The 72089-nt window shown below is 35.3% G+C and overlaps 3 protein-coding genes across 3 annotated transcripts in view; 2 read left to right on the top strand and 1 right to left on the bottom strand.

The window, feature by feature from the left end:
• Positions 1 to 585, top strand: part of LOC148938555 (uncharacterized) — a 91810-nt gene extending 91225 nt beyond the window's left edge. Inside the window, exon 8 of the mRNA XM_089107707.1 lies at positions 1 to 585. This exon is cut by the window's left edge and continues 3566 nt beyond it. The gene's annotated coding sequence lies outside the window, so the exon portion shown is untranslated.
• Positions 586 to 44661: 44076 nt separating this feature from the next.
• Positions 44662 to 60191, top strand: LOC148938554 (large ribosomal subunit protein uL18m-like). Its single transcript, XM_089107706.1, has 4 exons — positions 44662 to 44744; positions 54247 to 54415; positions 56810 to 57041; positions 60009 to 60191. Exons 1-4 carry the CDS (start codon positions 44705 to 44707, stop codon positions 60138 to 60140), a joined length of 573 nt encoding a protein of 190 aa, XP_088963832.1. The 5' UTR covers positions 44662 to 44704; the 3' UTR covers positions 60141 to 60191.
• Positions 60192 to 64025: 3834 nt separating this feature from the next.
• On the bottom strand, positions 64026 to 64781 carry LOC148938553 (uncharacterized). Its single transcript, XM_089107700.1, has one exon. The coding sequence runs from the start codon at positions 64779 to 64781 to the stop codon at positions 64026 to 64028; it is 756 nt and encodes a 251-aa protein (XP_088963826.1).
• Positions 64782 to 72089: the final 7308 nt, after the last annotated feature.

Below are 72089 nucleotides of genomic sequence, written 5' to 3'. Positions count from 1 at the left end.
GACCCCCTCCCCCCCAGAAATGTTTGTCTGACTCGTAAAACGTAATAAAAAATACCTATAAACAAATTTTTGATTCGTTTTTAAAAGTTCTATTTGTGTATAGCCTCTCCCCCCCCCCCCAACCGAACAAAATCCTGGAAACTGCCCTGGGTGCCCTGCTTGAGTCCAGCAGGGCACCCAGCTCCCTCCTCGAGTCCAGATAAGTAAATGGTTTTTGACAAATATCTCTTAAGCGTGAAAAATGTTGGATACAACCTTTTGTCCTGACAACGTCGATATATCCCTTTTCTTGCTTGCAGCCACCCACCTTGTAAACAATTGGTCGCCAAAAACTATAAACTCCGAGTTATATTTTTGGTTTTTCTACTTTCCCTCAGAATTTGCTTTGTAACTTTTATATATATATATATATATATATATATATATATATATATATATATATATTTACTGTTCATAAGGCTATTAGATTTATATGTAGTGCAAGTGTTCGCTGTTTCCTTATACGGGCATCGGGCATGGATAGAAGAAAACAATATAGATTGGATAAGTTTAACTTCCGTCAAAATTTAACTAACGCTGGACTTATTCATACTAAGATTTATCTGGGTGGCCACTTATGACTAGTTTTCATCATCGTTGCCAACGCGGTGCAATTGTAACTTTTTTGCCATTTTTAATTGGTTAAAGCCTATTCACAAAGAAGTTTATGTTACGTCAAAATTTGACTAACCCTGAACCCATTATTACCAAGATTTATCTGATTGGCTACTTGTGACTGCCTTAGATAGAAAATGTTTTTTCATGCTTCTAAATTACTACACAGTTTGTTGTTTTTTTATCGAAGGATTGATATTGAAGCTCAATAATCGGCTTGCCACTGTGGCTGAATTCTGAAAAGTTCAGTTAAATTAAGCTTCGGTGCTGGAGTCTAGCTAAATTGTATTAGAAATGGTCTTGTACTAACTATTCTAATTGTAAATGACCTTTAGAGAGCGAGAAAGATTCTTCAAGTCACCCACATGTTGTATCTGCAGAACCGCATATACTCAATAGGAGGCATGACAAACTAGCAAAGACTCGCGAAGAGGGAGGAAGGCTTCAATACCTCTTGCTAAGAAAAACTACCTAACATAAGTATTGGGAAGTGTAGGGCCATTGTCTTCCAAGATTGGTAAGTGTGGGTACCAAACTTCAACATATATTAATAATTTGCCTAAAACTCCCTTCTCCAACCTAAATTGAGATATGGAATAACCAGTAGAGCGGGATTAGAAAATAAAAATTCACTTTTATTTACCAGATTGTCACACAGACCACAGCTTTAAGACTAATATGATCTCGTTATTAACTGAACTAAAACATGTAAACACAAAATAAGTAAATTTGCCTCTTTCGTGGGCAAGGGAATTGCAGACCAATCAGGGAAAGGGTGAATTAAATGGGCCAAGTTTAAACATTAACAATTCACCAGCATTTAATATTATGATCTGGCATCTTGAACGCATTAATGCAAAGCCGAGTTATTTTCAGATTCAAAGTCCTGAAAAATCACTATCTTTAAAAGTGTGGCTCAGAGAATAAAAAATGTTTACCTGGTAGATAATTGGGGGTAAGGGCCAACAATAACTTTATGCGTTATATACTAGATTCCAGCTAGGATTTCTGAGAAAAAATTCTATTCTTTAAAAAATATTGTTTTCAAACTAGTTCCTATTTCTCTTCAACTCTGCGCATGAACACTCAGTGAAAACGATTTGCTTGACCAAACCATCAGGTAGCATATTAATTGAGCTACTGAGTAATTTTACAAATCTTATGCTCAAAATATTTCAACAGATAAAGGAGATCTCTCAAACTTAAGTCAAATCAAAAAACGCTAAAAATGAGCATTTTCTATTTTGTGTTTCTATAAATGTTTTATCTTCTATTTTTTTCGTTGGGAAAGGCTTTCTGACGTGAAGCTGAAATATTTCGAATTTTATTACCATATAAGCTATAAGCTACTTTTTATAGTTCTGACGTCAACGTACTTGATCCTTAATTGTTGAACAGTTGTAGCGTTATTCAAGCGAAAAAAGGCCGCATTTATTCAATATGAGTGCACATTGCGTCAGCATTCGAGCTAAGATTTCTTTTTAAGTTAATGCTCATTTTTAGCATTTTTTGAGCTGACTTAAGTTTGAGATATTTCCTAAATCTGTTGAAATATTTTAGTGTAAGATTTGTAAAATTACTCAGTAGCTCAGTTAATATACTAATTGATAAATTGTTTTTGTTGAATGTTCGTGTCATAGAAATAGAAAATAGTTTGCCAAGAACAAGCTACTTTTTCTGTGAAAACGAGCTTATCATTCGTATATTTTTAGAACACTGAAAGAAAATCCTATGGCGTACCTTGCCCCCCCCCCCCCTCACCAGATCATGAGGCCTAAAACCACTGGTCCAGATCTAACTGACAGTATAGTAAGAACCAATATTTTTAAGTTATCATGTTAAAATCACTAGATTTCAGGGATTTTTTGGTTGATTTAGTGATTTTCTTTAATAATCAAGTGATTTATGTGCTGATTTAGTGATTTCTTCTTTAGGTAATATAAAAATTCACTAGAAATAGTGATAAATCACCAAGGGTGGCAACCCTGATCATGCCCCTGAAATTGCTTAAAGCTTGACCTTAGCTTTGAAGGGACATAACTATGAGTAATTACCAGGGCCCTACCCAAAATTTTATTGGGGAGAGGGAATTAAGGAAGAGATCGTTTTTAATCAAAATATAAGTTAAAGTGGCACATTTTCATGTATTGTTTTACTTTTTGGGGGTATGGAACTTGGTATCTCTCCCTCCCCGGGTTACGGCCTTTACCGGATTTGCTTTGATTCGAAGAGGATGAAGTCTGCTTGATATTTCAAGTTGATTGTTCTTTTTCTTGTATTTGTGTAGTGAAATAGAGCATGTGTGATTGATAATTTTGATTTTATTTTTAGTTTTAATTTTGAAAGAGTTGACTTTGTATTTTGCTGTTAAACAGCTTTTTTGTTAAATTTTTTGAGCTTGATGTTTGTCGAAAATAAAACTGTTCAATTGTTTGTATCTTTTTGTTTTATGGCAAGCCAGAACTTCTTTTTTTAGAATTTTCATCTCGATGTGTATGAAAAATTTGGTTGTTCAATTTTTTCTCATTTTGCTTTTCTTTTTGAAGGTGAATTTTAGGGTATCAAGACCCAAGTTCAGGACTTGGGATCTATTCCCTTATGAATAGCATCTAATTAAAAAAAAAAATCCCTCATACGGAAACGCAACGGCATTTCAGCTCACCTTCAATCAATTCAAGGCGTAATGGTTCCTTTACACATTGCAGAAATCCGGCCGTATCTTTTTGAACGATGGCCCAGAAAAAGCTACGTTCTAAGGCAAAGTTTTCAAATAAATGCATCAGCATGGATGAGGACAAGTTCTAGAAGAAGAATATTGGCTAATTGGACTCTCGCCTTAGAGCGTGTTCCCGGTCCGACGAAAAGTTAATAATATTTAATAAAGATTTAATATTTCGTTCCAGGTGACAGCAAATTCTCGTATTAAATTTTTGTGAATACGGTTAACTAGCGTATTTACTGAATTAACTTCTGTACATTCATCATCAAAGTGGGGAAAATGGAGGCAAATGACCAAAGTCAAGTCAAGGCAAATGACCAAACTAATGAGTATGAGCAATATGAACCCTTGTCTAGGGAAAAGGGTGGAGCTACCATTGTGAAAAGAAGGAAGAGAACCATTAGTTGATAAACCGTTCCAGGTTCGCAGTCAATTTGTATTAAATTTGAAGTAAATACGAATTAAATTGCATTTTGGACCGGGAACACGCTCTTAATCTTTATACCGGGAAGGAGGCACAGAAAACAAAAATAGAAAGAAATTCAGTCTGAAAAAACAAAGATTTTGATGTTCCATAGTCATGGTTTTATTCATTTAAATACCTTGCCAAGAATCCGTCCTCATTTGACCAAATCGTGGCGGAAAACGAGAGAATTTTTAAAGCCCGAAAACGGACGGAATCTCCTCACGGATTTCCGCAAAATGTAAATGAACCATAAAGATAGAAATGGATGCAATCTTTACTGATTCGTGCACGGGAATTTCAAGGGGGATGATGCTCTCGTGTTCAGACACCCACAATCGATTCGTGGGTGCGAAGATTGAAACCTTAGTGATTTTTCCAGGTATATTCATAAAAATATACGGCAAGGGCTGGGGGCATAATTTACCATGAAGCAGGGGGGTCCACTTCCCCTCTCAGACCCCTGTTCCCCCAGCTGAAATTTAGTGTCTTCAAAGATCTCGTAAAAACGGAGATAGGCCTACATAATTCAAACATCCACAGAAACAGGAAGTTTTCTTTATTGTACCTTTGCCTTTATCAATCAATAAACTCAACAAAATACTCTTCAATATAAACTCCCCCGTAAGGCTCTATGGCCAGGAAAAAAACAGGGGAGAAGTAAAAATGAAACAAATACATAAAAAACAAAAAACATTTTTAACATCATACATTCACACCTTTAAGAGACTCAACACAAGAGAGAGAAAAACATAATTACTAGCTAGAAAATCCCTAACATAATTTTTGAACATACCAAACGAGTGGCAGCTTCGTGCAGACACAGGGAGCGTGTTCCAAATCCTGTTGCAAATTGTCAGAGGGTTGAAGTCAGACCTCACTGATGGAATATGAAGAATTTGTAAATTGCTGAAAGTGTGGAGATGATAAGTCGATTGATCAGAAACAAAAGATATATTATTACATAGAGCAGCAGGAAGATGGCCGTGCAACAGTAAAAAGATGAAAGAAGAACAAGAAAGAAAATAGAGAGATATCAAATCAAGCAATGGTGTAACACAACATTGGTTACTTTCCTTAATACGAGTCATTGCTTTATCATTTAGCTCTGAAAGTGGTATCAGAGACAAGATGAAAGTTGACATCCAAATAACAGAACAGTATAATACATAACACTGAACTAGGCTGTAGAACAAGATTCTAAGAATCGACCCTGGAAAAATATGTTGAACTTTCTAAGGATTCCAAGACTCCTGAAGACTTTCATTTTAATCAGGTCAATATGATGCCTGAAGGAAATATTTTCGTCAAGCAAGATGCCTAGGAATCGAACGTAACGATCCTTAGGTCTACTTAGAGAACCTCGTGATACATATATATTTTATTTAAGTGACGACAAGCCTTTGAAACTCTGGAGAAAAGGAGAAAAACAGACTTCCCGACATTTAAGACAAGATAATTTACATCAAACCATTGGATAACTCTTTCAAAAAGGGCATTTATCTTTGAACATAGATCAGACTCAGTTCTATCAGCTGTGCCAAGAGTACTGTCATCAGCAAAAGCCATAAGTGCCTCCTGTAAGGACGAACTCCTGTCACAATTAGTGACGGATGCTGGTCGACATAGACGACAGTAAATAGTAAGTTTTAAATTTTGAACCGCATTAATAAGATTATTGGCATAGATTAAAAAGAGCATCGGCCCAATGACAGATCCTTGTGGAATGCCAAACTCAATTCTCGAGGGGTTTAAAAATTGTACATCAGCCAAAATAAATCAACCATATAAATATTATACAAATCGGGAATAAGGCGGTGCTACATATCTCCAGGGGAATTCAACCCCTTGGGCATAATCTTGGCTGTCATTCCATTTATACATTGATTGTAAGAGGAGAGTGACGCATGGTATCAATATAGACATTCGCTTATACCAATCTCTTATACCAATATGGGACAGTTTCCAAAGAAAATTCTTGTTTGTTAATGAGTCGAATACTTTTCGTACATCGAGAAAAAGGGCAGCAGGTATCAGACCAGAGCCAAGAACTGAATGTAAATAATTCAAAAGAGTTGCGCATGCATGCTCAGTTGAGTGCTTCGCCCTAAAACCAAACTGAAAATCATGAAAAAAATGTTTAGAATTAAGAAAATTAAGAAGTCGAGAAAGCATAGCTTTTCCAAATATTTTACTAAACACTGATAAAAGGGATATAGGACGATGATTTGCAGGTTTGTCTGGGCCAGAATATGAAGACCCCCTCAACCATTGACAATTCTGGCTATTTCAGCTTCAGGGGCAGGTTCCAATGCCATTGATTTAGGACAAGGCAGTCCAAGGTAAGACCTAAAGTCAGGTAAAGAAGAAGAAAGACTTACAGAAGAGGCTGTAGCTTTGCCGATATTAGCAAAATGGGAGGTAAACGCATCTTGAACTTTTAGCTCACCCTCTACATTGTCGCCTTCCATCACAATACTTGAAGGGACAGAAGGAGGCAGAGAAGATGGCCTGATAACAGAATTGATTACTTACCATGTCTTCCTAATGTCTTTACCACACGCAGAGAATTTTCTGTAATAAAATACCGATTTGGCCTTTCGGCAAAGCGAATTATAAACTCTTCTATAAGCTTTGAAAAGTTGAAGTCGAGAATCACGAGAAGATGGCTTAGAGGACCTGTACGCCTTCCAAAGATTATTTTCTTCCTCCAAATTTTAAGGAATCCCGGAGTCATCCAAGGATTCAAAGGGGTTGTTCTTTTCGATGCTGGATTCGACTGGGGCGCAACATATTCAGCCAAGGTAACTTCCTTCAAAGAGTTATAAAACGAATTAAACAAATAATTTATATTAGATTCATTTTCAGGATTACTCCACAAACGACTCGACAACCGTGATCTGAGAAGATGCAAACCCTGACCATTCAATTTTAAATAGGAAAAACCAGCTCCCTGTCTCCTCCTACGCAAAGAATCAGAAAAATCATGCATGGAAAAAACAGGAAAAGGGTCTGAGATATCACTCGTCAATACAGAATTTTGCACCAAGGTCAACGATGAAAAAATATTATCAAGCAAAGAAGCAGTAGTGTTAGTAATGCGAGTTGGAATCCATGCAGAAGGTAATGCTCCACAAGCGAGCATTGTTGAAAGAATTAGCAAGGACGAGGATAACCTCCGGTCACACAAATTAAGGTTGAAGTCACCAACAACAACAAGTTCATATGAATGAAGTTGGATTGTTTCCAAAACCTCATCAAGAATCTGAAGGAAAGAGGAAACAGAACCTCTAGGAGACCAGTACGTATTACCAACATTAAAGTTGCTGCTTGGGTTTTAATCTAAATAAATATGGATTCAAAAATCCCTTCTTCATTTCTTGACAGGTCACGTCTAACAGAATACGGAAGACATTCCGAAACATAAACAGCAAGGCCACCTCTTGTCATCCTACTTCAATTTAAACATTCCATCTTGTACCCAGAGAGATGCAATAGAGATTCATTTTTCGAATCAAGGGAAGTCTCACAAAGACCAATAAAATCAGGGTGGCCACTACGCACTATTTTTTTCAATTCATCAAATGAAGAACAAAGGCCTTGTACATTAAGCTGAAGCTCAGAGAAACTACCATCTCGTTTGGATACTCGATCAAAATCCGATACATACTTACTACTAACTCAAAAATGGGGATTTGATGGTGATTTTTCAGACTGACGTACGGAATTATTAATCAAGCTAAGAAAATCTATTGCGTTATTTTCAAAATGGATCAGTCGCTCATCCAAGGAGGAGATGTCACCCGAACTAGAGTCAAACAAATTCAAATTCAAGGAAATAAACTAATAAATAAATAAAGCAGGTATTATTGGAAGGAACCATTAGCACGGGAAGAGAAACAAAAATGAAAAAATAAACAAATAAAAATAAAGTAAAAAAAAAAAAATTAATGACCTGAGGAAGGCATTTACAAATTAAGAAAAATACTATCATCGAAAACGACACAATTGAAGTAATAAATAGAGAAAGAAATACCGAAAAGTTCACCCAAAAATAAATAGAAACAAACAATATTTTTGGGAAAAATAATACAAAAAAGACATTAATGAAGAAACAGCGCAACAAGGGAACAAACAATACAGAAGAACTCGAAGATTATAATAAATAAATAGCAAAGGAGAAATATGCATTATTCCCGAAATATATGGATTCACTGAAATAGGGAAAGCCCAAATGCAATACACAATAACAACGGAAATATCTATCAGAACGTATCTGATAAGAAACGGATTTTTCGCTTAGCACTTTCACCAGGCAAGTGAGCAAAAATTCGGCCCTTATCTGTCCACACATTCTTAATCCTGAATTTATCTCTCGCAGCTTCCAATATCGACTTTTTTCGCTTTGTAAGAAATTCACTAACAAAAACACCTGAGCCGGCAAGTCTCGACTGGGGTGCTTGAACTAGAAAGGTTAGCAAGCTTGAACCAATTGACACTTTATGGTAGTATATGCCTCTTCTTTAATTTTTCATTTTCACTTGGCTTGGGAAATTTGTTCAAACTTTGCCCCTCCCCCACCCAAGGATTATAATTGGCGAAACTATTGTAGTTATATGTGTCTTGATTTTAAGTTTATGATTAAAAAAAAAAAAAAAAAAAAAAGTAAATAGCAACATTAAAGTTTAAACCAAAAAGAAAATATTCCGTATGCGTGGGAGGATACCCCCTCCTCAATCCCTTGCTCTTTACGCTAATTTCTAAAGTCCTGTTGAGCCGCGTCGCTGCTTACAATTAATTACTATGAACTATTTGAAAAAAAAAACAATCCCGAAGCTTGAAAAAACTACAAAGAAACGCCAAACGCTAGATGGTGCTGGCAATTCTCTTTTAGACAGTAGTGTCAATTTCCACTCTAATAAGTCGCCCAGTGAATATTACGGACGTGATAATTAAAAGTGGGAGATACGCCGTTTTTGTAACTTCAGGAGAGCCAAAAAGCAAAAAAGTTTGTCGGATGTGGTCTCTCTGAAGGATGAGACTAATGGAGATAAAGGGGAGATATTCTAAACCTACTTCGTATGCTCTTTTCAGTGGTATAAATTAAATTCGAATATTCCAAGCATATTCAAAATTATTCCATTTTATGGCGTATGTCTTCTTTTTCCTAAAGGCTAGATAAGATAATCCTCTTCTGTCAAAAGTATTCTGAGCGAATGCAAAATCAATCCATTTTTGGCGTGTCTTCTTTTTCCTTGACAAAAAAAAAAGAAAAATGTCATTATAGCTTCATAAGATAATCCTCTTCTGTCTAAACTAGCGTGTGTCTCTTTTTATCTTTATAACCGTACAAAATAGGACAATTATGACTGCACCATTCGATTCTTCGTGCTGAGTTTTCGACCACTCATTTTCGACCAAAATGGCATATGTCGCACTTTAATTATCACAGCCGATTGGATCATTTAGGCGTTTCTTCTACATTGGGCAAATCTGTGGTAGCATTTTGGACGTGAAACTTTGCCTCTACTTGAGGCAAATCACTTTCGTTACTAGTTGCCCTCCAATCACTTTCGACTATTAAAAAGGGCACTAGCCATTCCAATTTCCAGTCGAATGAGCCCTCTTCGAAGTTTCTACGACCACTCCTTCGATGCGAAGCGCCCGGGTATGGAGAAGAAAAAAAAAAAAATACATTGTGCCCACATCGTTCTTTACTTAGGCAGCAGTATGGCGCTGCCTATGACCAAAATGTTCTACTAGACCGAGTAAGGTAGGTAGCCACTTTCTAAGTTCGGCCACATTCCATGGACGAGCGTGACCGTTTTGTATTAAGACTTTTACGATAGCATTAGTAAATGGCAAGACCATGTTTTAAACAACGCTATAAACAAGCTTCAGGCAAAGGATAATAAGATCTGGACAAGAGTTGGTAAGGAACCTTTTGAATTTATAAATATTTTCACAAGACATGAAACAGTTAAAATGTGAAAACTGCTCAAGTTCCTTATAATCGTCTTCTTCTTAAGGAGTTTGACCACGAAAACTTAACTATTTTATTGCACGCCCAACAAAAAGAAATTGCCGTTCAAATATTTCACTACCTGGGAACACGCATGCGCTAAACTTACGCGTCTAAAAAGTATCTACAGACTTTTCACCAAATTTCTTTCGGCACCGTGTTCCGGACAACACTGATGTATTTATCAAGCATGTTAGATTAAATAGTTATTCAACTTGTTTAAAGCGCAGGAGGTGATTAGTGGCAATTCGATATTATAGTATTTAAACGTATATGTGAATCTTTTGCTTATTCCTTTTCTTTGGCTTATTGAACGAAATTGATTAAATATTAAAGAAACCAGCGCCCAAAAAGAGGTTATTTACTCTAAATGAAACGGTTGATGAAAGCTTCTAAGCGATCAACTTTATGAACCCTGGGTGGAAATAGTTTACGTAAGGTTCCCTTGAGGATTAACTGCAGTTGATCTATCAACTGATTAAGAAGCTCGAATTTCGCTCAAAATGCTGAAATTATATTACTTCTGTGGTTGGGTGTATGGTCGTCTATGCTCTGTATCACTTTGTCAATAAAACAATAAGCCCGTTCTTTGACTTAAATAATTTCTTAGGCCACACTCCGAATATTCCGAATATTTCGGCCCCACGTCCGGGAACCTTTCTAAAAAAAAGCGAAAAAATGTTCTTTTAAGAAATAACACACACAAATACAACAACTAAACACACGAAGAGAGAGAGAAAAAAAAATAAATAAGTAGGAAACAAACTCACATATTAAACAAAACTTCCAGCACTGGCGTATTTAAAGCAATAAACAAAAGCGAATGTCTATATTGATACCATGCGTCACTCTCCTCTTACAATCAATGTATAAATGGAATGACAGCCAAGATTATGCCCAAGGGGTTGAATTCCCCTGGAGATATGTAGCACCGCCCTGGCGTAAGAAAAGGTCTCTTGAGGAGCATTCCGAGTTTGGAGATGAAATTCTTTTGCTAGTTCCCCTTCTGAGAGGATCGAGAGCCGCTTGTCGTGATGGAGGGACTGGGCGTGGAGACAGGCCTTTTTGGCCTGGACATTGACTTAGTCCACTCATAAAAATAATAATCTAATTAGGTGCCTTTTATTATTATTTTTTTTAAATCGGTTACCATTGGTATCTAGCAGAAAAGTTTTTTTAGTATTACTTTCCTTCACTCAAATTTCGGCCTGGCTATCCAATTTCATAATTTGGATCAGTGCTAAGATTACGACTTTAAAAACTCAAGCAAGTGGATAATCAAATATACAGTTAGAGTATCAACAAACATCTGCAGTTTACAATTGAATAGTCAGTTTTACGTTTTAACTTTTAATAGAAGGCCCTCAAGAAGTTCAATTTACATGTGTAGATGCTGATTCTCCAAGACTTTAGCTAGGTTCTGACCAAAACCTTCATTTTTTATTGAAATTACAATTTTCAAGTGTTTTATTACAATTTCTCTTTTTCTATTTATCATAATTTGCAATAGCCTACTCTTATGTTCAAAAGTAAACATTGAGAACGATGACTTCACCAACTTTTCCAAACCAATATTTCACACTTTTTTTTAAGTCAGAACGTGAAAATCTGTTCTTAACTCCACTTCTATTCCTTCCTCCATAAAAGAGTGCAATTTGTTGCTGATTGCTGACGAATTTTGGGTGCCTCTCACTTATCTTTTAAGGGACGAGTGCTGCTGCCCAAGCTGGTCTGAAACTGAAAGGCTCCTTTAAAAAGGGGGTGAAAGACAGACAAGCCGTATTTCAAAACACCACACCCGAGGAGGCTTCAATAGCCCAGAAGCTATTGGTGATATGTATATATTTGTTTTTGCGTGTGGAAGCACTAGGCCTTCCGCCTCCTGGTCTGCGAATCAATTCAGCCCATCCATAATCTTGATAAATCAATCAAAAAAATTTAAAGGATATGGCCTTGATCTTTACAGTCCCTACCGGTGGTACTGATCTCTGTTTCACGACCCTTCAGCCAGGAAGTGCAATGGGAGGTTGGTAAACAGCCATCCTGTGCTTTTGCACATCCTTCCTGTATACCTTCCCAGGATTTCTCCAGGTACCCGTTTAGATAGAATTTAAAGGATATGGCCTTGATCTTTACATTCACTACCGGTGATGCTGATCTCTTTTTCACGGCCCTTCAGCCAGGAAGTGCAATGGGAGGTTGGTAAACAGCCATCCTGTGCTTTTGCACATCCTTCCTGTATACCTTCCCAGGATTTCTCCAGGTACCCGTTTAGATAGAATTTAAAGGATATGGCCTTCATCTTTACAGTCCCTACCGATGGTACTGATCTCTGTTTCACGACCCTTCAGCCAGGAAGTTCAATGGGAGGTTGGTAAACAGCCGTCCTGTGCTTTTGCACATCCTTCCTGTATACCTTCCCAGGATTTCTCCAGGTACCCGTTTAGATAGAATTTAAAGGATATGGCCTTGATCTTTACAGTCCCTACCGGTGGTACTGATCTCTGTTTCACGACCCTTCAGCCAGGAAGTGCAATGGGAGGTTGGTAAACAGCCATCCTGTGCTTTTGCACATCCTTCCTGTATACCTTCCCAGGATTTCTCCAGGTACCCGTTTAGAGGCAGGTCGACTCTGGCTGAGCTTAGGGATCAGGCAACTGACTTCTGTTCTAAACCAAATAACCAGCGACACCAAGACTCGAATCCCTGTCCTCACGGATAAAGGATTTCAAGTCTAGAACGCTAACCACTCATCTAACCAATTAGGTGCCAATAAAAGCAAAACTTATTCTGCTACATTTTTTTAATCAGTTACCGGTAAGCAAGCCCTTCGGAATAATAGGGTTTGCCCTTAAGCTATAATTTTAAAAAGATTTTTAGACCATAGGGAGCGGAAACTACTCCAGGTTCATGTGTCACCACAAGATCTTTTCTTCTGTATTACCATTTTTCCTACAACCAGAAAGATTTCTTTATTACTTTTCCTCACTCAAATTTGATGGCAATCTAATTCGATAATTTTGGTCAGTGTTAAGATTTTGAATAAAAATTCAAGCAAGTGGATAATAAATCAGACACAAGCAAAATTCAAGCAAGTGTACAGTTGAATTATTAAACTACTGAATTCATTTTTTCTGGGGTCTCGAATGGCTTTCAAATGGCTAACAGAAACTCATAGACTATTTGAACTACCCTTATTCTATGACTGTCTACCTTAGTTCTGTCTTAGGGTAGATGGATGATAGACTATCTATCAACGAAGTGAAATGACATGATTTTTATGCAATTCGTACAGTAAAGGGATTTTTCCGTGGAGGTGCAGCCAGATTTCCTGGGATTATTTAAAAAACGATCAGAAATTAGAAAAAAAAAACAAATTTGACAAGAAATTATTACGTATATAAGGGGTGCTGCTCCCTCCTCAACACCTTGCTCTTTACGCTAGTTTCAGTTGGGTCCCAATTCTTTAAAAACGACTCCTGAATAATTAGAATAATAGAATTAATTAGAATAATAATTAGTAAAAGAATTAATAATTAGTAAAAGAATTAGTAATTAGAATTAATAATTAATAAAAATTAGAATTAATTAGAATAATAAGAAGCTTTTTAAAAAGTACTAAAAAATTCTAGCGTGAAGAGCAAGGTGCTGAATAGGGGGCAACCCCCCTAATATACGTAATAATTTCTGTTCGGTTTAAGTTTTAATATTGCTCCTTATTTTCAGTTAAAAAAAACTTGCTTTTTTTAATCAACAAAAAGCTAAAGTTTACAATCAGGCAGTCAGTTTTACAATCTAAATATTAATAGAAGGTCGTCGAGAAGTTCGGTACATATGTTTAAGGTCTGATTCTCCTGGATCTTAGCTTGGTTCTGACACTTTAATTTTCTGAAATTAGCATAAAAGTGCAATTTTCACGTGTTTCATTACAATTTCTCTTTTTCTGTTTATCATAATATCCAGAAAAGGCGCCGGATATTGATGGATTTTCAAATATGATGTTACGCGAACTTGCATCAGTGCTTGCTGGACTCACATATCTCTTTAAGCTTTGTCTCTCGTCTGGTGAATGTCCTTCAGCTTGGAAAAAGAGCAATCATTAGGCCGTTGTACAAGAATGGTTCAAAGTCCCATTTTAAAAATTACAGACCAATTTCAAATATATCTATCTTTTCCCGTATAATGGAGAAAGTTCTGGTGAGCAGAATCCAGGCACATTTTGAGGAAAATAACTTATGACATTCAGCTCCGCATGGGTTGCGTAAAAGGCGTTCTTGTAACACGCAATTTCTGAAGATGATTTTCAATTCATGGCAGATAATGGCATTTTGTTTAATTGTATTTACATTGACTTTTCCAAAGCGTTCGACAAAATTTCCATCCCACTTCTGATAAAGAAATGTCAACTATATGATATCGGCCCGCGAACTGAAGCATGGATAATAGATTATCTTACAAACAGAACCGAGGAGGTTGCGGTGGGTGATGCTCTGTCATCATCTATGTCTGCCATAAACGGAGTTCCGCAAGGCAGTCGTCTTGGGCCGGTACTCTTCTGCCTTTTTATCAATGATTTGCAACGTGTTGTTCGGAATTCGACCTTAAAAATGTTCGCAGATGATGTAAAAGTTTACAGGTCAGTCGTGAATGATATTTCTTTACTTCAAGAGGATTTGGTTGCTCTGCGCCAGTGGTGTACGGCGAACTCTATGTTCATTAACGAAACCAAATGCAATGCTGTGCACTATTTGCGTAGACTCCCTCAACATTACCATTACTTCGCTGATGGTAAATCAATTTCAATCGTGGAGTATGTTCGAAACCTTGGGGTTTGCTTTGATTCGAGTCTCAAATTTGATAAACATGTATTGGATTACCCATATGGCAAATTACCAATTACTCCGTTTCGAGAATATTTTTATTTTTTTGTATTAGCTGTTTTGTGACCCGTATGTTTTCATAGTGTGTTATTTTTCATAGAATTGTATGCATGTGTTATGTTGTCAGCATTATCATAAACTTTTTTATAATGTTTAGTGTGACAAGATTTATAAAACTTACCGTATTTTGGTATAAATAAATAAATAATTTGCAATATTTTTATGTTCCAAAGTAAATACTCAGAGCAAAGACTTCATCGACTCTTCTAAATCGTCAACCTTTCACCCTTCAACGTAGGTCAGGATACCCAGGAACAGATTTTCCGTCCAAACTAGGACCTGAGAAGGTATTTCAAAGATCCCTCCTCCAATATTTCCAAGTTCTAAAGGCTTAAAAGATCGTGTGAAAACAGGTCCTAACTTAAAAAACAATAACATATAAAACAAGGTTTGGCTTAGAGTAAAACTTGAGTTCAGGGATTGTCTTGCCAAAGCTCGCAGTCTAAGATGAGCAAAATCAAACAAAAATTTTTCCAGACTAATGAGAATTTTTTCTCCCCTGTAATAATGTAATAACAATAATACATACATACATATATGTCGCTGATGTCGCTGACAAAGTGAGATTTGTTTTTGTTGTTAGGTGATGTGGAGATCGCTTATCTTCGTGTGAATAGTACTTCTTATACTCCCGAGCCCTGGATGTCGCTGACAAAGTGAGATTTGTTTTTGTTGTTAGGTGATGTGGAGATCGCTTATCTTCGTGTGAATAGTACTTCTTATTTATTTTTGCCAAGACCTGCAATTGATACATATTGTAGTGTTAATATATATATATATATATATATATATATATATATATATATATATATATATATATATATATATATATATATATATATAATATATACATATAATAATAAAAATAACTATTATAATAATAATAATAATAGCAATAACAATAAAAATAATTTAAAATTAAAAGAGGTGCAGGTAAAGACAAGACTTACAAGTAAAGGAGGATACAGGTAGGAGCTTTTGAGGCCTTAATTTGGACTTTAAACTGATACATACAGGTATCGTTCATATGCCATTAAAGCTTTTCCAGCTAACAAAATGCCAGCATTCTGCATGTTTCATTCATTTTTATACAAATTTAAAATGTCAGCTTCGTCTGGGTGGTTGCTAGTATTTATGACTACAATAAATAATTTGTAAAATTATACATTAAGTGAATTAATCATTTCTATTCTTCATAATTTCGTACAAAATAATAGAAGCAGCTGATGTAACGTTCAGTGATTCAATGGACTCTTCTATTGGGTTCCCACCAATTGAAACAAGTAGCGAACACAACTCTTTGACTTCTTTTGGCAACCCTGAACCTTCATTACCTGAAAAAAACATATTCATATATAAAAGCTTATCCACGAGGGAGGCAGGTAGGGGTCTGAAGATGGAGGAGATATTCTTTTTAGGTCTACATTGTGCGATGAGCTAATCATAATATGAAAAGTTGTTGGTAAAATTTCAATCCACAGCTGCCAATCCCTCTGTCTCTTAGGATTAATATGATATTCTACTCGGGATACTTTACGAAAATAATTTAGTATTTGAAAAAAAGTTACAATATTGTTCGAAATACCCCCCAAAAATTTACTTTGTCTCAATTGAAGGTTAATTCCAATTCTGAGCTAAACAATTAATTTTTAACAATTACTGCGATTCCCTGAACTGATTGCTGAAAAATAGAAGCGAAACTCGGTTATTATTCTAAGAAATTTAATTATGCACATGGAAACCCTGCCAAGGGCAAGAAACGTAATTGAGGAACTACTTCAAAGACCTAACAAAAGACAATCAATTTTTTGTATATTAGCGGAAAAAAAATATATAAAGATATCATCTCTAACAAGCTTGCTGAATATAACAATTTTTTAAAGTCAAAATTCATGTTTCCACGCATCTGCAAAAGATTGTTGCTAATAATTGTTAGCAACCACTGAAAATGCTGAAAAACTACTACATTTTCAAAGTAATAGATCTTTAAGTCTAAATAATAATAATAACAGAATAATAAATAATTTGATAATAGGCTTAGACGTCTATGCTAAAAGTCAACTGTTTTTTTTTTCTTTATTTGTTATATTTTCTGGCCATGAAGCCTAAATATTAATGCTCTAATTTGTCACCTAGGGATTAGAGTTAATGAAATCAAACACCAAAATAAGAATTAACCTTTGCATATCATACATTTGGGAGGCAGCTCAGGTGAAGATTATATTTATTAGCAACAGAAAGTACCAGATATTGACAATTTTAGTTCCATTTTTGTCTTCTGTCAATAAGCTGACTTGTGTACTAATTGTCTACTTTTACATGAAAGCGGAAAATGGAAACAAAACAGCAATAAAATCACAAATAAAGGCTGCTTTTCACTCTGTAATGCTAACATTAGAAAACGTAAGAGTACTCAATATTCCGGTTTCACAGCAGTAGCCTAAATTTTTAACATCAAATTAATCCAGATTGCAAGTTAAATATAAATTTAGTTACATATTATATATTTAGTTAGTTATCATGGGCGCCCATATGGGGGGGCAGGGGGGGCTCCCGCCCCCCCCCCTGGCTGAATGCCTTGTTTTTATATTTTCGTTCTGAGATTTCTATTATATATCATTAAAAGTGCCAATTAGATGAGGTTTGCCCCCCCCTGGAATTCAGCTTATGGGCGCCCATGTTAGTTATATATAATAAGTTATACTTAAATTTATTTACCATATTGAAGAAGAAGAGGGCAGTAAATCAGCTTCAAGTTTTATTGTCAACCTAGCCCAGAAAGAAGAGGGACAAAAGATTTGATTTTCAGATCTTTTTTATTAGCTAAGTGATATTTGTATCTTCGAATGTTTCTTGTAATCATCACTAGGATAAATAAAAATTATTGCTTTCCTGATCTTTCTTGTCGGAGAAATGATATCAGACATAACTTAAAAAAATTACCCTTGTGTTGGCTGTTGTTTAATTAGTTACGCGTTTAATGAAAAGTGGCACCAGACGTAACGTTTGGGATTCCCCTTGTGTTGGCTGTTGTTTAATTAGTTACGCGTTTAATGAAAAGTGGCACCAGACGTAACGTTTGGGATTCCCCTTGTGTTGGCTGTTGTTTAATTAGTTACGCGTTTAATGAAAAGTGGCACCAGACGTAACGTTTGGGATTCCCCTTGTGTTGGCTGTTGTTTAATTAGTTACGCGTTTAATCAAAAGTGGCAACAGATGTAACGTTTGGGATTCCCCTTGTGTTGGCTGTTGTTTCCATGGTCACAGCAGAGACGTTTACAATGTTTATGTGAATTTCGTTAACCGAATTAAGCGTTCTAATGTTTAAGAGTTAGTTCAGACGTTTGGGAATTCCCGTTCTCCCTACAGGAATTTCGATAGGGAGTTTCGTAATTCCCGTTCGGAGTATGGTTCGGATTTTTTTCTAGTTTTTGCGTACGGAGGGCTGAAGTGACAGGGAATTTGTGACGGTACTTTTGAAATTTGAAAAAAATGTCGATTGTCAGGCATCATAAAACACCCAATTTGATTGCCCTTGTACAGAATTATCAGCTTTCGTATGATGCTTCAAGTTCAGACTACACGAAATCTCTACAAGCTAAAAAAGCAACTTCCAAGTCTGTATCTTCAGTTATGACTTCTGATGTTTGAATGTTTTACCAATATTTGCAGTTCGGATACGTGTGAACATTCTCCCTATTCTACCTATAGTAAATCCCATGCGTTTTCCCCAAACGTCTGAACTAACTCTAACTTTATATTCCAATCTAGTTTATTGAGGGTATATTTTTAAAATGTTTAAGGAGAAGTTGTACTAATAAGTGGTATGCTTTTTTAAGGAGAATAATTCAGAAGGCTTCTCATAGTCTGATAAAAGAAACATCCTGAAACATCTTTCTTCATTAGCATTTTCCTTCGGTAATTTTCCTTATTTTCACAGTTTTTACAAGGGTGTTTTATAAGTTAGATCAACTTTCCACTGGATATCCATGACTGGAAGTATTTCTACCTTTAAACACTGGAAAGCCGCAAATACCTCCCTTCATTTGTTTTTGACTACGCCCCAGCGTGTGTTATCTTAAGAGGAGTCCACATTAAACCATGTTCCATTCTCTATGCATAATTGCCGAGTCTCTAAGCGACCCAGATAGTCAGATATATTAGCGATGAAATTAGTTTTCTTGTTCAAAGTAAAAGACCTAGTAATGGTAGAGCATATGATTCTACTTGACAAAACCAACTAGCGCTTTTCTTTTCATTTCAAATTGGTCTTGCATAATTATGACCTTGAACTAAAGGATCTCGAGTAAGGCAATAGACTTCGTAATCCTATGACTAAAGAGTATGGGTAACTTACAAGAGTGGAAACTGGCACTAGTGTCGACAGAAAAAAACAATTAACGCCATCTAGCATGTGGTGATAGTTAGAAATTTGTCAATCTCTGTAATCATTTTTCTGTCATGACCTGAGATCAGATGATTATTACTGCCCTAATTTTCACCAACTACAATAATTAAATTTATTATTATTATTATTAAACTGAAAAAATACCAAGTGCTGTCAAAGGCTAGATGGTGTTGATAGTTTTTTTTTTGTCAATACTAGGACCAGTTCCCACTCTTATAAGTTACCCATACTCTTTGCCTATGACTGCATTGTTCTAAAATATTTGCTTTACAACGATTACAATGGTTTACCATATGCTTTTTTCCCTTCAGAATTAAAATCTAATCAATATAATTGGAGTTTATGGAAAGGTGTGCTAGAGATCCTTATGCGCGTCAATGAAATCTCGGAACTGTAATCCAAACCTGCCTGTCACATAGCCCCCTCGAGGAGTCACGACCTTTGAGGTAAACATAGTCAAAAATTAATCCGGCTTTATGCAGTATTGCAGTGATGACAAACGTGGTACAATTGTACCATTTTGGTACATTTCACCTCTACTGGTACAATTTAGTACAATCCCACACAATATGGTACATTTTACAAAACTATGGTACAATGTGGTACAATTCAGTGTTTTTGTACCTATGGTTGTATTCTTTCATCTATAAACATTTATTTCACCCTGATCTGTTCAGCATAGTCAAGACAAGAGACAGACAAGCAGTCACCTATTTTCCTTTTTTCGTATTAATTAAAAAAAAAGTTTTCCGAAAAATAAGTTTTTAAAACAAAAGTAAAGTCTATTTTAAACTTTAGCTAAGAAAATAAAAATACATGATAAAATTCAATCTCAAAACGACCAGAAATTACTAATAAAGAATAGATGAAACCCAAAACGAACAGAATTTAAATAAACAATCGTAGGAAAAAACATACAACAAGTAATAATATATATGAATAAATAGATCTTAAAATGAGTGAAACTTAGATTGAATACGAAAATCAAGCTTAAAACGGAAAAAAAATATTTTGCTATTTAAGCATAAATGAAACTTAAAACGAATAAACAATCAATGCAAACAAACATGCAATAGATATTAATGTAAATGAATAAATAAACCTTAAAACGAATGAAACTTAAATTGAATATGCGAATCAATCTCGTAACGAAGAAAATTCCCTACAAACAAGAGATTGGGTATAACCTCCTTCTCTCACTGTAAAAGTCAAAAACCTACTGCGTCATGGTGCTTTACTGAAAACCGATTTTTGACAAACATTTTCTTTTGTACTTAATATTGAAAATAGACATTAAATTTACAGTAAAATTTGGGACTGATGAGCTTTCAGCAATTAATGTCATTATACATCAAATATTCAGTTTAATTTATTAGTTCTTTCTAAAATTGTTCAAGACGAATATAGTTTTACTACAAACAAGAATTTGGATACTGCCCCCTTCCTTAACTGTAAATAAGAACCAAAAGCCTACTGCGTTATTGGTGCTTAACTGAAAACGAATTATATTACAAATATTTTCTTTTCCAGTTCTTTCAGCATTGAAAATAAAAATAAAATTAGAGTGAAATAAATTATTGTACTGACGTATCATTCAACAAATAATATCATTATATATCAAATATTGAATTTGATTTTGTTTAGACTTTCCAAGACTGTTCAAGACGCATATAGTTTTCAGTAAAGCGCCAATGACGCAGTAGGTTTTAGACTTTTAAAGTGAGAGAAGGAGGCAATACCCAAATTTTTCTCCGGCGGACAAATAGCAGGCCAAACTATAAAGTCTTAAAAAAAGAAAAGATTTAAACTATTATTTTCTTTTTCTCTGAAAAGACTATATCAATATAAAACGAACAGAAATTAATTCAAAAAACTTTTTCCAAAAAAAAGCTTTTCAAGAAAAGTAAAGAACTCCATTAAATCAAAAATGAGCAAAAAATAAAGTCAAATAATCTACCAAGCGTGAAACTACCACAAATCAGCATCGATAAATAAATGAAACCCAAAACGAACAGAAATTACAATAAATAACCGAGTTCAAACTCAAAACGAGCATAAATTAACATGAGTAGGGCTCAAAACCCCTGTGCCTTCCCAAGGCCAGAACAAAATTTACACTTTAATGAAAAAAAATTACAATGAATCTGCATTGTCAGTTTAATATACATAGACTGATATTTAGTATTCAAAATGTTAATGTTATTTGATTTATTAAAGTTATTAAAGTAAAAAAATTTATACGTTTTCAGTTAAGGACAAATTTTGTTCTGGCCTTGGAAAGGCATAGGGATTTTGATCTCTACTCATGCTAATTTCTTCTCGTTTTGAGTTTGAAAGGGTTTTACAAAGTTTGCCATGTTTATAAATGGTCGTAAGTGGCCGAAAAACAACGACTTTTGTTGGCCTGTAATAAAATGTTTCTGTTGCAATATGTGTTATTACGAACAATTTCTTCAAGTACTGTCAGGAGTAATGTACTGTATTAGAAGAGAAAGAAAAACAAAGGAATGGAGAAAGAAAGTGAATGAAAATGTCCTATGCAAAATTTTCATAGATAGTACTTTACGGTACGTCACCGACGATCCGCGTGTTACGCTGAACCGAACACGCGGGAAAAAAATTTGGAATATGGTGCATTTTTTTTGTCTCTGGTACATTTTTCACTCAATTTGTGGTACATTTTGTTTTGGGGTGTTGGTAAAACTGCAGTATTGGGCTCAGTTGGCCTCCTACTGTGAGAAGTAGTTCCCTCATATCTGAAAAAAAGAGAAACAGATCTCAGTTAAGACTAAAAGAAGAAGAAGAAGGCATACCAAAAAGGACAAATACAGGGCCATTTGCTAGTTTCAGATTAAGTAAAGGTGTAACGCCTTCCTCTGGTTTACTTGTTCCAATGATAATTGCGCCATTATTCTTCAAATCCCTCAGAAAACCAATGGGATTAGAGAGTTTCAATATCTGGATTGCTTCCACAGCTCCAGAACTTGCTTTACTCACGGTTGAAGTAACAGTGCAACTGTAAAATGACTATAAATACGGTTTACATAATTGGAATATATGCTTGCTAGAATTTATTATATTTAGAATAAAAACTTTTGTTGGCGTTTTTTCCGCAAAAGGGCTGGTAAAAATCGTTCCAATCCACAAAATCACCGCAGTTTTCCGCAAAACCCTGGACTTGGGAGCTGAAATAGTAAAGTAGATTTATATTTTAAAAAAGCAAAATTACCATTGTTATTGCTCTGTCCTTTTATTTCTTCGTTTTTTTTTCAATGATAGCTTGATGACATATTCAATAAAAAATAATAATACTAATAATAATAAAATGCAGAAAAAAGAAGTATAACAAATGATTACTTGCTAAAAGAAATAAATCATTTTTTAAAGCCATCTGAAATATAATGAGCATAAGTGCATACATTTCTCACCTTGCCAAATTAGTGGGAGGAGTCCTCTGACAATCTCAGAATAAGAACACCCCCCCTCCCTAGGAGAAGCCCACCCTGCCTTTATCTCTCGTATATGCAGATATTAATCTGCATATCGCTTATTTTGGGTGGATCCACTTTGTTGGAATACTCTCCATTGTTTTCTTTATTTAAGTAATTTCCTATTCTTTCAACTTTGAGTTCCCAAAACAACATGAATTAAGCAAAAATATTTTCAATTCTTTTTCATTTACTATTTTGCTTCATTGAAAAATCACAATCAGCCCGTTTTTCCCATGAACTTTACTTTACTAAAAAAAAAACAAAAAAAAACGCTTATCACAAAAATGGTTGAGCCTTAAGAAAAAAAATAAATTGGGGGGTTATTTGCCAAAATTGCCAGATATGTAAATTCAGGTGTGCCTTTCATTTAAATTTGTTTCTCATAAACTAAAATTTCCCAGGCAGACAATATGGAGCTCTGACGAACGCAGGTATGGTGAGGCCTTTAGACCAAGGCCTCTTTTGAATCTCAAATGTTGACGATTTTCCTCGTATTTTGTTGCATTTTTCAAATAATTTTGCCAACTTTTTGCCTGTTTTGTATTTTTTTGTAAATTTGAAACTTGACACTCATTTTTGAAATAATTGCTGTGTATGTACCTAGGGACTATAGTCTCAAAAAGAAAAAAGGAAACTTTTCACTTAAAGCTTTTTCCCAACAACGATCTGGATTACGGACTGATAATCCCAAAACTACCCTTCCACTAACAATCTAGGTTAATGAATGTTTGCCACTTGTTTTCGAAATAAATTGCTATGTATGTATCGAGGGACTATAGTCTCAAAAAGGAAAAAGGAAACTTTTCACTTAAAACTTTTCCCAACAACGATCTGGATTACGGACTGATAATCCCAAAACTACCCTTCCACTAACAATCTAGGTTAATGAATGTTTGCCACTTGTTTTCGAAATAAATTGCTATGTATGTATCGAGGGACTATAGTCTCAAAAAGGAAAAAGGAAACTTTTCACTTAAAACTTTTCCCAACAACGATCTGGATTACGGACTGATAATCCCAAAACTACCCTTCCACTAACTATCTAGATTAATGAATGTTTGTGGTCCCAGCAACAATCTAGACTAGATTCTAACTAACCCGATTGTACTGTCAGTCGTTCTCGAGAACAATCCTGTGTTTTTAAGACCATGATCACTGGATTTATAAATATATTAGTCCCACCATCAATCTTCCAACCCTGTTCAATATGGACAGTTGCTGAAAAACACCTTAAGCAAACAATTCAATAGGATTATATGTAATAAAAACTAGACATTTAGGGGACAGAGTGTTGAGATTTTATGAACAGTTTGAGACCCTATTTGGATATTTATTTATTTGAGAACTATTTCCCAATACATTGCTGTGAAAGAGGAAAACGTTCAGGCTAATCGTTAAGTGCCTGTCATCCATATACCTATTGTTTTTAGTTGCGGTGCTTATCACTGACATCTGGAAGAACCCCCCTCCCACTTCCAGAGGGCAGGGAAAAATAACCTTAGACTGAATGAATACGATTGACATTAAACACTAGCTTGGATACATAGTATAAGGCTCATCCTTGTTCAGAGTAGGCATTAAAAAATAAAATGATAGCCTAGAGGCTTACAGCTTGAAATGCCGGATACGGTACTTCTTCAGACAACTTCTTCAAAGATTTACTACCAGTATGCCAATAACTTTCTTGGCCAATGACTTTGGGAAGTAATAATTGGAAATATAGTATTACAGGCCCTAATGGTGCCACTGGGAGTAGGCCTGTAACAAACGAATCAAAAGACACCCATGGTGTTCCATTTTAAACAATAGATTTACTCCATTATTTTGTATGGTTATTATACTTATATTATATTCTAACTTTTGCTTTTGTTTTGTTGTTATTTTCCTCTTTCTTTTCTCTTCTTTACATTACTCTGTTGGTCTTTGTGTTTACAGCAGGCCATAACAAGATGCAATTCAGTTTCTAAATCTTAAAACGACATGGGATATGGTAAAAATTCGAAAAGGTCTATCTATATTTGTGCATCATAGTGTACATGAAATAAATAAATAATTAAATAAAAAAACTTTTTATGATGATACTTAATAGAATTAGAGATGTTGTAGATTAGGTTCTAAGAGAAGAAGAGAGTGGTTTCTGGGAAGGGCAGAGAACGAGTCAACCAAGTTTTCACTTTTAGATTGATAGTTGAGAAGCATCTGAATCATTAGACTCCTTTGGTTCTCAGTTTTATTGATTATAAACCGCCTTTTGATTCAGTTGATAGAAAAGCTTTAGTAACAGCCGTATCCTTTTGTGGTACCAGACAAGGGCTTGAAATTGACGAGTGCTATATACAAGAATAATAATGATGGGGTTAAGGTGTAGTTAACAAGTCAACCAAGTTTTCACTTTTAGATTGATAGTTGAGAAGCATCTGAATCAGTAGACTCCTTTGGTTCTCAGTTTCATTGATTATAAACCGCCTTTTGATTCTGTTGATAGAAAAGCTTTAGTAACAGCCGTATCCTTTTGTGGTACCAGACAAGGGCTTGAAATTGACGAGTGCTACATACAAGAATAATAATGATGGGGTTAAGGTGTAGTTAACAAGTCAACCAAGTTTTCACTTTTAGATTGATAGTTGAGAAGCATCTGAATCATTAGACTCCTTTGGTTCTCAGTTTTATTGATCATAAACCGCCTTTTGATTCAGTTGATAGAAAAGCTTTAGTAACAGCCGTATCCTTTAGTGGTACCAGACAAGGGCTTGAAATTGACGAGTGCTACATACAAGAATAATAATGATGGGGTTAAGGTGTAGTTAGCAAGTCAACCAAGTTTTCACTTTTAGATCGATAGTTGAGAAGCATCTGAATCATTAGACTCCTTGGGTTCTCAGTTTTATTAATTATAAACCGCCTTTTCATTCAGTTGATAGAAAAGCTTTAGTAACAGCCGTATCCTTTTGTGGTACCAGACAAGGGCTTGAAATTGACGAGTGCTACATACAAGAATAATAATGATGGGGTTAAGGTGTAGTTAACAAGTCCCCCAAGTTTTCACTTTTAGATTGATAGTTGAGAAGCATCCGAATCATTAGACTCCTTTGGTTCTCAGTTTTATTGATTATAAACCGCCTTTTGATTCAGTTGATAGAAAAGCTTTAGTAACAGCCGTATCCTTTTGTGGTACCAGACAAGGGCTTGAAATTGACGAGTGCTACATACAATAATAATAATGATGGGGTTAAGGTGTAGTTAACAAGTCAACCAAGTTTTCACTTTTAGATTGATAGTTGAGAAGCATCTGAATCATTAGACTCCTTTGGTTCTCAGTTTTATTGATCATAAACCGCCTTTTGATTCAGTTGATAGAAAAGCTTTAGTAACAGCCGTATCCTTTTGTGGTACCAGAGAAGGGCTTGAAATTGACGAGTGCTACATACAAGAATAATAATGATGGGGTTTAGGTGTAGTTAACAAGTCAACCAAGTTTTCACTTTTAGATTGATAGTTGAGAAGCATCTGAATCATTAGACTCCTTTGGTTCTCAGTTTTATTGATTATAAACCGCCTTTTGATTCTGTTGATAGAAAAGCTTTAGTAACAGCCGTATCCTTTAGTGGTACCAGAGAAGGGCTTGAAATTGACGAGTGCTACATACAAGAATAATAATGATGGGGTTAAGGTGTAGTTAACAAGTCAACCAAGTTTTCACTTTTAGATTGATAGTTGAGAAGCATCTGAATCAGAAGACTCCTTTGGCTCTCAGTTTTATTAATTATAAACCGCCTTTTGATTCAGTTGATAGAAAAGCTTTAGTAACAGCCGTATCCTTTTGTGGTACCAGACAAGGGCTTGAAATTGACGAGTGCTACATACAAGAATAATAATGATGGGGTTAAGGTGTAGTTAACAAAGTCAACCAAGTTTTCACATTTAGATTGATAGTTGAGAAGCATCTGAATCATTAGACTCCTTTGGTTCTCAGTTTTATTTATTATAAACCGCCTTTTGATTCAGTTGATAGAAAAGCTTTAGTAACAGCCGTATCCTTTTGTGGTACCAGACAAGGGCTTGAAATTTACGAGTGCTACATACAAGAATAATAATGATGGGGTTAAGGTGTATTTAACATGTCAACCAAGTTTTCACTTTTAGATTGATAGTTGAGCAGCATCTGAATCATTAGACTCCTTTGGTTCTCAGTTTTATTGATTATAAACCGCCTTTTGATTCAGTTGATAGAAAAGCTTTAGTAACAGCCGTATCCTTTTGTGGTACCAGACAAGGGCTTGAAATTTACGAGTGCTACATACAAGAATAATAATGATGGAGTTAAGGTGTAGTTAACAAGTCAACCAAGTTTTCACTTTTAGATTGATAGTTGAGAAGCATCTGAATCATTAGACTACTTTGGTTCTCAGTTTTATTGATTATAAACCGCCTTTTGATTCAGTTGATAGAAAAGCTTTAGTAACAGCCGTATCCTTTTGTGGTACCAAACAAGGGCTTGAAATTGACGAGTGCTACATACAAGAATAATAATGATGGGGTTAAGGTGTAGTTAACAAGTCAAACAAGTTTTCACTTTTAGATTGAGAGTTGAGAAGCATCTGAATCATTAGACTCCTTTGGTTCTCAGTTTTATTGATTATAAACCACCTTTTGATTCAGTTGATAGAAAAGCTTTAGTAACAGCCGTATCCTTTTGTGGTACCAGAGAAGGGCTTGAAATTGACGAGTGCTACATACAATAATAATAATGATGGGTTTAAGGTGTAGTTAACAAGTCAACCAAGTTTTCACTTTTAGATTGATAGTTGAGAAGCATCTGAATCATTAGACTCCTTTGGTTCTCAGTTTTATTGATTATAAACCGCCTTTTGATTCAGTTGATAGAAAAGCTTTAGTAACAGCCGTATCCTTTAGTGGTACCAGACAAGGGCTTGAAATTGACGAGTGCTACATACAAGAATAATAATGATGGGGTTAAGGTGTAGTTAACAAGTCAACCAAGTTTTCACTTTTAGATTGATAGTTGAGAAGCATCTGAATCATTAGACTCCTGTGGTTCTCAGTTTTATTGATTATAAACCGCCTTTTGATTCAGTTGATAGAAAATCTTTAGTAACAGCCGTATCCTTTTGTGGTACCAGACAAGGGCTTGAAATTGACGAGTGCTACATACAAGAATAATAATGATGGGTTTAAGGTGTAGTTAACAAGTCAACCAAGTTTCCACTTTTAGATTGATAGTTGAGAAGCAGCTGAATCATTAGACTGCTTTGGTTCTCAGTTTTATTGATTAAAAACCGCCTTTTGATTCAGTTGATAGAAAAGCTTTAGTAACAACCGTATCCTTTTGTGGTACCAGACAAGGGCTTGAAATTGACGAGTGCTACATACAAGAATAATAATGATGGGGTTAAGGTGTAGTTAACAAGTCAACCAAGTTTTCACTTTTAGATTGATAGTTGAGAAGCATCTGAATCATTAGACTCCTGTGGTTCTCAGTTTTATTGATTATAAACCGCCTTTTGATTCAGTTGATAGAAAAGCTTTAGTAACAGCCGTATCCTTTAGTGGTACCAGACAAGGGCTTGAAATTGACGAGTGATACATACAAGAATAATAGTGATGTGGTTAAGGTAGGAAGTGAGGTTAGTAGTTGGTTTTCTGTGGAATCAGGAGCTAAGTATGATGTTGTCCTATCCCTGTTATACGAATTATTTTGACATACTTGGTCCTAAGGAATACAACAAAGACTATGGGACAGCACGGTATCAAATGGGAAGGTAGACGCTCCTAGAAATAGATTATGTAGAATAATTAAGTACCTAAGATAAAAATGCTATCCAAATGAACAATTTTTTGGAGGCTCTGAGAGTTTAGGGCTCAAGAATAGGTTTTAAAGTTGGTGCTAGGAACATCAAGTTGGTGGCAAAGAGGTGATGTTAGGTAACAAGAAAATCAATCAAGTAATAATATTGCTACTTACCTGGGCACCATTATTAGTTAAGATGTAAAGGTAGAATAACCAAGACACAGGGTGTTTTTTCACAGTTGAAAGAAGTTTAGAAAAATAAGAAGAAAAAATATCTAAACCAAGATTAGAATATTGGAATCCTCGATAATAATAGTGATCAAGTTTGGCTCTTAAACCTGGGTATTTGGAAAGGCCCAGGAAGATTCGGAAAATATTTTCCAGATGATTTGTCTAAAGATAATTCTAGGTGCTTGTTTAACTGGCCGTATGTCAAACAATTAGCAGTACAACAAAAACGTGGTTTCATCCCACTTTCTATGGATGAAGGATGAAAGATTTCTGAATCTTATACTATTTAATCACCAGTCATTTATATAATTGGTAAAAAAAAAAGTAACAGAAGCGTTTCTTAGTCGAAGTGCAAAACATCATCAACTTTTCCTTAGAATCCAATTTGAAGGCGACAAGGGCGGATCCAGGATTTTTTTCCGGGGGTGGGGGGGGGGGGTTACTAATTTTTGAATTTTTCAGGGGGGGGGGGTTACTAATTTTTGACTCAGTTTTCGACTAATTTTACTGATTTTTACCTAGGTTTTACTAATTTTCGACTTATTTTCGAATCGGTCAACAATTTCGGGGGAGGGGGGTCAAACCGGGTAGCCCCCCCCCCCTGGATACGGCCTTGGAAGGCGATGAAGAAAGGATTGAGCTTCAACAGCTAACTGACACACGATGGTTCTACTGGTTTTCGTCTCATCAGATGAAAGCAATTCAACAGAGAGCCAATCTGAACCTTCTCGGTTGCTGGCAACGACTGATGTCCAATTCTCGCTTATTTTTGAAGTAATGATCAGCATCCTTGGTCCTATACATATTGCATCAAAGCAATTACAGCCAAAGATCTCAGTGCTTTCAGGCGTTCACTCTCTGCTTCAGGGAGTTGAAAAGCAGGTTTTAGAGCTCTGATTTGAAGAGCGCTGAATTAAGACAACTGAAGCAACAAAACACTTATGCGGGCAGCATTCAATCCAAATAACCAAATAGCCAAGACGTTTTCATGTTGAAACTACTGTCATTGCCAGAGCAAGAAATCTAACAGATGAGAATCACAACATTTTTTAAAATTATAAGTCAGATATTCCATACTTCACAGTCAACTGAGTAATTTTCGGAGCTGAGACAAAGACAAAGAGAACATTTCTTGGGGATTCAAGGCTTAGAAGCCTTTGAACTAAGTTCCCCAAAGTTCCAGGATAAATATCTAGTACAAGATTTTATGCCTGAATTTTCTGCACTTCCAGTCAACAAGTTGACCTTTGAGCCTTTGCTACCATCTTGGAGGCCTTTGAAATTGCAATAACAATCCCCGTTGCCTAAAATAAATGACTTTCTCAATGCTTGAGAGATTACTACATATCTCCAAACAACCTATGACTCATGATTGACTTTGAGATTCATTACTCAATGAAAACCAGTCAGAAAAAGTCCAAAATACTGACTATAATACTACTGTTGATAAGTTTGCTGCCCTTAAGCAATGGCATTTCCCATTAGAATAGTGGTTATTCACTTACACTTGAGTCATAGTGCAAACAAATTTATTAACTTTTTTACTTACTATATTTAAGTATTTTAACTGGTCAATACCTGATTGTGCTACACATGTAATTATTCATAAACCATAAGTTGCCTACTGTTCAATTTGGCTTAACTGCCCCCTTTCTAGGATTTGCCCTAATTCATCTAAGTTCTGGCTGGCTATTGAGACGTTGAATGTGCCCCCCCCCTCCCTCTTACAACCACGAATTTTTCTGAACTTATGCCATTGAAAATGATTATATTTAGTAAAAATCAATTTTAATATTGATTTCTGCTCACTATACCAATGATTGGCCTCAAAACTGTTTATAAACAAACCAATTGTTCTCTATTTGTACAAACTATAATGTCGCAGCTATCCCAAAACACAGAAGGAACAATCATTAATAAAGCTTTGCCAAATCCGAAAAATATATTGTTGCAGAAGAAAAACATTCCTACTTTGAATAGTGCAGCCAGTGAACAATTTCCCTCTATAATCTTCACTATGGTAGGCTACCTGTTCAGTTTCCCAATAAAGGTCTTTATTGGAGAAATAATGTTAAATTTACTTAATTTAACATCTTTGGACCCAGGAGCCCCTGATTTCTCATAATTTTCTTGCTAGTTTCCCGCGTTTTAATGTGTTCCACTTGTTTTCAAATCACCCCTCCTCCCCAAAATAATCTCTGGCAGAAGTGCCAGGTAATATATGTTTTCTGAAAAGCTTCAGTATATCAAACCTTGTTTCCACCCATTATTCTGTTCAAATCTGCTTAAGATAAGCCCTGTTCTAAAAATATAAACATCTAGGCTTCCTATGGGTTTTCTTGCCTCAGAATATACTATCATAATGTTTTCTATCATGTTTTAAATACTGTCAAACAAGTGACTCTCTCCTTATTTTGGTTCTCTTATTTTTTGCTGTGCAGATTCTTTTTCTAATTAGCTAGTTTTTCTCTCTTCTTGTCTATTTTCTTGTATATCTCTTTTATATTTCTTTTCAACTTTCACTGTTGTTGTATCTAAACCCTTATTCCAATATCTTACCTTCCTTTTATCATGGACTTTATTTCCATTTTTCCTAAATATTTGGTTATTTTAATATTCAGTTAGTATTCAATTTTCTTTTACCAAATATAGGTAGTTCCAATAGCTTTACTATCTTTATAAAACAAATCTTATTTCATCTTGATTGTAAAAGAAAGAATTATTAAATAGAGAACTCAATCAGAAAGTGCTTATAAATTACCTTTTTTTACTAGGGAGCAAACATCCATTCAGACCAAAAAAAGCTGCAGTTCTCAAAATATTTCCTAGATTCATTGGATCCTGAATTTCCCAGGGAATAATCCATCTGCTGTCATCACTCAGGGTAACAAATTCACAAAACTGAATATAATCATTTATTTCTGGGATATTCATCTTGTCAACTTCAGCTATAATACCCTGATGAGCACGATCTGGGGGGAGAAGCTTGGACATAGCTTTTGGTGATGTTTCAATCGTTTGAATACCAAAGGAATGGCATTTTTCAAGAATGTCAGAAACATTTTTTGTTGCATTTTTATAGTAAACTGCATGAAATTTCCTTTTCCTATATTTAAGAGCACAAAGTATTGGATGGATTCCATAGATATATTCTGCATTTTCTTGGACTTTGTCCAGTTTTGACTTTTTCTTTTTGGAAAAGGTGACTTGGTTTTCAGTTTCAAGTAAATCGCCAGTAAATCCTTTACCAAAATTTGTGGAGTTCCATTTGCAGTAGCTTATTTCTATCTTGAAGAAATGTCTGAACAATTGTGTATACATTCTCAACACCACCAACATCTAAAGAGTACAATAATATAAGCTTTCAAATAATGTTAAACATAAATAAGTATATGTACACATTTCTTTAGAAAGGGGCATTAGGCTAACAGGTGAGGTGCAATTTGGAGGTTACAATATCAACATAAATATTTAAATTAAAGCGGCCGAGAAACTTGAAAATATGCTGCCTGAATAATTATGATGTGCATTGTCCGAAGGACAACAACACTAATCTGTGGTCTTAAAAGGTCTTTTTAACATATTGTCAAGTTTTGTGCTATATCTCCCAAGAAACTGTCCTTTACCCTACTTTACTCCTTATAATTTAATCAGGTATTAAGTATATTAATATTTTAAAAACAGAAGTAAATAACCAGCTAAGTGTAAACTGAAAACAAAAGTTATTTGATGCTGCTGATAAAAAAAACCATACAAGCAAGGGCATATTCAGGATTTTTGTTTGGGAAGGGGATACACAAAGCAACTTTAAAAACGCATAAAAATTTGCTTATATACATTTTCGTTATAGTTTTACAAGTCAGATAAAAATTTCGAGGGGGGGGGGAGATAATACTGAAACCCTCCCCCTGGATACAGCCTTCCATACAAACCAAGCTTAATCAAATAAAGACATGGACAAATAAATTATGTTATATCATTTATTGTCTAAGAATGTATAACTCACCACTATGGTCAGGCCAAATAGAGTCAATAACAAGCCCCATAAATTTAACTGATGGTTCATTTGAAATAGATTCAGACCCAATTTAGATTGAAGTTAAACTAATTTTCTCATTTTTGCTGAAAGTTATTGATTTACAAAGTGAAACCAAAAATTGGCAGGCCAACTGCTTTAGAGAAGCAGCAAAGCAAAGATATGTCTTCTGACCAGTGAAATAATACAGCCATCAATAGATATGCTAATGGGAAGCCTTTTTAACATCCATTTTTAGATGGATAATATTATCATGCAAACAGCCCCTTTGGAAATTTCATAGACCAAACTGTTCTCCCCTGGTGGAGAGCATTGTTTCAGATACTTTACTTAAGGTAACACAAATATGGATCAATACGACTTTTGTAATATAAATATGAAAAAAGCTATTTTCCAAAATCTAGGGTTTTCAAATTCCGAATTGCCAACCCTCACTAGAACCAGATAGGTGAAATTTTTGAAAGTATTTAGGTTGGTTTTTGGAAGACAAATTGTATCAACATAATATTTTCTCTTCTCAAATTTAAAAAATAAAAAATTGGAAGGCTCTACTCACTCATTGCAATACAGTTTTTTGTAGGTTGTTAATGTATTTTACTCTTCTGTCTTATCTACCTTTTTTTTCTTTTTGTTTATTTCTCAGTCTTTTTCTTTACTCTGATTCCAGGCTGTAAGTTGAGTGTCAGAATGGTTGACTTTGTTAGGTTCATTGCCAAACCAGACAAAGAACTTTTCTAAGGTTTATTGTGTAAATTTTAAAACCTATCAACAACCAAAATTGATTTAAAAAATGTTTTTCTGATAAAAGTGAACAGCAAAATTAAAAATTGAAAATAAGAAAAATCTATTGCTTTACAGTTTATGCAGCATTTGTCTACAAAACTAGCTCAGATATCTAAACTGAATTGTGACAATTCAATTCTATAAACATAAAGCTGCATCATGTTTTGTTTGAATTAGTTTTACAGATATATGATGCATACAGTCTAAACCAATAATTTTGTTCATTTCAAGTTTCAATTTCACTCTTTGCTCCATCAGAAAACCTTAACGTTTTATTTTATTTTATTGGAGCCCTTTTTGACATCCTGAATGGAATGGAGTTTGTCCCATTCGTGAGTGAATGGAATTTGTCTGCAAGGAGACAGACCCTTTCTGCTGACCACATGCCTCTGGATAACCCCCTCCCCCAAATAACTAAACACTCTGGTCAGGATGGCCACAATCTCATGTGGCAGATGGAGCCGAACCCAAACAATCACATTATCTAGGTTTAACCAAGATATTTTCAGATTCCAGGCCCAGAGTCAGTTGGGCTAGTTACATTCCACTTGAAAATTTGTACTATGCAAAACAATATAGCCTTGGGTCCAGACTCCCCCTTAAGATCTCAACCATTGCACTCCAACAGACATGCTGACAACATCAGAAAGACAGAAAAAATAAACCTTTTGGATCGAAGTAGGCTTTACATAGCCACCTGGAATGTTTTGATGCTGAATAAACCTGCACCAAAGAACCTACTTTACAAAGGAATGTGTAGGAACAAAATGGAAATTGCAGGTCTTGCTGAACCTTGTCTTACTGGAAGCAGAGAAAAGTAAATAGGCAACAATCACTTGTTACTCTGGTCTGGAGCTCATGAATGAGAAGTCTCCCCAGCTGTTCTTCTTGCTGATTTCAATGTGACAGAGCACAACAAAATGGTGTTTGCTGCAACACCATTGGTCCTGTACCTTCTGACCGACTTAGTGATAATGGTCTTTGCCTATTTAAACTTGGCTGATGATATGACTTTGTCATTGCAAACACCTACTCCCAGTGTAAAACTATCCACCAGTGCATATGGAATAGTAACAACAGTCACACCAAGAAGATGATTGATAATGTCATTAGGCCTGTTCTTTTACCCATCTTTGTGCTAAGATCTTACATCTTTTGACAAAGAATGCTTAAAAGTGAAATCTTAGCACTAAGATCTTACATCTTAATGCATTCTTTTGCAAACGTCTTTCACCATTCTCCTCTAATCAGCAGTCTAAGAACAATGATGAGTATATCATCAAATATCTCTCATCCTTGTTCTATGTGGCAGAAAGATGGCGTCCTTCACACTTTTTGCTAACATCAGTGAGCAGTAAGATCTTAGAACAAAGATGAACAAACGAATGGGAATGTTTGCAGAAAGATGTGAGATCTTAAGAGTAAAAGAATGGCCCTATTTTTTCCAAATGTTGAATATCCTCAATGAAGAGCTTCTGAACTTAAAAATCAACAGAGATTGGAAATCCTGATCACAGGCTTGTGTGTGCCAACATCAATTACCTTATATTGCACTTGCTAGTAATAGACCTATGTATGAATCCAGTGTACACCAGTTAGTGATGATGGGGCCATGGGACATCTGCTGCATCCCATTGGTTGTGTTGCCCAGTCCTTGTCAAGATTTGAAGCTATCAACAGTTGTAGATCCCACCATCCTCTTAGGCCACTCCACAAACCTACAAATTTGATTGTAGAAGAAACTGTTTCTTTTTCTTGTCTTGGGATGCTTGCAGAACAGCTTTGCTGAATGACCTCAGAACAGCTTGACAACCAGGCAGGTTCAAGCATATCTCTGTCATCAAATTTCAGCAACATCAATGTCAAACTTGTCTCCAAACCCAATAATTGGAAAGAAAACCTATTGTTTCAGATGTTGGGAAAACAAAGGAATCAGACACTCACCAGAAGTACAGTGTTGAGATATTAAATTACTTCAAGCTCCACACTTATTGAATTGCTTGGCCCACTTAGCAGAAATGAAGATGCATGGAAGGATTTTAAATCATAGACCAGCAAGGCAGAACACCTTGTGCTAGGTAAGAGGAGTTACCTGAAGAAACACTGCAGGCTGTAGAGCAAGGATGGAGTGCAAGACTTCTTGGGGACATGGCTGCTTCTCAAAAGCACAATGGAGTGCAAGAAAAAACTTGTTCACCAGGACTGAACCTAGTTTGTTGCAAGAAAAGCCAATGAAATAAAACGAGCAACAAAAAAAAAGAAAAATATGGGTAGCCTGTTCAGGCATCTTGAGATCTTACTGAAAATAAAGCTCCCGTATTGGAACCTGTCCTATCCAGGCATGGGACATTTCTTTCTGATGAAGCTTCTTGTCTTGAGCAGCAGAGGGACCATGTCTGCTTGCTCCTAAGCAATAGTATCCTGTCTCTGTCACAATCCTGGTAAGTCCCAGCCAACAGCCAACCAAGCAGTAAAAAGCCCAGAGGTAGATGCTACCTGTAGTGTTTTGTGCTTGTAATTGCTATTTGCATATGTTCTGCTTGCTTTATTATGTGTTTTTGTTGCAGGTCAGTTGACTTAATAAATAATCATCACAGAAAATAATACATGGTGTCAGAAGTCAGAAATGGACAATCTACTACCATGCCCAACATTCAATTGGGAATCAGCCAGTATAAAAGCATGGATGAAGTTTGAATAGCATATAAACCTTATATTCGGCAGATCATTGAGTGGGAAGGATGCCAAACAACAATGCGCTTACGTTCTTCTCTGGTTAGGAGAAAAAGGACAAGATATATTTAGTACTTGGACATTAACTTCAGAAGAAAAATACAAACCTGATGTGTTTCTCAAGAAATTCAGAGAGCACATAGCTCCTGTGGGTAATCCTATATTTGCTTGTTACAACTTCCATAAACGTGACCAGTTGGAGCAGGAGTCAATTGAACATTATATTACAGCTCTCAAGGTGCTGGTCAAAGACTGTGAGTTTACAAGTGACTTTGAGAAAGAGATGGTGAGAAAAAGATCATGGGCTGAAACTACATAGAATTTGTAGTTGTTTCCTTACAAAATAGATTTTGTAAGGAAACAAAGGATGTTTGACCAGCCCACATCAAGTAAGAAGTGTTACTTCTGCAGTGGGATATATGACCCAAGCCACAAATGTCCAGCCAGAAGCAAATTTTGCTCCAAGTGTGGAAAGACAAATCACTTTGCTTGTCTCTGTCAAATCTGTCTAAAGGTACCAAACATTTAGACACTCTTAATATGGAAGGAAACGATGGGAATCAAGAACAAGAAACATATATTGATACACTATTTATTGGAGCCATAGCTGAGAAATCAAGCCAACCAACTGTGGCCATTAAACTGAACAATTTAGCATTGGAAACTTGATTCAAAATCGACACGGGAGCTGAAGCAAACGTCACATCAAAATCTGTCTATGAGAGGCTTAAACCCAGACCACAACAGAACAAGACAAAACAGATCCTTGTAGCTTATGGAGGAACATGTATTCTGATTGCTGGAGTCTGCTCTCTAAATTACAGACAGAATGGAAACGCCAACAAAAAGTACAGCTTCTTTGTAGTAGATACACAATCAAACCAAATACTAGGGTACCAAGCCTGTGTAGAAATGGGACTTGTGAAAGTTGCCAGCTCTATCTCAACCTTATCCACTAAGAAGAGTAATCAGGAGACAAAAATTTGATGTCTTTACTGGAATAGGTAAACTTCCAGGTAAAGTAGAAATCCATGTTAAGGGGAATGCAATTCCTTCTGTAAATCCTCTGTGCAGAATCCCTTTTTCCTTACATGACAGGGTTAAAAGTGAACTTGACCGCCTGGAAAGCTTAGATATCATTGAAAAAGTGGTAGCTCCAACCGAGTGGGTTAATTCAATTGTAGCAGTGGAAAAGTCAGATGGATCATTATGATTATGTTTGTGCCCCAGAGAGCTTAACAAATCAATACAAAGGCCCTACTACCCAATGCCAACTTTTGAAGATATTGCTGCCAAAACGCATAACCACAATAAGTTCTCAAAACTTGACACAACATCTGGGTATTGGATGTTGGTATTAATTAAAAAATCATCACTTCAACACTCCAATTGATGGGCACAGATACAAAAGAATGCCATTTGGTATAATATGTGCACAAGACAAATTCCAGCAAAACATGGAAGAGACCTTTGGTGAACTGAAAGGTGTTGGCATCATTGTAGACGATATCCTTTTATCTGGAAAGAATGAAGAACATGATGAGAATTTAAAAAAGTCCTACAGAAGGCCAGAGAAGTTGGGGTCAAGTTTAATCCAGAGAAGTTGGGGTCAAGTTTAATCCAGAAAAATGCATATTTGGATCTACAAGCATACCATACTTTGGACATTTGGTTACTGCAGATGGCATCAAACCAGATCCTTCCAAATCTGAAGCCATAAGTGAGATGCCACAACCAGCAAACAAAGACAAACTGGCTGCATTCCTCGGAATGGCCAACTTTCTGTCAAAATACATTTTAAACTTGTCATCCTTAAACTTTCCACTCAGAGAGTTAGGAAAACAAAACACCTTTGAGTGGATCAATGAGCATACAGCAGCAATGGATAAGACCAAAACCTTGATTTGTAGTAGCCTGGAAACTTTTGATACTAAGGCAAAATCTGTTCAGCTGAAAGCTGATGCCTCCAAGCATGCCCTTGGTGCAGAATTAAGCATTGGTGGGAGAATTGTTGCTATTGGATCAAGAGCTCTAACATCAAAAGAACAAAATTATTCCCAGATTGAGAAAGAGCTTCATGCCATTCGACATGGCTGTAGAAAATTCCACTAATTTGTCTATGGGACGAGAATCATTGCACATACAGATCATAAGCCATTAGAGGCCACATTGTCAAAACCACTATGCCAAGCCCCTCCTAGCCTCCAAAGGATGATGCTACAGTTACAACCATACAACATTGCAGTTCAGTAGGTCTATGCTAGGGTGAAGGATTTGCCTGTTGCTGACATGCTATCAGGACTGCATCCACACACTTTGATGAAGGATGCTCAATGGATATTAAAATTCCATGTCTACTCTGTTGTGAGAAGTATCCCTGTCAGTGATAAGAAAATGAGGATTATCTGTGAAGAGAATAGAAGGGACCCAGTTATGATAAAACTTAGCTCAGTCATACAAAAAGGATGGCCAAATCAGTGGCACCAGTGTTCCAGTGCCATACAACCTTACTGGAATGTTAGGGATGAGTTGTCCAGCCTTAATTGTATCATTTTGAAAGGAAGTAGAGTTGTCATCACTGGAGCATTGCAAAGGGACATACTACAGCAATTGCACATAGCACACCTAGGGATGGAGAAAAGCAAGCAAAGAGCCAGAAGTGCTGTTTACTGGCCAAATATCAATTTGGCTATTGAAGATCTGATCTGGAACTGTGAAACTTGTGGGAAGTTTTCAGAGACAATCAGAAAGAACCCCTGATAATGACGCCAATCCCAAATAATCTTTGGGAATATGTGGGTCTTGATTTTTGCCAGATCATAGGAAGAGACTACTTGGTAACCAGTTGCTATTATAGTTGTTTTACAGAAATTGATCAAGTCAAACCGCTGACATCTACAGAAGCAATAAAGAAGCTCAAGGCTCATTTCCCCAGAAATAGCATTCCAGAAAAAATATGATCTGACAATGGACCATGGTTTACATCAAAAGAATTCCAGTCCTTTTTGAAGAAATAGGATATCCAGCATCTGACTTCAAGTCTGAATTTTCCACAGTCCAATGGCCATGCTGAGAAGGCTGTGGATATAGCCGGCAGGATCATGTTAAAACCAATAGAGTCCAACACAGACACCTACCTTGGTCTATTGGAATACCAGAATACTCCTATAGATGGAGTTGCATCTCCTGCACAGCTCCTTATGAGTAGAAGCTTAAGGTCCATCCTTCCCTGCACTCAGCAGCAATTGCAGCCAAAGACTATTCCAAAGAAAAAGTTCAGCACAGCCAGAGCCAGACAACAACAAATACAGAAGCAGAAATATGACAAGGCATCTAAGAACCTAATGGAGTTGAAAGACAACCAACCCATCTGGGTCATGCTGTCAAAGAAAGCTATACATTGGACAAAAGGTGCAGTAATATTTTGTGTGGCCCCAAGATCTTATCTAATCCAGTCTGAAAATGGTAGACTTTAGCACAGGAATCAGGCACATTTGAAACCATGGTCCTGTGCTGGAGACTGCTCTCAACAGTCTTCAGCATGCACAGGTGATATGGAGCTGCCACCAGAAATTGAACCATCTTCTACAAGAAATGCTGTCCCAAAGACTCCAATGAACTGTAGTACTGGGAAAAATTTTCCAAGACAGCCCTTACAGAACCCCAAGAGCTCCAACTCCCCCTCCCCCAACTGACAGTAATAACCGAAATGGAGATGTTTCTCTACAACCATATGTGACAAAAATTGGCAGAGTGGTTAAACCAAGGAAGATAATGGACATTTATATTACATTGTTAATGTTTTTTTTTGTTATTGTTAGTGTGAAACAGTTATTATTGCCTGTGAAAGAAAGGAGATATAGTGTTTTGTGCTTGTGCTTGCTATTTGCTTATGTAGTGCTTGCTTTTGCTTTATTATGTGTTTTTGTTGCAGGTTGGTTGGCTTAATAAATAATCATCCTGGAAAATAATACACTACCCCTCCAGATAAGACTTTCAGCACCTCAGAAATTAGGAATGCAGGAAACAGCTAAGGAATAATAAAATAGCAGGTTTCTGCAGCCTAAGCTCAAACCTACTACATATGCAGGTCCTACAATGCTCCTGTTTGGCACCCTGTTCTTTCTAATCTGGCAAACTGAGATAATTCCCAAAGATTGGCAGAAGGGTGAACCACTTGTGAAAGAAGTAAATTTCTAGAAGTGACTGAATGAACTACTGTAGAATAACTGAACTTTCAGTCCCCACACAAATTTCCTCAATTGTCCTGGTGGATTGACATTATAAGAAGCAATCTAAGGCAATCTTTGTGTAGCTCCAGAGTATGGACCTTAATTTTGTTCCAAAGTTCCAATTAAGGTAAAAATAATAAGTTATATGGACCTACTTATCTTTACCATTTCTGTGAGAATTTGACTTTACTTTACACCCCCCCCCTACAGGAAAATTTGGTGAAGTGGTGGGGGTAAAGTAAAGTTATATGCTTTTAGGGATGATCTAGGCCTAAATAAGAATCAGGGAGTTTCTTAAATAATTTTCAGAATTTTATAGTGGTTCCTCCTTGAGAGGCAAACCACTAAATCTACAGGCCTAACAGAATTATAAATGCAAGACACTTCAAAAAGCAACTGAATAGTGTTCCTAAGCCTTCTGGGAATAGTGTTCCCAGCAGAATGAATTCTGCTGTTTGGGTGAATAATGGCTAAACTGACAGAAATCACTAAAAGATAAATTAACAACACCTTTAATAATTCAAAATGTATTAGCTAAGTCTAATCTATACCTCCTGAATTGCAGAGATAGTAGGCTCAAGCATCTTAGCCTACACTCATAAGGCAAATAGTTCAAATAAGAAACAAATTTTGATACTTTTTTTGCACTTTTTCAATAAGCTGTGAATAAAATTTTCTTGTTGGATACCACACAGATGTGCAGTATTCAACTATTGGTCATGTCATTATCTTATACAGCATAGAAAAGCTTTGCAGATTAAACCTTCTAAACATCCTTTGATATAAAGCAAACAGTAGTTTTCTTTATGTGATACAGCTAATACCTGTTTATCAAACCTCAATTGAGGTTTGAGGTCTAGTGAATGCAACTGCATTCACTAGATAATTCACCACCTGGCATTTTCCCTGATTGATAATCACTGAATTTAAATTGCACCAATTAACTAATTCATTTGAAGTATCCTGTAGAAGAGCCACATCAACTGGGGAAGATATGCCCCTTTAAAGCTTTGTAAATTTGCAGTGGGCACTATAATTTAGCTAAGATGAAAGTGAAAACATCATTTGATGCCTTTTTTATGCTCTTTCATAATTAAGAATTGCTTCAGGGGCTAGTTGCATCTTCAGCCTTTAAAGGGGCCCCAAAGATATTTCATTTTTGTAACCACACATAGTAGTTATCAACACTTGTTAAGTTATTGAAAAGTGGTTAAAAACATATCACTAGTTCATTAATAAGTTGTTCAAGAGTAACATATTCCAAAAATACTTATTTATAACAATTCAAACCTCATTTATTAGGCAACTCAACTATAAACCATTTTCTCACTGTTTCAAGTTTTTTGTATGCTGTCAACAAAAATAGCACTGAATTTTGTGATTCAAAACTTTGCTGTCAACAATTCAGGGTATATATTTGCACATTAGGGGGAGTGGGGGTGGGTAAATTTCATGGTAAATTTGCAGTTGGCCATATGATTTAACCAGGATGAATGTGAAAACATTATTTGATGCTTTGGTAAAATTCTACTTTAGCTACTTTTGGCTCTCTTGGAAAGGGGTTAGGTTAGGAAAATGAAAATTTTGGGGATGAGTCTACAGGCTAAAGTATGTCCTGGGAAGGTACTTTGAAGTACCTACCTCTACTCCTTCTCTCTCTAGAGGGTCCTGACCATTGATGACCTTTAAAAATCTGAGTGTTATAAAAGTGAAACCTTGCAACTTTGCTCAATCCCAATATATAAGGTTTTTAAGATATAGGTTTTAAATGATAAGGTTTTAAGGATTTCCTATATTTTGAAAAAAACATTGACATGGCTTAAAATTCTACTCAAATTAAAGGAATTGCATTTTCAGAACTAAAGCCAGAGAAAAAGAAACTGATAACTGAAAATTATGGTAAAATGTTGTTTTCTCAAAATTTCAATAGGTATGTAGGTCATGTAGGCAAACACCAGGACTCTCTAGAGGGAGAAGGTGTGGAGATGGGTGCTTCAAAATACCTTCCCAGAACATACTTTAGCCTGTAGACCCATCCCTGAAAGTTTCATTTTCCTAACCTAACCTTTTTCCAAGATAGCCACAAGTAGCTAAAGTAGAATTTGGTAAAATTTTTACAGTTCATATTATTGACTAACAAATAAAGTAAACATACCACTTGATGTCTTTTTTTATGCTCTTTCCAAATATAATAATCATTTTTACCACAAATGAATTTTGCCCCCACCCCTATATACAGGGTAAAAAACCAGTATCTAATTGAGCAAAGTTATGTAAAACTAAAACCCTTACATCTTGTTACCAAAGAGGAATTGGGAAAAATTGTACATATCAGAGAAAATCTAAAAATCTCAGCTATGCATCAATATGGTTATTTTCAAAATTGTTTAAGGTCAAGCACTTGAAATTATTAGTTTATTGACTTACCAACAAGGACCTCTTTTTAGAAATACCAATTATTCCATTTTGATGTATATATCCTTCTAGTGTTTCAGTTTTATTCACATATTAACAGAAAGCTGCCTCTCTTCTGATTCTAAAAATGTAACTTTTATTGCTTGATATTTATTCTTTAAATCACAAATATTAAACATGCTTTTTTTTTCTTTTAAATTGCATGTCAAAACAGATACTACATTTTTAATTGATGCTGACAAATTATTGGTGAAAATTTGTCTCAGGAGGCAAAGTTCTTGTTACTGCCCTCACATTGCATCATGCTATAGTAAAATAGGGGTGATCCAAAAAGTCATTGCTATTTTTCCAGAATGCCAAAGAAAAGTGGTCTTTCCCAAAAAGAGGTCTTTTACCCTAGCCTACTAATTCAAGGTATATATTTGCACATTTGAGGGGAGGGGTGGGTGTAAAGTTTAAACTTACCTCTTTTGCATCAGAAATAAACTTTACCACCACCCCCTCCCTAATTTTCAAATATATAGCCTACCCTAAATTGGTAGGCTATATATAGGGGTGGGGGTAAAATCCTTTTGCAGCAAGAAGAATTATTATATTTGGAAAGAGCATAAAAAAGACATTGAGTGGTATGTTCACTTAATTTGTAAGTTAATAATACAAACAGTGAAAAATTTACCTAGAATTTTACAATACTTTTTTAAGCTCTTTCATTATTCATATAAAATACCTTTGGGGCCCCTTTAAGGGCTCAAGATGCAATTAGACCCAGAATAAATTATTTGATTATGAAAGAGTAGCCTATAAAAATGTGGTAGGCCTAAGTTTTTGGCAGTTCATATATTGACTTAAAAATAAAGTAAACATACTAATCAATGCCTTTTTTAATGCTCTTTCTGAATATAACAATCATTTTTGTCAGAAATGAATTTTACCCCCACCCCTATATATAACTATTAAAGGCTATTTGCACACTAGGGGGTGGGGGTAACGTTTATTTTGATGCAAATGAGAGGTAAGTTTAAACTTTACCCTCACCATCACCCCCTAATGTTAAAATATATACCCTGGATTGGGTTTATATATAGGCTTGGGGTGGGGGTTAAAATACATTTTTGACAAAAATGATTATTATAGCCTATTCATAAAGAGCTTAAAAAAGGCATCAAGTAGTATGTTCATTTTTTATAAGTCAATAATATGCCTATTAACTGCCAAAAATTTACCAAAAAGGCACCAAATGACGTTTTCAATATCATCTCAGCTAAATTATAAGGCCCACTGCAAATTTAGGCTAGGCCTACCTAAAGCTTTACATCATCTGCAAACATTTTAATTTCACTAGGCTATGTTGAATACCTGTGGTAATCATATAGAGAGCTTTAACCCCGTCTAAAGCCTGTTCGAGCTTTTGGTAGCCAATAAGGTCACTTGCCTTAACAAACAAGTCAATTCATTTTAAAATTAATTTCAAGCCTAGCACATGGCATGACATTCAAACTTTGCCGGCTTTATATGCTCTCTGGAAAATAATCCTAATTTTTCTTACCTTATCCAAATATATAGCCAATATTATATATTTTTCATGCATTACTGATTCTTGATTTTGTTATTGTCAATTCAATTTATGGGTACGGTAAAGTGGTTTTAACAGGAGTGTTGCTATTCCGCAACCGACCTGTCTTTAGTTATCAGATGCTATTTCATTTGTCTGACTTTTAGCAAAGTTTTTAAAATTAAAATCCATGTGTTTTCTGCGCATTAGATTATTATGGCAACAATGAAATCGCGTACACCTGCTGGAATTCAGAGTAGGCTAATTACCTTGCATATTCTAAAATTAATTCCTCATTTTAGGCTAGACTATACTACAATGCCCGGTAAAGTTCTACGAAATCATATTATTGAGTTAGGACTAAAGTGAATACACCATTCGATGCCTTTTTTATGCTGATTACGAATATAATAAGCATTTCTATCGGAAATGAATTTCATCCCCCCTATATAGGCCAGTTCAGGGTTAGGTTGGGTTAGGTATAGCCTATATAGGGGGGGGGCTGAAATTCATTTTCAATAGAAATGCTCATTATATTTGTAATCAGCATAAAAAGGCATCAAATGGTGTATTCACTTTAGTCCTAACTCAATAATTTGATTTCATAGAACTTTACCCAATGCCCCCCCTCCCTCTGATGTTCCTAGATATAACAAAATGATATATATAGATATATACATACATATATATATATATATATATATATATATATATATATATATATATATATATATATATATATATATATATATATATATATATATATATATATATATATATATATATATATATATATATATATATATATATATATATATATATATATATATATATATATATATATATATATATACCCCCACCCCTATAGACTATATACCAATTCAGGGTATATATTTGCACATTAGAGGGGTGGGGGGTAAAGTTTAAGCTTACCTACCATTTGCATGAGAAATAAAATTTACCCCACCCCCCTAATGTGCAAATATATACTCTGAATTGGTTTATAGCCTAGGGGTAGGGGTAAAATTCATTTCCAACAAAAATGATTATTATATTTGGAAAGAGCATAAAAAGGCATCAAGTGCTATGTTTACTTTATTTGTAAGTCAATAACATGATTTAGTAAAAATTTACCTTCATATATGTAGCCTATAAAGGTAAAATAATAGATTAGGGACTTTTGTCTATCTTGGAAATTAGTTGAGTTAGGCCTACCTTACCTTAAATTAGTCTACCTTAAATCACACTTGCTAGCCTAGTGATAGAACAAATAGCCTACTGTGTCCATCAGCTTCAGTGATGATGTCTAATTATCTGTGGCATCCCAAAAGATGCATTATGGTTTGTTGGGTCACTTCCTGTCCACTGATGACTTGAATGCATAGAGGTAGAGGTCATAGATAGATGCATAGATGACTTGAATGCATAGGTTGACTAGTAAAGGTCACTATTTTTTCATTGAGGGAGTTCCAAAAGCTGACAACTCTATTTTTTAGAAGAACTTTGTCCTTATTCTGGTGTTTGCTTGTTTCCAGAAAGGCTTTTGAGGATAACCACAAGTTCTCTTTGAATTGTGTGGTTGTAAAAGACCAGGAATGGTATCCTTTGCATTAAGAAGTTTGTATACTGTTATCATGTCACCTATTTGTGATGATATGTCAGAGATGATAATCTAAGCTCACATTGATAGGATAGATAAGGGGTGTCTTTAATACATTTTGTTGTCCTCTTCTAGACTGATTCTAGACCTGCTTGGTCAGTTTTACTGTTTGGTCATACAATACACATTCTAAACTTTAGTCTTGGTTGAACTAGACTCTTTTACTGCTTGTTCATAACAGTTGAATATCTGCTAATTGATGTGCCTGATCTGCCAGGTTTCTTGACAGTAGTCATTTGTACATGAATTGAATTAGGCTAATATATCACTGGATGCCTTTCTTTATGTTCTTTCCAAATATAATAAATACTTCCAGGCTAAATTCCATTATCTGCCCTTAAAGAAGCCTGCAAAAATAACCTATTTTTGTCACTACACAAAAAGTAATCATCACTAGAAATGGGTTTAAAAAGCAGTTTAAAACAGAGTCTATTGTTTGTTTATAAATAGATAATGCAAAATTAATATAGACATAGCATGTTACACAGGCACTGATTTATAGCAATTTAATTCTGCCAAAATTTGTATTTATAAATGTTAATCTAAAATAACAAACATTTTACTGACATCTACAGAACATGTTGTGTTTTATTTGCAGTAACCTGACAGTTAGTAAATTGAAAGAATAGGGAGGTTTCTGAAGTAGGCTACTGTTATATGCTATAGCACTCACCTTATTCTTTTACACTAACCTTAAGTGAAGATAAAATAAAAAAACAAGCTTTTTAACTGAAAGCAAGGAGCAACATTAAAACTTAAAACAAACAGAAATTATTCTGTATATGAAAGGGACTGTCCCCTTCTCAATGCCTCACTCTTTATGCTAAAGTTAGATTCTTTCTCACAACTTTTTTTTAAACAATAAAACACTTTAGCATAAAGAGCAAGGCCTTGAGGAGAGGACAGCCCCTTTCATATACAGGATAATTTCTGTTTGTTTGAAGTTTTAATGTTGCTCCTTACTTTCAATTAAAAAAAACCTGTTTTTTTCATTCTTGAATGTTTTTTAATAAATGCAGGTTTTTATTTTGACTCACTGTACATGAATAATTAAAACAAAATGTGCATATTCACTTTATTTTTATTTGGTTAAATGGCTTTCTTGAAAGTTGTTTAATTTTATTTACAAACATTTTTATTAGTAATAAATATCCATAACTTACAAATTAACTTACATAATGAACTTCTATATTCATATATTTTTAATACATAAATTAGGGGGTTCACCCCCTAGTCAATATCTTTTTCTTTATGCTAAAGTTCAAATTTTGTTCCAATTCTTTAAAAATGACCATTTAATCACAATGGCTGATAATTAAAATAAATAGCTCTTATGAAAGTACTAAAAAATCTTTGGCTTAAAGAGCAAGGTATTGACTTGGGTATTAAAAAATGAAAGTACTCATTGCGTTATGAAATTACTAAAAACTCTTTGGCTTAAAGAGCAAGGTATTGACTTGGGGGTGGACCCAATCGTATATGTAATAATTTCTGTTTGTTTTAAGTTTTGATGTTGCTCCTTACTTTCAGTTGAAAAACTTTTTTTATTTTATTTAAATTCTGAACGTTTTTTAAATAATGCTGGGAAATCCAGTGCCCCTTTCATAGCAATAAGCCTCCCCCCTGAAAACTTCCTCCATGGAAAGATCCTTCCACATAACCCCTGACCCACCCCCCACAACCAGAAAAAATCCCCCTGAAAACATCTGTGTACTTCTCAATAACCAATACTATATGTAAACATTGGGTAGAGTTCATAACTTTCAGCCCTTCCCCCAGGGACTTTGGGGGATTAAGTCATCTTAAAAGGCATAGTTATTATATTTTTGACAATGCTGAACAAAACGGCCATCTCAAAATTTTGATCTGGTGACTTTGGGGAAAAATGAGCATAGGAGGGGGCCTAGTTGCCCTCCATTTTTTTTTGGTCACTTAAAAAGGGCACTGGAACCTTTAATTTCCATTCAAATGAGCCCTCCCACGATATTCTAGGACCACTGGGTCAATATGATCATCTGTGGAAAAAAAAAAAAATAAATAAACATGCATCCATGATCTTTCTTCTAGCAAAAAGTACAAAATTTCACATTTTTGCAGTTAGGAGCTTGAAACATCTACAGTAGGGTTCTCTGATACGCTGAATCTGATGATGTGATTTTCATTAAGGTTCTATAACTTTTAGGGGGTGTTTTCCCCTTTTTTCAAAAATCAAGCCAATTTGCTCAGGCATGTAACTTTTGATGGGTAGAATTAATCTTGATGAAACTTATATATTTGAAATCAGCATTAAAATCTAATTCTTTTGATGTATCTATTAGTATCAAAATTTCGTTTTTTAGAGTTTTGGTTACTATTGAGCTGGGTTGCTCCTTACTTACAGTTTGTTACCACAAACTTTTTGATAGTGATGTAAAATAAGATAAAAATCTTCCATTTAGATTTTTGGTCTCTGATCTTTTATACTATTCTGTGTACTCACAATATTTTGCTCAGCTGTAACTTAATATCTAAGAAGCTTAGCAGTTTTATGTAATTTATGAAACTACAAGAACTTCAGGATTCTAAAGATAATTTTTATTTCCAAATAAAGCTGTTAAGTTGATTAAAAACAGCTATTTAATGGATAAGTAAAACTTGCAAGTTATGTACTGCATGTTCACAATTTATGTGTGAAATGGAACATATTTCAAGTAATCATGGTTATTATTTAAATATAGGGTTTGAAAAGTAAATAATTATTATTTTTTTCCACAGACACTTCATATAGAGGGGGGTTGTATAAACTTTGGAGGGGGCTCATTTGATTGTATTTCAGAAGTTTTAGTCTTTTTTTAAGAGTAAAAAGTGATTGGAAAGCTACTAGCCCCCCCCCCCATTTACACCCTCTTTTCCCCAAATGGATCTGATCAAAATTTTGAGATAGCCGTTTTGTTTAAAAAAGTCCAAAGGTCAAATAACTATGCCTATGGGGTTAATAAAACCCCCTACAGCTCCCAGGGCAAGGACTGTTAGTTATAAAAGCTGCCCATTGTTAACATATAAGCTTTTTGGAAGGGGTGTCATAGACTTCAGAGAAGTCTCATAAGATTTTAAATTGAAAGTTCTAGTTGCCTTTTGAAGAGTCAAGTGTGATTGAAAGGGAACCATCCCCTCCCAAGCCCTATTTCCCCCTAATACTTTCAATTAAAATTTTGAGATAGCTATGTTGTTCAAATAGACCAAAACTTAAACAGCTATAACTAAACAGTTGGCCAATCCCCCAGAGCCTCCAGGGCAAAGGCTATAACTTATGCAAGTTGCTCATTGTTATCTTATCATGTTTTTGGGGAAAGGATGGTCATATTAACTTTGGAGATGGCTCCAAAGTTAAAAAATTCAATTGGAAATAGAAAATTCTAGTGCCATTTTTAGAGTCAAAAGGGATTGGAGGATATCCATCCCCTTCACACCACCCCTCTTATGTCCTTTTTTCCCTAGATGCATTTGATCTAAATTTTGAAATAGCCATTTGGTTCAAAATAGTTCGAAACTTAAACAACTATTACTAAGTGATTGACAAATCACACAGATCCCCTTGGGCAAGGGTTGTAGCATATGCAAGTTATGCATTGTTAACTTGTAAGGTTTTGTAGGAGGGGTGGTTGTATTAATTTTGGAGGAGGGGTCATTCAATGAAAAAATTTGAAGTTCTCATTCCTTAGATAGTATTTTTGTTCACAATAGTCCAAAGGTCAAATAACTATGTTTCCAGGGTTGAAGCACCTGGGCAAGGGCTGTAAGGTATTTAAGTTGCTTATTGTTACTTTGATTTACTGATTTATGGGGGGAAATCTGTAAATTATGCAAGTTGCTTATTGTTACTTTGATAGTGTTACTTTGATGCTAGTTTTGATACTTCATTGCAACTTTAATGTTGAAAAAAACAATTCGATTTTAAATTGAGAATGTAAAAAACTTGAAACTTTGGCAATCAACAATAACCAGGAATTAATGAAAAAAAGTCCAATAAACAAATTATTCAAAGAAAAGTAAAGGCTATATTAAGCCAAAAACCAAAATGACCAAAAATCATAGGCAGCGCAATAGCGCTGCCTAAGTAAAGAATGATGTGGGCAAAATGTATTATTTATTTTTCTTTTTTCTCCATATCCGGGCACGTTTTATAGAAGGATTCTTTACAAGAATTTTAAAAAGGACTCTCTTAATTTGATATGAGAGTGGGTATCGCCCTTTTTAACATTTGGATGCGATAAAAGGGAACCTAGCCCCCCCCACGACAATTGTTCCCTCCAATAAATCCCCTCAAAATTTGTTATGGCCCTTTTTTTCAGCGTAGTTGATTTCCGGATAGATAAAATGTTTTTGAGGAGGACACTTCCCCACAACCCTTGTGTTGTGAAGTATATTTTTATGGTAATTGAGGGTTGTAGTCTTAGATGCCTTTATTCTCCCTTTATAGGGGAGATAAACTCTGGCCCTAAGGTAATTGAACTTTGGTAGCGTGCCTTAGGCTATGACTGAACTAATGAGGCGTACCGACTGAGTATGTTCGAGAGGCTAAAAATAGATCGTAGAGAGTTTGTCTAAAATACAATACTTTTATTCATTTACCCTATAATAAAATCGGATATATTCTGGCTACTGGAACTGGCTGTCCCAAGTAGCCCACAAGTCTCAATAAAACAACAATAAAATATAAATAAGATACTTAGACACTCACGATTATAAGGCAAGGTCCCAAAGTATTGCTAAAATAACGGACCAGAGGTCAGTCCGGCATATAGTTAATTAGAGATTTTTCCTTCCGATAAAATGTATCTTTTATACATTTTTATCAACCACACCTTCCCATAAAATGCTAGGAAGTGGTAATTTCTTAATTTCCCGTTAAACAGAGCTTAGCAGGATATGTTTCTTATCTTAATAAAAAAGTGGTATATCAAACTTCATATTTGCATCATATATATTTTTACTAAATTAATAATTAACTAATATTAGAAAGCTTTACCACACTTGGGGCAAGGGTTTTAAGTTATGCCCTGAGGGCATATAAGAACAATGTTGGCATAATGTATCATTGATTATTTTTTTCCTGTAGAGCAGGGCACTTCGTATCAAAGGCAATGTCATAGAAACTTTGAAAAGAGCTCATTCAATTGGAAATTGGAGTGGCTTGTGCCCTTTTTTAATAGTCGAAAGTGATTGGAAGGCAACTAGCACCCCTTCCACGCCCACCATTTCCCGAAACACACCCAATCAAAATCTTGAGATAGCCATTTTGTTCAGCATAGTTGATTTCCAGATAGAAATTATGTTTTTGAGGAGGATACTCCCCCACAGCCTTCAGGGCAAGGGTTGTAAGTTGTGCCCTGGGGGCATATAAGGTTTTTTATAAAAGGCGTTGTCATAGAAACTTCAAAAATGGCCCATTCAATTGGAAATTGAAAGGGCTAGTGCCCTTTTTAATTGTTGAAAGTGATTGGAGGGCAACTAGCCCCCCCCCCATGCTCATCATTCCTCCAAACATATCCAATCAAAATTTTGAGATAGCCATTTTGTTCAGCATAGTTGATTTCCAGATAGAAAATATGTTTTTGAGGAGGACACTCCCCCACAACCCTCGGGGCAAGGGTTGTAAGTTATGCCCTGGGGGCAGATAAGGTTTTTATAGAAGGTGTTGTTGTAGAACCTTCAAAAAAGGCTTATTTGATAGGAAATTCATAGTGCTAGTGCCCTTTTTAATAGTCGAAATTGATCAGAGGGCAACTAGCCCCCCCCCCCCATGCCCATCATTCCCCCAAACACATCCAATCAAAATTTTGAGTTAACCATTTTGTTCAGCGTAGTTGATTGCCAGATGGAAAATATGTTTTTGAGGAGGACACTCCCCCACAACCCTCAGGGCAAGGGTTGTAAGTTATGCCCTGGGGGCATATAAGGTTTATATAGAACGCATTGTTGTAGAAACTTCAAATAAGGCTCATTCAATTGGAAATTGAAATGGCTAGTGCACTTTTTAATAGTCAAAAGTGATTGGAAGGCAGCTAACACCCCTTCCACGCCCACCATTTCTCCAAACGCATCCAATAAAAATTTTAAGACAGCCAATTTGTCCCACAATGTTCAAAGTTCAGTAAATTATACCTATGAGCAGGACGCAAAAAATATAAATGTTCTTACTTTTATAACTTTAATAAATCAAATAATATTAACATTCAATCAAATAAATTAATCTGAACATTTGATATGCAACAATATTGTTTGCTGATAGCTCATCAATTCAAGATTTTATTTCACTGTAATTTTTGTTTTTATTTTTAATGTTGTAATAAGTACAAAAGAAATTATTTGGAATCTAATCCAATTTGAGTAAAGTGCCAATGATGCAGTAGGCTTTAGGTTTTTACAATTAGGGAAGGGGGCAGTAGCCAAACTCTTGTTTGTAGTGAAAACTACATGTGTCTTGAACAGTCTTAGAAAAAACTAATAAAATTAAATTTAATATTTGATATATAATCACATTAATGGCTGAAAACTCATCAGTTCGAAGTCTTATTTCACTGTAATTTTTATTTGATTTTCAATTTTGTTATTTGTAACAAGTACAGAAGGAAATGTTTGTGATACAATTCGTTTTCAGTAAAGCGACAATGACGCAGTAGGCTTTAGACTTTTACAGTTAGGGAAGGGGGCAGTAGACAAACTCTTGTAGTGATTTTGTTCGTTTTAAGTTTGATTTGCACATTCAATTTATGTTTTACTGGTTTTAAGATTGATTTATTCATTTATATTAGTATGTGCTGAATGTTTGTTTGTTATAATTCTTTATTTAAGTAGCTAATATTAAGTTATCAAATTTTAGTCTTATGCTAAAGCAATTTTTTTTTCAAATAATGTGTAACCTACTTGTGTGAAGCTGAAGTTTTTGGTTTTCATATTGACTCAAAGGGGAACCTGAAAAATACAAATATCAAACATTAGTCATAGGCTAAAGCAGTGTTTTTTTTTCAAATAATTTATAACTGTCTTACATGAAACTAAAGTTTTTCTTTCCATGTTGACTCAAAAGGGAACCTGAAAAAGACAAATATCAAATATTAGTTATGTGCTAAAGCAAAGTTTTTTTCCAAATAATTTGTAACTTAAGTACTTGAAGCTGAAATTTTTCCTTCCATATTGACTCAAAAGGGAACCTGAAAAAAACAAATACCAAATTTTAGTCATATGCTAAAACAAAGTTAATAATCTATAACTTTTTTATGTGAAATTAAAATTTTTCTTTCCATGTTGACCCAAAAGGGGACCTTAAAAAGACCAATATTAGATATTAGCTATATGCTAAAGCAATTTTTTTTTAAATTAATTTATAACTTACTTACGTGAAACTTAAGTTGTTTTTCTTCCATGTTGACTCAAAAGGGAAACTGTAAAAGACATTGAATACGAGTCATATACTAAAGCATAATTTTTTTTCAAATAATTTAAAACTTACTTACCTGAAACTGAAGACGTTTTTCTTTCAATTAATTTATTCTCACTTACGTGAAACTGAAGTTTTTCCTTTCATTTTGACTCAAAAGGGAACTTGAAAAAGACACATATGAACTTAGATGAAACTGAAGTTTTTCCTTTCATGTTGACTCAAAAGAGAACCTGAAAAATACATATGTAAAATATCATTCATAGGCATATCTCTACAGCGGTTTGCATTAAAGCATTTAGTTTTCTGACCATATAACATATCTTGTCTTTGAATAAATCTTCTGAACCTTTCCGGTGTTGCATTTTCAATGTGTGCTCCTATTATCCTAGTTGTCTTAAGGTATTGTAAACAAATAGACTGACTAGTTGTATCATTTCATTAAAATTTAGTGGGTTTGGGAGGGGGAATGTTTTTGTCAGTTATTAGGGGTGGGGGGAATTTGTCATTTTTTAAATAGAAAAAAAAACCGTTTTGCAATGAAAATATTTCAACAGAGGTATTTTCGAAAATCCAGGGGAGGGTAAAAACCAAGGAGGGCACATCCTCCTTCCTCTACTAAAGATATCTCCTCATTCTACTGGCAATTGACAAATGTTTATGTATTATTTTTTTCAGATCAGATAAGGCATTTTGGAAAATCATGCCATATCCAGCAACAATCAACTGTAAATGCCTACCCTGACCAGCTTACCAATCGAAATCCTAGAAATCTTGAAAAATTACGAATTGACAGAAAGCCTGAAGGATGGCCTCTAGATACACCATCTAGAGCTTACTGGCACAAGTAAGTTGGGTTCTTGTTTCCATTATGCCTAAATCATACCACAACCACACTTGTTGATAAAAGCAAAATTCTGTACAATTACAGTGCCAGTATTGTGTCCTGCACATGCTGGGGTAGTTGGGTAAATTCAACTTTCAACTGCAATTGCATGTGGTTGATGTGTTCAACCAACCAAAAGGCAACATGCCTTTTAATCGAGACAGCCCCACAGGGTCCAGTGGACTGTGTCAATTTTGAACAAAACGCCTATCTGAAAATTTCGATCGGATTCTTTTGGGGAAAAGAGGGTGTGTGGTGGCTAGTTGCCCTCTGATTACTTTCGACTCTAAAAAGGGAACTAGAACTTTCAATTTGCAATCAAATGAGCCTCCTCCCAAATTAATGCGACTACCCCTTCCATAAAAACCTTATATGCCCTGGCCTCAGAGCCACCATATTTAAGAAACTCATTTACTACGTTATCAGCAACTGGGTCCTTGTTATTTTCTAATCCCTATCACTAATTCTTCCTCACAAAATAAATCTTCCATCACATCCAGGGTGTCACAAACTTTTTATTTGCCTCTATATCTTTTCCTGTAACTCTATCCCTGTTTAGCACATTCTCAAAATTTTCTGTCCATCTCTCTTTAGCTTTTTCCTCATCACTAATTGTGGCCCCGTCCTATCTTTAACTGGGACAAGTCCAGATTGACTACTCCCTCTCAATTTATTCACATGCCAGGACAATACTTGAATTATATATCGTCTAGCTTCATCTTCCAGATCCTTGGTAATTTTGTCCATGGTATCCACTTCACACCTCTTTAGTTCATATTTTAATACTTTCTTTACATCACTCTTATTTTCATATGATCTGTCACTCAGATAATTCTTATACAAGCCCCTTCTCCTCTTTATCAAACATAAAGAATTTTCATTAATATTCCTAGCTCTGTTCCTAACTTCCGTCCCTAAGGCACCATCAGCAACTTCACAAATTATTTTCCTAAAACTATTCAATCCATCTACATTGTCAAAATTTAAACTCTCCAGTTTAGTATTCAACTGTTCCTGGGAATTTTCCCTCAAATTCTCATCCTGGTATCTACCAACGTCAATGCTTCCTTAGTCACTATTAGATGGTGAATTTTAATTTTTAACATCACTAGCAGTACTCCTATATACCCTAGTATCTTCGATTGATCTTGCCAGTCTTTGGTTTACAATAATATAATCAATTAGGTTAGCTGTCTTACCATCATGTGGATACCATGTTAACTTATGGGCCATTTCATGTCTAAATACTGTATTGAATATAACTAAGTTGTTATACCTACAAAATTGCAGAAGTCTGTAGCCATTACTATTTTCTTTTCCTACACCAAATTTATCTAGGCTACGATGCCATCTATCCCTATTTCTGCCGATCTGGGCGTTAAAATCTCCTAATAAAAACTAAATTTCTACCTGGAACCCTGTCTATTTGTTCCTGTAACTATAATTGAAATTCATCTGAGTCACTACTACTTCTGTCAGTCGGTTTTACAGGGGCATGTTCTAATATGGCTGATACCCCGCACTTGTTAGTCATAAAATAAGCGATTAGTATTCTATGATTAATACCTTCTAGGCCTAAACAAGACTTAACAGCTTTTTATTCATCATGAGCCCTACTCCCTGTCTATGCACCCCATCCTTCCTGCCTGAATAACTTTTTTAGATCTTCGACGTATGGGTTAAAGAGAATGGGTAACTTATAAGATTTGGAACTTGGGCTACTATCGACAAAAAAAAAAAAAAAAAATATCAATGCCATCTAGCTTTTGGCAACCCCTGACATTTATGTTTTTTTGTTAGAAACTAAGATTAGACTCGTATTATTTGCCTAATTTTACCATTTACAAAAATGAAATTAATTATTCTCATTATTACTTTGAATAAAATTTCAAGTGTTGCCAAATGCTAGATGGTGTTAATAGTTGTTGGTTTTTTGTCAATACTAGCGCCAGTCTTCACTCTTATTTACCCATACTCTTTGGTTTTAAGCTTAAGACTAAGAGTTCAATCTGGAAATCTGACCAAGTGCTATCCTTGCAAAAAAAGTGATTTTCCTTGTTGCTGTTCAAGACAGGGGACTGTAAGTATCCTTTCTAAGGTTTTCGGCCATGGCGATTCCAATGATGAACTTTTTGTTTCAATCCAACGCTGTTCATGAGGTATTTAAGGGTATTTTCAGACATTCCCATTAATTTGTTTTCAAAACAATATTTTACTATTAAGACTAATCGAGATAATAGTTAAATATTTTCAATTTGATTTAATTTAATTCTTGTTAAATTAATTCATAAACAAAACTTTAATTTAATTAATTTTGAATTTTCTAATTTGTATTATTTTTAATTCTCATTTTAGGATTTTTGTGACAGAGTCTAGTCGTTATTTTACTGCTTATGTTGAGCACAATAATGGAAGGATTGTTGCCCAAGCATCATCAAAAGAAGGATCCTTCCAAAAAAGGCTTCTCTCCTTGAAAGATTCTATTGCCGCGGAAACCGTTGGAAAAGTACTGGCTCAGAGGCTCCTCATGATGGGCTTGGCGGAGGTACATTCAGATTTTGGGCCAGATGAAATGCAATCTGAAAAGGTATTTAGTGAGGAAATTTGCTCCAAGTTTTTAGTTCACGCTTAAAAATCTAAGGTGGTGAGAGGGTAAACCCCCCTAAGAATTGGTCGGAACTGCTCTACTATGATAAATTTCTAGTTTTTATGACTTAAATTCAGTTAGCGGTTTTTTTTTTTACGAAAGGCAGTATATAGAGCCGTAATATATCTGTCTGAGGAAGCTCTAATATCTCTGTCGAACTTCGAAACTTGAACTGTTAAGATAATCAAACTGTTATTTACTGTCATGGAAAGGCAGTGTGGTCTTCAAAATTAACTATTGAATTAGTTAGTATTCGGTCTCAGTTTCTAAGAAAACACAGCTGTGAAGCTTCGAAAAAAACTCCGAGAAACACTATATGGCATTTGTGATCTTTCTTCGATATTAACGTCAGTTTCCTCTCTTAAAGCTACCCATACTTTTTTAGCTTCACCTAAAAATTTGCAGTACATCGTCAGTTGGGTATCAAAAGGTCTTATCTCCATTTTTTGGTAAAACGAGCAAGTCTGCCCACCAGATTCTCCGTTCAAAAAGGTGTGAGTCAGTCTCATAAGGAAAATTCTATATTGACTCGAAGAGTCACCTAGTGATCGAAATCAGAACGACGTATCTAAGTCTGTCATTTGAATACGATTCAAAAAGTTGTATCTGGAGGTCTTTTTGAACGGTTAAAATCATTCCATACATTATGGCTTTTTGAGCCGATATTACTTTGACTTTTTTTTCTAGCTGGAGCTCGTGATTCGATCCCTAAAGGCTGGTGTTCTATACACGTTTTGTTAGCAGTAGTCTTTGTCCCCCAAGATTTTGTCTGATGCCCTCTTATCCTGTTTTTTTTTTAGTTTCTTTAAGTATAAATTTAACAGTTTGGTCAATTATTGGCACCTTTGTCTCATTGCCCCCCCTCCCCCAAGAGTTTGCTCATTGGCACTCTTGTCACATTGGGGCTCCCCCAAGATTTTGCTCTACATCTGCCCCTGACATGAAGAGCGGGGTATTGAGGAGGGGGAGAACCCTTTCATACACCGAATAATTTTTGTTCGTTTTAAGTTTTATTGTTGCTCCTTACTTTCAGTTGAGAAATATTGTTTTATAACTTCAAGGATGCATACCCATTCATAGAGTTTCACATAAAATAACTTTGTCCTTTTTTGGCTTCCTGTATGTGCATATACAAATGAAGGATCATGTTACTGGTAGGAAGGGAATTTATCATTTCTTGATAATGATTTTTCAGTAGCCGATTATAATTAAGTATTTGTCAAAATTTGAAAACGGTTCATTCACTAGATTTGTCTGAGAGAGTTGATTAACTGGGTTCATCTCTCTCATTGAACTCTCTCAGACAAATCTAATGAATGAACCGAAAGTCATTATTTTGTTCTGTATATGGCTAATATATCCAATGTTGAAATAGTTAAATTTCTGTGTTATATAATACATTTTATATGGTGATTTAACTTTTGAGGTGGAGATTGGCTGTCCAACTACTGGATATCTTACTCTAGGTATCTTTTTTTTATATAGAAATCCTTTCTGAATTCTTTATAGATACGTTAGTTATAATTTTAATGCTTTAGTATATCTGCTGATGACGATCGCTGTAAATGTGGTCGAAATATCCAGACTTTTGTATCTGTTTTCACTGTCCAATAAATGGACTTATCTCCAATTCAATGTTTACTTGTTCGTCATGGAAAGGCAGTGTGGTCTTGGGATACCTAATTTAAGGTATTACGTCAAAAAAAAAAAAAAAAACGCTGGTAGTAAAATAAGGGGAAAAGGCTGGAAAAAATAACAGAAAAAAAGGCTAAAATGACCTTTTGTTTTGCTGAGACAATGATAAAACTGTATGGCCCATTAATAATAGCAGACGAAGGAATTTAAAAAATAGGGAATTTTTGAATCTATAAAAACTCGAAGTAATTTCCGTAGAAATAAAATTTCTTTGCAACTTTGACTGGTAAGACAAACTAGATATTACCTATATTGCTAATAGTCCATCTCAGCCAAAAAAAAGTGGAACGAATAAGAATGCAGGTTTAAAAGCATAATGTAAAATTCTCTGATACGCTGAATTTGATGGTGTGATTTTCATTAAGATTCTTTGAATTTTAGGGGATGTTTTGCCCTTTTTCGAAAATTAGTGAAATTTTCTCATGCTAAAAAAAGAACCTTCAACCTCTCCCACATAATCGTGAATAGGCGCTCCTGTCCAAAGTAGCTTATGCTTCTTGTAGACTTAATTAAAATAACCTTAAAATAGCTGGTTAAATGAGGTTTCTTGTACACAGAATTGCATATTTTCACTGAAAAATACCTTAATTGGGCATTTCAGTGAAAAATTGTCCTCCCAGACTCCCCCCCCCCCCCTTGGTATTTTAAATCTAGATATCCTGACTCATCATGTCATCAGTATCATCACTTGAGATACTTTGTAAAGCGTCTAAGTAATAAGGAACATCCTTGTTTCATAAAATCTTTACCTTTTTGGTGATATTTTTACCGAAAATATCTTGTTTAGGCATTTTCATTGAAAAATGTTTCCTCACAGCCCCCCCCCCCCCACATCGATTTTTGAAATCTAGATATCATGACTCATCATGTCGTAAGTATCATCACTTGAGACACTTTGAAAAACATCTAAGTAATAGGATAAAATCGTCGTTCCATGAGATGTTTACCTTTTTGGGGTATTTTCACCGAAGAATACCTTTTTAAGTATTTTCATTGAAAAAACTATCCTTTTTAGATATTTCTAATAAAAAAACTGACATCCTACCTTCTTTCCTAGATTTTTAAATTCGAAATGTAATGACTCATCACGTCATGAGTATTATTGCTTAGATTGCTTGGAAAACTTCTATTTAATAAGGTCAATCGTTATTCGGTAAAATCTATACTTATCATCAGCAGAAGTATTAATTTCAATTTTTCTCTCTTTTTTAGGTAAAAAAGGTATTGAAGGCTTTAGAAGAAAGTGGAATCTCCTTGAAAGAGCCTGAACGATATATGCCTCCAGCCCAGCACAGAGGAAAGCCTGCTGATGAAAAACCATGGGATATGGTTTCAGATAGCTAAGCTTTTTTGTTTCCTAGTTGTTGTTTTTTATTAAATGAAACTTAATATATGCTCATTATCCCGCATATTTTGGGTTTGTACCATACGATATACGTACCGTATAGTGTTGTAACTGATAAAATTGGTCACGGTAAAATTGGGTATTTTACTTATTTTACCGGTATTTTACATCTTTTACTGACATATTTTACGTCGCCTTGCAATTTTTAGAGTACAAAAGCGCGAAGAAGCATTGAGAAAAAGGATTGAATATGGTTTTGTTTCGTGTATAGCTGTGTTCCGCGGTTTAAAAGGTCTGATTTAGGTATCCTGTTGTCAGAACCTCTTTCCTGTTATCAGAAGCCTTTCCATGAAGATAAATAAAAGTTCAAATAGGGATAAAATCCTTTTAGTAGGCAGTGTTTCACAAACAGTGATATAAATTCACAAAAAATACCAGATATTTCGGTCGCATATGCAGTGACCGTCATCAGTAGTAAAACTGTTGATGACGGTCACTGCGTATGTGACCGAAATATCTGGTATTTTTTTGTGAATTCCTATCACTGTTTGTGAAACGCTGTCTATTAAAAGGATTTTATCCGTATTTGAACTTTTATTTATCATTATAATTTTATAATGGTGAAATATTAGTTGAAATAAAATCACGTTAGTTCACTCAACTGTTCAAGACAGAAAGGGTTACATGCAGGATTGACATATAACAAACAAGAAAAAAAAATTAAACATTCGAGAAAAACGAGGGTAATATCAGTCAACGGACAAAAAAGAAGCTGAAATTATAGAGGCAGAAACTTCGTCAGGGACTTACACCCAGACGTCTTCAATGCTCAAAAAAAGAAGGAAACTAACCTTGTGATTTAGCTCTAACTAAGCAGAAGAAAGACTGAATTAAACAAACAAAAAAACCAAGCCAAAATAAATGACAGACCATTCTCCAATTAGATTGGGCAAGAATTCTCTGCTTAGTGATTGACTTAGCTTATCTACTGGCCTAATTTTGATTTAAAGTGTGGTCAGAAAATATCAATTTAAACTGAAGAAAAATGTTATTTGAATCATTTAATTTTAAGTTATTGTAAATTGGGTTTATAGGAATATCTCCAGTATCTCTATTTAGAGCTAGGTCTCTATATGTATAGACATTTTAAATTTCAATTGCCTTCCTAAAAGAATGTGGGAAGCCATTTGCTTCAAATATTAAAGTTGCTTCATCAAAAAGAACTGCATGTTCTGGATTTTCAACAATGTGGAGGGCCAAAGCAGAATCAATATCCTCATTTTTATTTTAAATTTCCCATCTCAGAGAAATCTTGTATTCATGCCGTCTTTCCTTTGGGAGCCGGCGTTTACGCTCCCCCCGGAAATACACCCGCGGGATTCCCCCCCCCCCCCCCCACGGAAAATTCCTCCCTATCTTCCCCTTGGATAATTCCAGATTTTCATTAGAAGGGAAATTGAAAATTCTACTCTCCTGTTTAAGTTACGGTCACCTGAACCAGAATCTAGGTCTGAAGGAAAGGAGTTAGATTTGCAAGCAAATCCTATTGAAGACAGTCTTAATGACTGTGAAAGCGACTGAATGTTCAGCTATTATTACCCAGTATATATATATATATATATATATATATATATATATATATATATATATATATATATATATATATATATATATATGCATCAGATTACCTATATATATCTAGCCACAAGATTACCAAAGGGATAAACTAGACAGTTAATTAAATTAATGAAACTCTTGATGAAGGGGCATTATCTTTTTTAAGCCCATGAAATCAGAATCATTAAAAAATTTGGTACTTCTGTCTTATAGCCACCATACTCAAGATCTTGTATCGCGAACATGAAACAATAACCGGTTTTCATGGTCTTTATACCATGATGTGTTGCAAAATTATTTTACGGTAATTTTGGAAAACTAGTACCGTACCATACAACTGTACAATTTGATTTCTTTTTCTCCTATGCATAGATTGTTTCAGTATATGTTATGTATTAAATGATTATTTTTGCCATTATTTAAAATAATCTATTTCTGCACTAAGAAACCAGTAGGCTTGTTTAATGGTCATTATGGTGAATGGTATTTTATTTAATCCGTCATTATGTTTAATGTGTCTTGAATATCATCTGGACACATTTATTGTAATCTGAATAACAAATACATTCCAAATTTATATTAATCGAGACATTGATACAAACATAAAAGCTCGCAAAGTCGTTTTATCCATTGCATCAAAAGGGTATTCAGCTTCAGCAAAAGCTGATTACTTCAGCTTAATCAGCTTCGGCTTTTTTTTTCTATCTTATCTGGTGTATCAAAAGTATGTTCAGCTTCATCCTATAACAGATTATTTCAGCTTGAGGTTAATTTCCTAGATTATTTCAGCCTTGTGTTATTTTTCTTAGATTATTATTCAACGTATGAAAAGTGTTTTCAGCTTCAGCCAAAAACAGACTAGTTCGGCTGAATCAGCTTTAGATTACTATCCGGTGCGTTGAAAGCATATTCAGCCTCAGCCATAAACTGACTATAAGCTGAATCATCTTCAGATTATTATCTAATCTATTGAAAGTGCATTCTTCTTCAGTCAAAACAGACTAGTTCAACTGAATCAGCTTTGGATAATTTTCCCTGGATTATCATCCGGTGTATTAAAAGTATATTCAACTTTATCTAAAAATGAACCATCAGCTGAATCAGTTTTGCATTATTACCTAGTAGATAAAAATAAATACAGCTTCAGTGAAAAAAAGGCCATCAGCTTCAGATTATTGTGCATTGTATTTAAAGTACAATTGGCTTCAGTCAAAAACAGACTGGATAACTTTAATAGCTTTGAATTATTACCTGGTGTACGGAAGGTATATTCAGATTCAGCCAAAAACAGAACATATCCTGTATCAGCCTAACATTATTATCCAATGTGTAAAAATATATTCTGCCAGAAACGGACCATCGGCTAAATCAGTTTCAGATTATTATGTTCAAGCCAAGGGACTATAAGTTTCCTATATAGGGGTTTCGGACAAGGCGGTTCTAATAGTGTACTTTTTGTTTTCATCTCATTCTAGTTTTAGGAGCCATGACATTTCATTTTTTTTACTATGGGGCGTGATCGTCTCTTACTAGGTTTCTAGCTACCGCTGCAACCCGGATGAAGTTCTCGGGCCTCAGGGATAAGTCCTATTAAATATGTTTATCACCTACTCTTAGAATTCCTTGCCATATGAACATTTCATGGTTTTATGGTTAGCAGTTAGGACTTTGAATCCTGTGATCTCAGTTCAAATCTTGGTGGGGGCTTTTTGTGATGTGTAGCTTACTTATACTACCATGTAGGTTTCTGCCGTAATTCCTTCTTTTCAATATCAAATTTATTATTATGGGCTAGAGTTTGGTTCTTTACCATAAACTAGTATGCCAAGGCCAACAGTTCTTTATTACAACTATGGTTAAGTTGTCTATTCATGTTAGTATAGGCAAGAGTTTGTTCTTTATTATAAAATTTCTTAAGGGACATAATTAAAATAAATTTGCGTTATACTATCATTTCTAAAGATAAGTATGTGCCCCATCTTGTCAAAGAAGGGAAATCACTTTTTCACATTGGAAGCAGTGATGTGTCTTTTTTTAATTCTTGCTTTCTTTTTTCCGTCGCTGCTAGTAGGGCGCTGAAACATCATAGAGAGATATTCAAGGGTTCATTTAGAAGGGATTTGCTATATCTATTATTTTAATACTTAGGAATTGCTATAATTGCTATAGCCTTTTATAAGCATAACTTAGTCTAAAAATATGCAACGCCAAGTTCAAAAAAACTTTTTCCACAAAATAAGTTTTTCAACGAAAAGTAAAGAACTCTATTAAACCAGTTTATAGAAATGATGCATTGAGATCTTGGTTTTGATCTTGATCTCCTCTTTTTCAAGTTTTCTATTGATATCCTGATCTTGTGCATGTCTAAGTTTAAAGTCTAAGGTTAGAATCCTTTTCAGAAGGCCGCTTGCTTGTGCCTTCGTTTTCGCATCGGTGTTCTTATTCTGTTTAAATTTGTCAATGGCTAAAACGATTGCTTCAAACAAAGTAACTACTGCTTGTATGGTTTCAGCCCTTGCAGTCCACCGAGAATCCGAGATATAAATTGCACTATACTTTATAACACTGTTTAGTCTTCTGGCCTGGTAGCGAATATAAGGCACACAGCAGTCAATAAGTTTAGATACTTTCTGCTGGGCTCCGTTAAATTGATAAGACATTGCACTTGCATAGTCATAAGTCTGGAAAGCTAGTTTATCCAGAGTAATTCCTCTCCTTGACAATGTTCCTATTATACTTTCTGACATACCCTGCCCAGTTTTGTCATTGGCCTCGCTAACATGTAATAGTCTCTCTTTAGGTGTCCCTTTCGAGCTTATAGTATGGATTGCGACTGCAAGCTTATAAGAATGTGAAGCATCGGGTGTCGTATCCGTCATCGCAAAATAAAATTTTGAATCCAAGACTTTGTCAAGGATCTTTTCCTTTACTTTTGCTGAAAGCAAGTAAATTAACTCGTTCTGAAAAATTGTGCGTAAATAAGTAAATTGGTATGGTCTATATCGGGTATCTAGAGCAGCCATATATTTCTTTAGAAGTTGAACAATTTGAACGAAGTTGCCATTTTATTCTTCAGTTCTCTTAAAGGCAATATCCTATCTCGCTAGTGTCCATGCAACGTCCAGAAAATTTTCTAAGGTTTACCGTTATTCTCTTCATCTTTTGCTTGCTGCAAAACCTTAGTTCGGGTACTTTCATTAAGTAGGTAATCCCGATGGCCAAAGTTATTGACAGAATGACAAAAATCAGACAAAGCTGCCTTGGAGAAAACTATCAACGTCATCTAGCTTTTGGCGATATCTGACGCTTTTGTAATCGTTTTTCCGTTAGGAACTTAGATCAGACTCTTATTATTTTCCAAATTTTACCTTTTACACTAATTAAATTGATAATTCTTATTATTATTCTGAATAAAATGTCAAGTGCGCCGAACGCTAGACTATGTTGATAGTTGTTATGTTTTTTGGTTTACACTAGTGCCACTCTCTACTCGCTTACCCATATTCTTTTGTTTTAAGCTTGACTAAAAGTTCAATGTGGAAATCTGACCCAGGTTTAAGAAATACAGAAAAAACGTGCAAAACTGTGGCTTAGAATTTGGAAATTGATGAGCCACAAGCAAATGACCCTGAAGTGCTTTTACGCATTAAATGTTTACTTATAAAAGGATTTTACTATAAAAGTAAGATCACTCGAATTTTCGGAGTGTTTCTCCCCTTTTTTTAAAGTAATGTAAATTTTCTCAGGTTCGAGGCTTTTTGATGAGTAATAATAAACTTAATAATGAATTTTAAATATTCAGAATCAGTACAAAAAGACAATTACAGTTCGATACCGCGATCAAATACTACGTCTTATACATCACAAATTGAATGGTTCTTTTACCTAAACAGTTGTCACAGTACAGTGGTGAAATGACTCTCCTTTGGATCATAAGGATTCGAGTTCGTCCTACTTTGTGGTAACGTTCAGGGTCTCTAATTTACACTTCTTTAGGTTGGATTTTAATGCTCCACATTCTTTACATTCCTCTTATTTTATAATCTATCACTCAGGTAATTCTTGTATGAGCCTTTTCTCCTTTCCATTAAACATAAAGCATTTTCACTAATATGCCTAGCAGCGTCTTAGCTTTCTTCCCTAAGTCACCATCAGCAACTTCACAAATTATTTTCCTAAAAATTTTTCCATCGATCTGCTACCTTGTCAAATTTTAAACTCTCCAGTTTAGTATTCAACTCTCCTTTGAATCTCAAGGATTCGAGTTCGTCCTCTATGTGGCAGCCTGTGGCAACTAGTGATGTATGCTCCAACGGAAATAAGCTAGCTTCATTTTTAGGTCAATTTTCATATCTTTTTTAATGTTTAGGAATTCTTGGTAGTTTTGATTACTTAATTGATCTGTCAGCCTTTTATATTTATACTAACGTCATTGGAACTGACGTCATCATATAGTTTACTGTAAAGTCGTTTATGGTTGTAACCTAGGATTATAACGTCATTCATCATTTTGTGCATGAGGATGCAGTCTTTTGTATAAAATTGAGTTTTATCTTTAATATTATGTTTTGGCATTTACAAAAGGGCGTATAAGAATTTTCTGGTAAATGAACCCTTAAACAGCTTTCTCTCTGTTGTTCTATTGCCCCACTAACAGTGAAGAAGTATAACATAGAAGACACATCAGTGCTACCTATGCAAAAAAGTGATTTTCCTTGTTGTTGTTCAAGATAGGGGACCGTAAGTTTCCTTTCTAGGGTTTTCGGCGATGGCAATTCCAATGGTGCACTTCTTATTTCAATCCAACGCTATTCACGAGGTGTTTAAGGCCATTTTCAGAAATTGCCGTAAGTTTATTTTCAAAATAATATCTTACTATGAAGACTAATCGAGATAACAACTAAATGTTTTCAATTTGATTTAATTAAACTCTTGCTAAATTAATTCATAAACGAAATTTCAATTTCACTAGTTTCGAATTCTTTAATTTGTATTATTTTTAATTCTTATTTTAGGATTTTTGTGACAGAGTCTAGTCGTTATTTTATTGCTTATGTTTAGAATAATAATAGAAAGATTGTTGCTCAAGCATCATCAAAAGAAGGATCTTCCCAATAAAGGCTTCTTGCCGCGGAAACCATTGGAAAAGTCTGGCTACTGGAAAAGTCTGCTCATGATGGGCTTAGTGGATTTACATTCAGATTTTGGGCCAGAGGAAATGTAATCTGAAAAGGTATTTAATGAGGAAATTTGCTCCATCTTTTTAGTTCCTGTTTAAAAATCTAAGGTGGTGAGAGCCCCCCCCCCTCCTAAGGATTGGTTGGAACTGCTCTACTGTGATAAATTTCTAGTTTTTAGGCCTTAAATTCAGTTAGTGGTTTTGTTTCTTTTTTTGGCGAAAGGCAGTATATGGAGCCTACATCATCTTTTTCGAACTTCAAAGTTTGAACTGGTAAGATATTCGAACTGTTATTTATCGTCATGGAATGGCAGTGTGGCCTTTGAAATTGCCTATATTAAAGTAGTAAGTATCCGGTCTCAGTTTATGAGAAAACACAGTTGTGAAATTTTGAAAAAACAATCCAAGAAACGCTAGACGGCATTGGTGGTCTTTCTTTGATGTTAATGCCAGTTTGCACTCCTAAAGCTAGCCATACTTTTTTAGCTTAACCTAAAAATTTACTGTAAATCGTCAGTTAGGTATCAGAAGGTCGCATCTTCATTCTTTGGTAAAACGTGTTAGTCTGCCCACCAGCTTCTTCGTTCAAAAGGGCGTAAGTCAGTTTCATAAGAAAATTCTAGCCTGACTCGAAGAGTCACCTAGTGACTGAAATCAGGACGACGTGTCTAAGTTAATCATTTGGACACGATTCAGAAAGTTGTATCTAGAAATAGGTCTTTTTGAAGGGTAAAAATCATTTCAAACATTTCTTTTTTTGAGTCGATATCACTTTGACTATTTTTTAGCTGTAGCTCGTGATTTAATCCCTAAAGGTTGGTGTTCTATACACATTTTGTTAGCAGCTTTGTACTCCTTCGTTCAAGTGACAAATTGGACAGGAAAAGTATTCAGCACTAACGATCTTAGATGTTGGTATTTACCTATTTCAAACTTAAAATATGGAGCGAAATTAAGCACGCAGTCACCATACCTACAGCGGCATCTTGAATGAATATAACTTTATCTAGTTTATTTGTGCAGTTATTTTTTTCAAAGGATGAGGTACACTATTAAAGGTTATTTATACCTTTATAAGTTCACGCTAGTAGCCAAACATTGTACGAGCTTAGCTCTCCTAAGAAGTATTACAGGATTTTCGAACAGCACAACGAAGGCTGTTTGAGTTCTGCACAGGCTGTCCTGTTCAAAAGACTCTGCTTGGCCAGCGCAGGCTGTCCGAATTCTGTTGCAGACAAAATAGAAGCTCCAACCATAGCTTGTTCGAATTTCACTGAAAAACACTTCTGAGCTCCAACCACCGATCATACTTTCCCTGTGACTCCTAGGACACCTGGACCGCTCAACATGGATTCAAAACAAGAATAAGCGACTTTAAACAAAAAGAAAGCCCTGTGCGTCTTACAAGAAGAAAGGTGGCAAGTGGAAACTGACTGAGCGTGAAGAAGCTAAACTGAAGCCGGTATGTCGTTTGACTAAATGCCTGAAGACTGCTAAACTTAACTGTAGCAGATTTAAGGAAGAAGAGAGACAATAAATGCATAGTGGATGTTTGGTGATGAATGACGGCCAGGAAAAAATTTACGCGGCCGGCCTTGTCGTTGTGATTAGCGCAAAACGTGATCGAAGCCAGGAAGACAGTTTAAGAAGAAGTCTCACTTCTGAGCGCTTTTTGGAAGACTAGTCTGATGCAACTTTCTGTGTTTGTAAGAAAAATTTTCTAAATACGTATTTGCTCAGACTGAAATAAGTCTGCAACTGGCCGAAAAAGGGACAGACAGATCATGGCACCTAGAGATCCCCGCATCTTTATGCGACAGTTCGGGGATGGAATAGTGGAAATGAGAAGCTCAGAAGTTCTGAAAAAGAGGTCATTGGCACATTCCTTGACAGCTTTTCGAAGCTGCCAAGCCATAACTACAGGCAAATACTTCGAGACTGTATCTCGAACCCTTCTTTAAGTCCAAATTGGAAGTTCATGTATTCTATAGGGAAAGTTGCGTCAAAGGGAAGCATAAACCACTAAGTGTAAGGCTGTTCGATGACACCTTTTATCAGAAAAATATCTCGATTTCTTCATCCAAGAAGGATTGCTATTATACTTGTGTTGCACACGAAAACGGAAACGTCACTGACGAAGTAGGGAAGGAAAATGTTGCAGTGAAAAACAAAGCAAGTGATGTAAAAAATGCAAACAAGCCTTCAGCTAGTGATGTTATTGGCGTCTATACGCAAGACCAACAGACTTTGCTACAGCTTCCGAGCAACAATGCTGGAATGATGTACTACAAGAGTAAACTCAACGTGCACAACTTTACATTCTATGATCTAGGCTCACGAAGCGGCTGTTGTTACATCTCGGATGAAACTCAAGGTGAAATAAATAGCTCTGAGTTTACGAGTATTATTGTGGATTTCATAGGACGAAATTCAGACTGGAACGAAGGTTCTTATTTTGTGGTCCAATAGCTGTGGTTACCAAGATAAGAGCTGCCCTCTCTCTAGCGCCTTGGCCATGCCTACTGCCAAATATAAAGTTGCTATTATCCAAAAGCATTTGATTATGGGATACACACTGATGAAATTTGGTTCCATGCACGCCTGTGTAGAAAGAAAAATCCGAAAAGAGAGGCTGTACCTCCCGTACGAGCTTTTAAACAAGATCAAAAGAGAGCGGAAAGACAGACCATACGACTGCAAGGTCCTTAATCATGAATTCTTCATGATTAAAATTATCATTTCAAGACTCCCCTGCGCTGTAAAGAACGATGTTTTCATAATGTACCCAACTGCAAGTTATCTTTCAATGTATTTTTCAGGGTGTTTTTCGGTGAAAATAATCCCAAAAAAGTAAATATTTTATGGAAACACGATTTTATTATTACTTAGACATTTTTCAAAGTAATGTCAAGTGATGATACTGATGACAAGATAAGTGACGATATCAAGTTTTGAAAGCTCTAGTAGGGGGGGGGGGAGGATAATTTAACTAGTGAAAATACCTTAACAAGGCATTTTTCGTGGGAATACCCCTAAAATGGTAATTTTGTTTATGAAATAAAGATTTTTCTTACTGCTTAAACTTTTTTCAAAGCAATATCAAGTGACGACACCGATAACACGATTTGCCATGATATCAATAATTTCAAAATCTAGGGGGGGGGGGCAGGTGGCTGTTTGGATAATTTGTTCAACTAAATACCTAAACGAGGTATTTTTCAGGTGAAAATACTCCAAAAACATGAATATTTTATGGGAAAAAGATTTTTCTGATTACTTAGTTTTTCAAAGTAATCTCAAATGATGATGCTGATGACGCAATGAGTCATTGTATCTAGATTTAAAAAATCTAACGGGACTGGGAGGGCAATTTTTCAGTGAAATTATCAGAGGAAGGTAACTTTCGGTAAAAGTACGCACTTGTTCAACGTTTTAGATTACCTAAATTGTATTGCCTACAAAATGCTGGTCAAATGATTTCCTTCAAATGAGCCCTTAAATATCTATCTATAATGTTTCAGTACTCCATTAATGGCGATAGAAAAACAAAGAGGAGGAGAAGAGAGGAGAAAATGAAAAAAAGACACCACTGCCAGGGGCGTCCTGAGGCTCATTTTATTGGGGGAGGGGCGATCTTCGTAAATTTTACCGAATCGCTACCTGATTTACGCCGAATTTCCTTCAGAAATCAAGAATTTTGCTAAATTTTGGCCGATTTTGCGAAATTTTTGCCAAAGTTTTCGCCTTCCGCGAAAATTTTACCGAATGCCGAAAAATTTGGAGGGGGCGTGGCCCTCCCCCCTCGGGGCGCCCCTGATCACTGCCTCCTGTTAAAAAAAAACTAATTTCCTTGTTTTCATTAAGATCATTCAAATTTTTAGTGTTTCTCCCCTTTTTCGGAAGTCAGGCAAATTTTCTCAGGCTCGAGGCTTTTTCGTGTGGAACATTAAAATTAGTAATGGATTTTAAATGTCTGAAATTAGAACAGAAAGACAATTCCTCTGATTTATTGCTATCATTACATCATATTAATTGTTATGAAAATTAATTTTTTTTTAGACTTTTGGCTACTATTGGCCCGAGTCTCCCCTTATTCGCAGTTCGTTAGGGCGACCTAATATTACGTCTTAGACATCACAAACTGAATGGATATTTGATCTAGACAATCGCTACAATACAGTGGTGAAAGGACTCTCGTTTGGATATCAATGATTCGAGTTCATCCTACTCTGTAGTAACATAAGGATTTGCATGTGCTCTTTAGACTTTCTGGTAAACCATTTTTAAATTAATACAACGTTGAAGATCAAAAAATGTTATTCTTTTTTTATTTAAACTTATGCTACTCAAACATTTTTTTGCAATTCTGTAGTATAACGGTGGCAAAGGGGTACGTTGTCCTCGGTGCTAGGTGTATTCCTACTCTGTGGCAACGTGAATTTAGCGTAACGATTTTTGTAATAATTTTTTGAATTTTTGTCAAATAACGATGCCAAGGGGCGTGTTACCCTCAGCGCTAAGCGTATTCCTCCAGGAGAATTTCCATCGGTGGAAATTTCCCCCCTCCTCTCCTCCCTCCCACAAAAAATTCTACCCATGTATAAAATTGTGTAGCCCTAAAACTAATTTAAAAGATATATTTCTTTGTAACGGCGATGCAACTTCAAGTTATTTTTCAAAACAAAGCGGGCGAGGGAATTTTATAGTTTTTTTCAATTAAAATATGAAAGCAAAATGTAATTTTCAAAATCTAGTGAAGACGTAAAAAGTAGAATAGTAATTCTTAAAGATATCCCTTTTTTCTATTTTCCGAGATTCTGTAGTTTTGATTTCCTGTTTGTTTTGTTTTTTTCTTTTTCTTTTTTTTCATTTTCGCACAGACGACAGGTCCAACATGGTAAAGAACCCCACAGGGGACAAAAGGAAAAAAAAAGTTAAAATTATCGGACTTCAATTAACTTCATTGAATCAATTCCTTAATTGAAGTTAATCTGTTGTTTTCCTCAGGCGAACAAAAATCTGCGCCGTAAAAGCAGAAACAAAAGTTCCAGGAGGCTTCCCAAAGCTGAGAGCTTTATTTATTGAATTGCGGTACTCAATACATCGTTCCACTAATTACTGGTGAGTTCGGCAAATGTACAACTTGCCACAA

Source organism: Artemia sp. Qi Xiang Cuo, unplaced genomic scaffold, assembly GCF_049724085.1.
Source record: "Artemia sp. Qi Xiang Cuo unplaced genomic scaffold, ASM4972408v1 HiC_scaffold_3138, whole genome shotgun sequence".
Lineage (NCBI taxonomy): Eukaryota > Metazoa > Arthropoda > Branchiopoda > Anostraca > Artemiidae > Artemia > Artemia sp. Qi Xiang Cuo.
Note: the sequence above shows the minus strand (reverse complement) of the source record. Positions and strands in the feature narration are given on the sequence as shown.

Bases quoted from the DNA above. Each gene is read 5' to 3' on its own strand.
- LOC148938554 (XM_089107706.1), top strand. From the start codon at position 44,705: ATGGCAACAATGAAATCGCGTACACCTGCTGGAATTCAGA. The intron at 44,745-54,246 runs GTAGGCTAATTA...TATTTTTTTCAG, and splicing joins TACACCTGCTGGAATTCAGA to ATCAGATAAGGCATTTTGGA. The intron at 57,042-60,008 runs GTATTTAGTGAG...TCTCTTTTTTAG, and splicing joins ATGAAATGCAATCTGAAAAG to GTAAAAAAGGTATTGAAGGC.
- LOC148938553 (XM_089107700.1), bottom strand. From the start codon at position 64,781: ATGGCTGCTCTAGATACCCGATATAGACCATACCAATTTACTTATTTA.